The 69626-nt window shown below is 49.1% G+C and overlaps 1 protein-coding gene and 3 long non-coding RNA genes across 5 annotated transcripts in view; 3 read left to right on the top strand and 1 right to left on the bottom strand.

Annotated features, from left to right (window-relative positions):
* LOC138117181 (uncharacterized) overlaps window positions 1-4121 on the bottom strand; it is a 6139-nt gene extending 2018 nt beyond the window's left edge. Inside the window, exons 1-3 of the long non-coding RNA XR_011154561.1 lie at window positions 4020-4121; window positions 1363-1668; window positions 1-1235 (exon numbers count right to left, since the gene is read on the bottom strand). The exon at window positions 1-1235 is cut by the window's left edge and continues 2018 nt beyond it. This is a non-coding gene — a long non-coding RNA (uncharacterized lncRNA). The remainder of the gene's footprint in view (window positions 1236-1362; window positions 1669-4019) is intronic.
* A 439-nt stretch (window positions 4122-4560) lies between these two features.
* On the top strand, window positions 4561-5469 carry LOC138117222 (uncharacterized). The gene is made up of 3 exons (XR_011154575.1): window positions 4561-4646; window positions 4877-4946; window positions 5033-5469. It is a non-coding gene; the product is annotated as an uncharacterized lncRNA (long non-coding RNA).
* Window positions 5470-42875: 37406 nt separating this feature from the next.
* LOC138116912 (uncharacterized) lies at window positions 42876-46194 on the top strand. 2 transcript variants are annotated; one of them, XR_011154398.1, is made up of 8 exons: window positions 42876-42933; window positions 43028-43102; window positions 43277-43356; window positions 43438-43540; window positions 43957-43997; window positions 44102-44638; window positions 45283-45409; window positions 45900-46194. It is a non-coding gene; the product is annotated as an uncharacterized lncRNA (long non-coding RNA). The 2 variants fall into 2 exon arrangements; XR_011154397.1 differs by having other exon boundaries at window positions 42878-42933; window positions 45283-45429.
* A 1456-nt stretch (window positions 46195-47650) lies between these two features.
* On the top strand, window positions 47651-64385 carry LOC138117001 (tyrosine-protein phosphatase non-receptor type 1-like). The gene is made up of 6 exons (XM_069026918.1): window positions 47651-47737; window positions 48250-48439; window positions 61259-61332; window positions 61924-62133; window positions 62567-62728; window positions 63351-64385. The coding sequence occupies exons 1-6, from the start codon at window positions 47681-47683 to the stop codon at window positions 63459-63461; spliced, it is 804 nt and encodes a 267-aa protein (XP_068883019.1). The 5' UTR covers window positions 47651-47680; the 3' UTR covers window positions 63462-64385.
* The last annotated feature ends 5241 nt before the right edge of the window (window positions 64386-69626 follow it).

The following is a 69626-nucleotide window of genomic DNA, read 5'->3' as shown; positions in this document are numbered from 1 at the left end:
GTGTGTAACAGCTTCCCGTGCCTGTCTGTGCAGTGGGGTCAGTCACAGGCTGTCCCATAGAATCCCTGAGGCTGGAAAACCCTTTGAGACCATCAGGTCCAACTGCTGCCCCAGCACTGCCAGGGCCACCCCTTACCCCTGTCCCCAACTGCCACATCAAGAACCACCCACTGACAAAAATTGGGGTGAGGGCTGCAAGCACAGACAGTGCCATTGCTCACTGGCAGGGGGTCTGGGGGTTCCCAGAGGGCGTCCAAAACCCCTGGCCTTCCCAGGCAGGATGGCTGGTGTGGAGAACACAAGGTGCAGGTGGGAGCATCCCAAAGCCAGACTAGGGATCATTTCCCTGAAGTTCAAGGAACCCATGCTCAGAGCACCTTTAACTCCACTGTGCTTGGGACCTTCTTGTAGGTGTAGGTTTTTATGCACTTGGAAACAGATCTTGGGATCTGCCAGTGAATTCAGTGAATTGTCCCAGCCAGAGGCCTTTTGGCTGACCTAAAAAGTAGATTTTGAACCCTCAAGCCACAGGGTTTGTAGTGTTTTTCAACAGCAGAGCAAGACTCAATGGGTTATCCTGTTCAGCTGACCCCATGAGGGCCGGGTCAGCTGGGACAGCCCTTGCTGTCATGCGTTTTCCTCCCTCAGAGAAAGAAACCACTTGGCTTTACTCTGCAGGGTTCACTGAGGCTGTGAATTGTAATCCAGAGCATCTTCAGGCTCCCAGTGCTTGGGGCTGTGGTCTTTGGTGTGCAGAACACACCCCGATCTGTCTAATTCGGGTTTGGATGCACATTTCCAGTTACTCGGACTGGGAAGAGGCCAAGAGGGTGGTGGGAAGGGCTTTCTCCCGGGCCTGAACACCCTCAAGGCAGGGACGATTTTTAAATGTTTGTTGTCTTTTGTTTCCCAGCCCAGGGCTAAGTTGGTGTTCCCTGAATTGGATGCACAGTTAGGGCATCCAAAGGATCGTGGCAAGCGCAGCACTGAAAACATCAGGATGAAACAGTTCTCAAGAAACTCAACTTTCTAAAACATTTGTCAAGATAAAACAATACAGGAGTGACCTTGAAAGAAAAGCCCCTGTCAAGAAAAGCAGCAGGAGAACAGTTGTGAACAGAAACACTAAGGAATTGCTGCTGGCTCTCAGTCCCGGCGTCCTGTTTTTTTTCAGGCAGGTTTTGTACTGAATTGAAAGGCAGTTTTCTTGGCTCTGTGAGGCACCTGCATCCTACCTGCGGAAGGAGAAAGTGTGGAGCGGTAAGTGGGAGGAAGGACCATTTTTAGATCTACCCTTGGATTCCAGTTCCTCGTGGAGGGTCTGTGCTGCCTGAAGTACAAACGAAGTAAATCCTGGAGTACCTGTTCGTTCGCCTGCTGAGCTTGGAAGAGACACACTGGACATGAAATTCCAGGGAAGCTGCACTTGCAGTAGCGTCTGGAGCAAGAAGCAGTGGAAGCTGTTTGCTGTCTGCTTGTTCCCCACCTTCACCTCAGTTTCCTGGGGCCCCAGGTAATCATACATCACCTTTACTTTTTCCAAAGTCTTTGCTGAAGTGTTTCTAAATGCGGCAGTGAGATTTTCCATAGCTGGAATTTATTTCTGTTTTGGGAAGTCTGTCTCATTGTACAGTCTGTGATTTAACAGTTCCCATGAGAGGATAATCACTGTCAAAGAAGGCAAATGAAACCAAGAGCCTGGACTAGGCTGCCACAGGCCCCTGCCAAGCACAGGTTACAAAATAGCAACCCCCAGGTTACAAAAATACTAAACTAAAAGCACATGTTACAAAGTACAAAAAAACCCCAGCCCACAAAAATATAAAAAAAAAAAAAAATCAGATTGTGAAATACCAGAATAACCTAGTTCCAAAATAATAGAAAACCAAGTTAAAAAATATCAGAAAACTAGGTTTCAAAATCCCAGAAAACCAAGTTTTGAAATACCAAAGTAATTCGGTTCCAAAACAGTAGAATACCGAGTCCCAAATTACAAAAGTAATCCAGTTCTGCAATACCAGAAAACCAAGTTTCAGAATAGCAAAGTAACCTACTTCCAAAATACCAGAATACCAAGTTCCAAAACACCAGAATAATTTCCTTTCAAAATACCAGAATATTAAGTTCCAAAATATCAAAATGTCCCCATTTCAAAATATCAAATTCCAAAATACCAATTTTCAGATGCCCTATATGGGCAGGATTCCCAAACACAAAAGAATGCATTATTGTCAAAATGGGATCTGTGCTATCAAAATGGATACTTTCTGTTCTGAAAAGCTTTCGCCCAATGACCATCAATACTTGTATTTATTTTGATCATTTAGCCAGATGTAATAAGAATTTTACTTTAAAAGCCAACACTTATAGCAGTTTTCTGCTTAGTTCTTGTCTGTGAGAACCGGCATTTGGGCAGGAGAGCTGCGGTCAGGAGCAAAGGATGGAGTAATCTGCTCCCTGGATGGACAGGGAAAGACTGAGTAGCAGGCAAAGGGAGTATTTATAAACTATATCAATATTTCACAGAAATTCAGGGTAGACTAGCGATGGGGGGCTCGGGTTCTGTCGGAGCCTGTCAGGATTAGCCATAAAAAACCCAGCCAAACCCTCGTCCCCTCAAGGGATGTGTCAAACACTTCCACAGAAACACAATTTAGTAATGATTGCAGAGGAAAAATTACCTGTAATCGCTTATGATCTGGGGGAAATTTTCTCGTTAATTACAAAGCTAGGACATAGGGAATTTTGGAGGCAGAATCCCAATTTTGGCCACAGGCACCTGGCTGAGAAAGCCGGTTCTTTTCCACAGAAAGGAAAGGCCGGCACCCCAGTGTTTCAGGGACAGACAACGGCCCATGTATGGGAGGGAACAACTGGCAGGATCTTTCTCCACCTCACCCCCCGCTCCAAGGCACAGCAGGTCCAGGCATGACCAGCTGCTTTCAGAGGGGTGCCCGGGCACACCTGCACAGGGAGCTACTAGTTCACAGGGGCTGATGAAGGCATCCCGAGTGTCCCTCCAGGAATGACAGTTGGAGCATCCTAGCAGGAGCTAGGGAGCAGCCAGATGCACCTGGGCACCTGAGAATGCCGGGCAGCATGTGGGGTGCCATGGGGAAACTTTCAACTTTCCCCTTTTATCTTGTCAGTCCCTCCCCAGAGGCCCCAGAAAATAGAGGTATTATTAGGAGAAAAGGGGCTAAAATTGAGGGAAAAACTTCCTTTTCCATAATTGTCTCTATCAAAATTGAGGGGGAATCCCCTTCCCCTGCAATTTTAATAGTATCATTTGAAGGAAACCCCACCCCTTCTATGCTGTTAGGGTTATCAACTGACAGCAAATCCCCATTTCCCATTATTTTCTAGTTTAAATGGAAAGGGAAAACCTTGACTGTGCTATTTTATGGGTTTGAATTAAGGGTAACTCCTGCATTTTCATCATCCAAATGTGTAAATGGAGGGGGAAGCCCAGTTGTCCCCCCTTTTTAAGGGTTTGAGCTGAGGGAAAAATTACTCTTTCTGTATCATTTGAGAGATTTAAAGTGAGGAAACCCCCTCTTTTCCAAATATTTTAGAGGATTAAATTAAAGGGGAGAAGCCATTTATTTGCCATTGTATTAGCTTAAGTGGAGGTAAACACCCCATCTCCTCATTTTAGGGGTTCAGTTAAAGGAAGTGCTCCCTTTTCCAGCATTTTAAGGGTTTAAATCTGCATTTTAGGGCACTTCTACCCATGCCCCGGTACCAAATATCTTATATGGGAGTAAGCCCAGCACATACATAACCCTAACAGCACCCAGGAGTCTATTAGTTTTGTTATTTTTATTTATAATGTATCTAGCCCTAATTAGAGGTCCCAATGCGAGCTTCACCATTCATATAATTACTATTCTTCTCCACCCTACTTAGCCACATGTGAAGTACTACTTACTAATCACTAAGGAACAACTGTACAAATTAATAGCTAGTTATCCCACTTAGCTATCTACACTGCCAAAATACAAAGTTTTACTTCTTACCTGGTCTCTGCCCTTTTGCTTGATGTAGCTGTAGTAAAAAAGAAGGTATCATCAATTCCCTGAAGAGCTTTTTTTCTCTCTCCAGCCCTTTACTCATTTTGAATTTACACCAGAGGAGCCAAGCAGCTATAGCTCCTTTGACAGCTTTTATACATTGTAGTAATTACCTCCTCCCTTTTCTGGGGCATGATGGGAATGAGAGGCGGACCCGGCCAGGGGTATATTAACCCCAGCCTTTGCCAAAGGGATTCATTTCCTCCCTGGGATTGCCTGGGATGGGAGATCTCCTCTCATTTCAATGAAGGGGGCCTTTCAGCTTATATCAGGTTTTTTTTCCTCCCCAGTAAATGCTTTTGGCCTCTAAAGCACCAGTGGTTTTGAAGACATTGGGAAGAAGATAGTGTTGAACACAGTGAGTATTTAGGCTCATAATTTTGGCTTGAGTGTTCAGAGGTGGTAAAGTGCTTTTCTAATTTCAGTTTTTCTTCTTGGTTTTTTTCTTTAGGAGCATTGTAACTTCCAGGTTGTATGGAGTATGAAGCTTCAAATTTTTTTAGCACATTCATTGTGTCATAAAAGGACCTTGCCCATATCAAAGATGATATCCAAAATTGTGGCTTCTGATAGGTAAATTATGGATTGCAGCTGGGAGAGTGTGAGCAGGGTAGCTGGCTTAGGAAGTGCCAGAAGGGGTTTTGAAGGCCATAGGGTGGGAAAAGGTGTCTATTTGGGCCTACCTAAGGCTTTTTTCCTAAGCACAGTAGATGCATTTATACATCTTAAAGCACACAAATGCATCCACCGCACTCATAGGAATACCATATAACTTTGCCCCTTGCTGTCTCACGTGTCTATAGAAATAATGGCCACAGCTTTTGATTCTGGGTGAAGCTAGAGACCCGAGGACCTGGATGGGCTTAGGAGGTGGTGAGTAGCCAAACTGTGGGCATTTGGCCTATATGCCACTAGATTTGTGCATTGATCTTGACTTTTTTTTTTTTTTTTTATTGTAGCTGACTATGAGGCTAACCCAGCTATTATGGGGCCTTCCAAGATGACTGAGGAGGACTCATTTCACATCCAATGTGGATTCATATTGCCGGTCATCTAAAAGATAAGTCAGGGGCTATGACCTGGTGATGGGATGGCAGCAGGGTAGTGAGTTAGAAATTCCTGGGAAAAATTTAATAATTAGTGCGGGGGTAAGGGATGCTCTCTAAGGGGCCTCTTAGGATAGCTAAAGGGAGAGGCTCCACATTTGATTGCAACTGTAGGCTATGCAGTGCAGAGCAGTTCCAGTCTGTGTTGTGTTGTCTGGTGTGTTGTGTTGTTTAGCATGTCTTCAGGATCCCTTGGATCAGATATGTCTGCCTTTTATCCTCAAGGACCTTATGGCAAGTGTCAGCCATCATCTCTAGGTTCTCAAACATTTGTACTTCTCGGCATGTCACCGATATCATTTGTTCTCTTACTGACGGGCTCAGCCATGTCTCGGAATCGCATCTCAGAAGCGTTGAGTCAGATGTCTTTTGAGGCCTCATTCCCGGCTGTATTGCCATACATCCTTCCCAGCCGTGAGTTGTAATGTCCTGGGGCTTATAACATTGTAAGGATACAGGGAGCATTCTGAACATAGCATTGTTTTGCAGCCGTCTTCATCATTGTGACTGACAGTTCTTATAATAGGTCACTCTATTACAGTCTTTTCTTCTGCTCCTTAGAGCCACTTCTGTCTACTGTCACTATGCCATTGGTCATCTCTTTTGGCGTCATCTCGGTCCTCACCGTCCTTCTTCTCTCCGAGAGCTGTTTTTATCATCCTTGTGTCCCACTGTTTGTAGCATAATGTGTTGTCTGAGTTTGTTTTTAGCCTGGAACTGCTCTGCCCTGTGGAATAAACTGGGGGGTAGGTGGAATAGAAAGAAGACTTTACGGGTAACCTTTACCTTTGCATAACCACCTGAGCCACACCTCAGATGGAGCAACCACGGCCGGTCTGTGCGGGGTTCGGCGGGAGCGCTATGGCGGCATCTTGCAGTTTTCTAGTCCTAAGTTATCATGCAGCCCTTTAACTTTTGTCATCACTTTCTTTCAGATGCAGATGGGTTAAATCCATGGCAGAGCGCCCCCCCACTAGTTGAGAGAGTTCCCACAGGAAGGTCAGTCACTGTTTGTGTTTGCAGGGCAAGTGTGAATGGTGGCAATGTTCCAGCATTGTTCTTTGTTTTTAGGAGGTAAAGCTGGATAGCAGCAGTCAAGGTCAAGTGAGCATGGTAAGCAGTGACTGGTGGAAAGAAAAAGTTGTTAATCCTTGGGTGCCAAGTTCTGGTACGCCTCTAAGCATCCACAATCATTTGTGTGTTTTAGGTGGTCCACTTGTATTATGCTGAAGCACCTCCATGACCGGCCAACAGACACGGTCTGCCACCCTTGTGAGCTCTTCAGAAGCATTACGGGACTCTGCGACGGAGCCTTTACCTTTTCCATTCAAAGGTGCTGTCCAGGCACCCTTTGGCAACGGCCGGGTAGTTGTGGTGAGTCAGGGAGGGAGGAAGAGTGAGGGTCTGCTCAAGTTTCAGTAATGCCGCATCACCTTGTCTCCTCTTAACCCAGGAATATGTGGCGACGATGGCGTCGGCCTCGGAGCACGGCCAAAGCGTGCGGCCTGAGAACCCTGGCCTTCTTAGGGGATGGTGAGCGGTGGAATTGTTGGGTTCTGGCCGAGGTGCCACTAAGTTTGTGCACTGATGTTTGGTTTGGTTTTGTTTATTGTAGCTGACTAAGAGAGATCAGCCCAGTGATGGCAGGAGCTTCCTGGGTGGTGAGGTGGCCTTTTTTTGTGCCCGAGGAGGATTTGCATCCCTGCACGTCTGAGAGATAAGTCGAGGGGGTGAAAGCAGAGTGTCGGGTTGGGGCTTGCCGGGAGGGAATATTGAGTCTGCTTCAGAGATGGGGATGTCTAAGAAGGGGCCCCTTAGGCCCCATGAAAGGAAAGCCTCACTTTTGATCACAAGGCCGAGGTGAGCCAGGCAGAGCAGACCCAGTGCATGTCATGTCACTTGTCTATTGTGCGCCCTGTCTCTTTTGGGCATCTCATGTCTTCTGTCTTAGCTCTTCAATGTGCTTGTGGTTATTCTTCTCACTGAGAGTTTTCTCTCCTCATCCGTTCACCTCGTTTGTGATCTCCTGTGTCACAGGTGCCTGCATGGGTTTGGTCTGGAGCTGCTCTGCCCTGCTGCACAGTCTGGCCTATAGTGTGTTAGTTGTAATAGGACAGGGCCCCGGGACTTGATATTTATGTAGGGTGTAATTTGGCCTCTAGATGATATTCCTGGATTGACACAGGATGCCTGGAGCTGTTAAGTTATCATGCAGCACTTTAACTTTTGTCATCACTTTATTTCAGATGCAGATGGGTTAAATCTGTGGCAGAGCGCCCCCCACCGGTTGAGGGGGATTCCTGCAGGAAGGTCAGTCACTGTTTGTGTTTCCTCAGCAAGTGTAACTGGTGGCTTTGTTACAGCATTGTTCTTTGTTTTTGTTCTTAGGAGGTAAAGCCAGATCTCGGCAGTCAAGGTCAAGTGAATGAGGTAAGAAGAAAGTGGCAAGAACCACTTGGTATTCCTTGGGTGCCAAGTTCTGGTACAGCTCTAAGCATCCATTGTCATTTGTGTGTTTCAGGTGGTCTGCTTGTGTTCTCTGAAACTCCATGACCGGCAGACCCGGCTCGCCACCCTTGTGAGCCCTCTGAAAGTATTATGGGACTTTTTGACCATGCCTTCACCTTTTCCATTCGAAGGGTCTTTCTGAGCAGCCTTTAGCAATGGCTGGGGAGCTGCAGCATGTTGCGGAGGGAGGAGGAATGAGGGTCTGCTCAAGTCTCAGCAATGCCACATCACCTTATCTCCTCCTAATCCAGGTATACCCTGCAATGACAGTGGCAGCCTTGGAGCGTGGCCAGAGTGTGCAGCCCGAGGACCCTGGCCCTATTAGGAGATGGTGAGTAGCAGAATTGTCGGGTTTTGGCTGAGGTGCCACTAAGCTAATGTACTGATGTTGGGTTTGGGTTTTTTTTGTAGCTGATTGAGAGAGAACAGCCCAGTGACTGCAGGATCTTCCAGGATGGCAAGGTGGCCTTCTTTTGTGCCCGAGGCAGATTCACATCCCCAGGCGTCTGAGAGATAAGTCGAGGCTTGTGACCCACAGAGGGGGTGACATCAGGTTGTTGAGTTGGGACTCGCCGGGAGGGATTTTTGAGTCAGATTTGGAGGTGGGGATACCCAAGAAGGAGCCCCTTAGGCCAACATAAAGGGAAAATCTTGCTTTTGATCACAATGCCAAGGTATACAGGGCAGAGCAGTCCTGGTGCATGTCACTTGTCTAGTGTGTGTTCTGTCTTTTGGCCATCTTGTGTCACAGGTGTTTTGCCTTAGCCCTTTGAGATGCTTATTGCAAATGCTGGGCGTTACTCTTAGCATCTCTGTTCTTGGTGTTCCTCAGTGTGGTGCTGATACCATTGATCCTTTGACTCTTGAGCTTGGAGCTGCATCAGAATCGCATCTCTTTAGCAGTGTTGAGTCAGGTGTCTTTTCAGGTCTTGTTCTGAGCTGCATTGACAGCTATGCACCACAACAATCCACTAAAGGGGATGAGGACTTGCGAAAATACGAAGATAGCTAGAGGATTCCACCCGTACAACTCAGGCATCCATTTTTGCGGTTCCTGGATAAAGCCTTTGTGTTAGCATCCTCTTCTGCCAGGGTTCTTGGAGCCCTGTTGGCTCACTGTCGGTCTCACCTAAGTCATCTCATTCCTCATTCTCTTGGTCCTTGTGATCATCTAGCCCAGAGTTTTCCCTCCTTGTTGTGTCCCTCATTTGTCATCTCCTGTGTCACGGGTGCCTGAGTGGGTTTGGCCCAGAGCTGCTCTGCCCTGATGCACACTCTGCTGTATGGGTGTAATAGAACAAGGCCTGTGGGCTTGTAATTTGTGATGTAGGGTGTAGTTTGCCCTCTAGATGGTATTCTGAGATTGTCACAAGATGGCTGGAGCTGTTAAGTTCTCATGCAGCACTTTGAATATTGTCCTCAGTTTCTTTCCGATGCAGATGGATTAAGTCCGTGGCTGAGTGCCCCTGTACCAGTTAAGGGGGCTCCCGCAGGAAGGTCAGTCACTGTTTGTCTTTGCAGTGCAAGTGTAACTGGTGGCTGTGTTACAGCATTGTTCTTTGTGTTTGTTCTTAGGAGGTAAAGCTAGATTTCAGCAGTCAAGGTCAAGTGAACGAGGTAAGAAGTCACTGGTGGTAAGAACCACTTGTTATGCCTTGGGTGCCAAGTTCTGGTACAGCTCTAAGCATCCATTGTCATTTGTGTGTTTCAGGCAGTCACCTTGTATTACATCAAAACCTCTCGCTGACCGGCTGACAGACCCGGCTTGCCACCCTTGTGACCCCTCGAGAAGTATTACGGGACTCTGCGATGAAGACTTTACCTTCTCCATGTGAAGGTACTGTCTGGGTAGCCTTTGGCAACGGCCAAGTAGTTGCAGTGAGTTGTGGAGGGAGGGAGGAGTGAGGGCCCCCTCAAGTTTTGGCAGTGTCGCATCACCTTGTCTCCTCTTAACCCCAGTATACCCTGCGACAATGGCGATGGCGTTGGCCTCGGGGCTTGGCCAAAGCGTGCGGCCCGAGGACCCCGGCCTTTTTAGGAGACGGTGAGTGGCAGAATTGACAGGTTTTGGCTGAGGTGCCTCTAAGTTCATGCACTGATGTCTGTTTTGTTTTGTTTATTGTAGTTCATCAAGAGATAAGCAGCCCGATGAAGGCGTGAGCTTCCTGCATGGTGAGGTGGCCTTCTTTTGCACCCGAGGCAGATTGACATCCTCAGACATCCAAGAGATAAGTCGTGGCCTGTGACCCACAGAGGGAGTGAAAGCTGGGCGTTGAGTTGGGACTCACCAGGAGGTATTTTTGAGTCAGATTTGGAGGTGGGGATACCCAAGAAGGGGCCCCTTAGGCCCCATAAAGCTTAAGTCTTGCTTTTGATCACAGTGTCGAGGTGTGCAGGGCAGAGCAGGCCTGGTACATGTCACCTGTCTATTGTGCGTTCTCTGTCTTTTGTGCATCTTGTGTCACAGGTCTTTTGCCTTAGCCCTTTGAGATGCTTATCGCAAACGATGGGCATTATTCTTAGCATCTCTGTTCTTGGTGTTCCTCAGTGTGGTGCTGATACCATTGATCCTTTGACTCGTGAGCTTGGAGTCGCATCAGAATCGCGTCTCTCTTCAGCGACGTTGAGTCGGGTGTCTTTTCAGGTCTTGTTCGGAGCTGCATTGACAGCTGTGCACTGCAACAATCCATTATAGGGCATGAGGACTTTTAAGAATGTGAAGATAGCTGGAGGATTCCACCCGTCCAATTCTCCGGCATCTGTCTTTGTGGTTCTTGGAATAAGCCCTTCAGTTATCATCCTCTTCTGCCGGGGTTCTTGCAGCCTTGTTGGCTCACCGTCGGTCTTGCCGTGGTCATCTCATTCCTCATTTGCTCGGTCCTTGTGATCATCTAGCCTAGAGTTTTCTCTCCTTGTTGTGTCCCCTTGTTTGTCATCTTCTGTGTCACGGGTGCCTGAGTGGGTTTGGCCCAGAGCTGCTCTTCCCTGATGCATACTGTGGAGTATGGGTGTAATAGGACAAGGCCTGGGGATGTGGAATTTGTGGTGTAGGTTGTAGTTTGGCCTCAAGATGGTATTCCTAGACTCATACAGGATGGCTGGAGCTGTGAAGTTCTAATGCAGCTCTTTGACTTTTGTCATCACTTTCTTGCAGATGCATTCGGATTAAATCTGCGGCAGAGCGCCCCATACCGTGTGAGGGGGTTCCCACCTGAAGGTCGGTCACTGTTTGTCTTTGCAGGGCAAACATAAATGGTGGCTGTGTTACAGGATTGTTCTTTGTCTTTGTTCTTAGGAGGTAAAGCCAGATCTTAGCAGTCAAGGTCAAGTGAATGAGGTAAGAAGTCACTGGTGGAAAGAACCACTTGTTATGCCTTGGGTGCCAAGTTCTGGTACAGCTCTAAGCATCCATTGTCATTTGTGTGTTTCAGGTAGTCCCCTTGTATTACACCGAACTCCTCGCCGACTGGCTGACAGACTTGTCTTGCCGCCCTCCTGAGTCCTCCGCAAGTATCACGGGACTCTGCGATGAAGCCTTTACCTTTTCCGTGCGAAGGTACCGTCCTGGTACCCTTTGGCGATGGCCGAGGAGTTGCGGCAAGTCGGGGTGGGGGGGGGGGGGAGCGAGGGTCCGCTCAAGTTTCAGCAGTCCCGCATCACCTCCTCTCCTCTTAACTCAGGTGTACCCTGCGATGGCGGTATCGGCCTCGGGGCGTGGCCAAAGCGTGGGGCCCAAGGACCCCGGCCTTCTTAGGAGACGGTGAGTAGTGGAACTGTTGGGGGCTTGGCCAATGTGCCACGAAGTTCGTGTACTGATGTTTGGTTTTCTTTATTGTAGCCGTCTAAAAGACAAAAGCCCGGCGATGGTAGGAGCTTCCAGGATGGTGAGGCGGTCTTCTTTTGCGTCCCAGGTGGATTCACATCTCAGGACGTCTGAGAGATAAGTCAAGGGGATGAAAGCGGAGTATCGAGTCGGGCCTCGCCGGGAGGGATTTTTGCGTCAGCTTTGGAGATGGGGATACCCAAGAAGGGGCGCCTTAGCCCGCATAAAGTGAAAGTCTCACATTTGATGACAATGCTGAGGTGCGCAGGGCAGAGCAATCGGAGTGCATGTTGCGTCACTTGTCTATAGTGCATGCCATGTCTTTTGGGTGTCCTGTGTCACAGGTCTTTTGCCTTAGCCCTTTGATGTGCTTGCAGTCATGCTTTCCACCCTGAGTTCTCTCTCCTTGTTGTATCCTCTCGTTTGTCGTCTCCTCTGTCATGGGTGCCTGCATGGGTTTGGCCCAGAGCTGCTCTGCCCTGCTGCATACTCTGGCATATAGGTGTAATAGAACAAGGCTTGGGGACTTGAAATTTGTAATGTAGGGTGCAGTTTGTCCTCTAGATGATATTTCTAGATTGTCACAAGATGGCTGGAGCTGTGAAGTTCTCATGCAGCCCTTTGACTTTTGTCATCGCTTTCTTGCAGATGCAGACGGATTAAATCCGTGCCAGAGCGCCCTATACCGGGTGAGGGGGTTCCCACAGGAAGGTCGGTCACTGTTTGTGTTTCCTCAGCAAGTGTAACTGGTGGCTTTGTTATGGCATTGTTCTTTGTCTTTGTTCTTAGGAGGTAAAGCCAGATCTCGGCAGTCAAGGTCAAGTGAATGAGGTAAGAAGTCACTGGTGGAAAGAACCACTTGGTATTCCTTGGGTGCCAAGTTCTGGTACAGCTCTAAGCATCCACTGTCATATGTGTGTTTCAGGCGGTCCCCTTGTATTACACGGAAACCCCTCACCGACTGGCTGATGGACCTGGCTCGCTGCCCTCGTGAGTCCTCTGCAAGTATCATGGGACTCTGCGATGAAGCCTTTACCTTTTCCATGCGAAGGTACCGTCTGGGTAGCCTTCAGCAACGGCCGAGGAGTTGCAGCATGTTGGGCAGGGAGGAGGAACAAGGGTCCACTCAAGTTTCAGCAATGCTGCATAACCTCGTCTCCACTCAACCCAGGTATACCCTGCGATGATGGCGTCGGCCTTGGAGCGCGGCCAGAGCGTGCGGCCTGAGGACCCGGGCTCTCTTAGTGAACGGTGAGTAGTGGAATTGTTGGGTTTTGGCTGACATGCCACTAAGCTCATATACTGATGTTTGGTTGTCTTTATTGTAGCTGACTGAGAGACAACAGCCTGGCAATGGCAGGAGCTTCTGGGCCGGCGAGAGGCCGCCTTCTTTTGCGCCCCAGGAAGATTCACATCCCCAGATGTCCGAGAGATAAGTTGAGGGATATGACCCACGGAGGGAATGAAAGCGGGGTGTTGGGCCGGGGCTTGCTGGGAGGGAGTTTTGAGTCAGCTTTGGAGATGGGGATGTCCAAGAAGGGGCCCCTTAGCCCGCATAATGGGAAAGCCTCACATTTGATCGCAATGCTGAGGTGCGCAGGGCAGAGCAATCGCAGTGCATGTTGTATCACTTGTCTATTGTGCATGCCGTGTCTTTTGGGCATCTTGTGTCACAGGTCTTTTGCCTTAGCCCTTTGATGTGCTTGCAGTCATGCTTTTTGCCGAGAGTTCTCTCTCCTCGTTGCATCCCCTCTTTTGTCGTCTCCTGTGTCACGGGTGCCTGCATGGAATGGCCCAGAACTGCTCTGCCCTGCTGCATACTCTGGCATATAGGTGTAATAGAACAAGGCCCAAGGCCTTTAAATCCATAATGTATGGTGTAGTCTGGCCTCTAGATGATATTCCTAGGTTGTCACAAGATGGCTGGAGCTGTGAAGTTCTCATGCAGCTCTTTGACTTTTGTCATCACTTTCTTGCAGATGCAGACGGATTAAATCCGTGGCAGAGCGCCCCATACCAGGTGAGGGGGTTTCCTGCAGGAAGGTCAGTCACCGTTTGTTTGCGGGGCAAGTGTAATTGGTGGCTGTGTTACAGCATCGTTCTTTGTCTTTGTTTTTAGGAGGTAATGCCAGATCTCAGCAGTCAAAGTCGAGTTAGTGAGGTAAGTGGCGACCGGTGTACTGAACTGGTTGTTATTGTTTCATTGCCAAGTTCTGGCACTCTAAGCTTTAAGCATCCATTGTCATTTGTGTGCTTTAGGCAGTCCCCATGTATTATGGTGAAATTCCTTGCCAACTGGCTGATGGACCTGGCTCGCCGCTGTCGTTAGCCCTCCGGAAGTATTACAGGACTCTGTGAGGAAGCCTTTACCTTTTCCATTTGAACGTGCCGTCCAGGTTGCCTTCGGCAACGGCCGGGTAGTTGCAGTGAGTTGCGGAGGGAGGGAGGAGCGAGGGCCCACTCAAGTTTCGGCAATGCCGCATCACCTCGTCTCCTCTTAACCCAGGTATACTCTGTGACGATGACGATGGCGTTGGCCTCAGAGCGTGGCCAAAGCGTGCGGCCTGAGGAGGCCAGCCTTGTTAGGAGACGGTGAGTGGCAGAATTGACGGGTTTTGGCTGAGGTGCCACTAAGTTCATGCACTGATGTTTGTCTGGTTTTCTTTATTGTAGCTGACTAAGAGAGAACCAGCCCGGTGAAGGCAAGAGCTTCCCGCATGGTGATGCAGCCTTCTTTTGCACCCGAGGCAGATTGACATCCCCAGACATCCAAGAGATAAGTTGAGACCTGTGACCCACAGTAGGGGTGAAAGCGGGGTGTTGAGTTGGGACTCACCAGGAGGTATTTTTGAGTCAGATTTGGAGGTGGGGATACCCAAGAAGGGGCCCCTTAGGCCCCATAAAGCTTAAGTCTTGCTTTTGATCACAGTGCCGAGGTGCGCAGGGCAGAGCAGGCCTGGTACGTGTCACCTGTCTATTGTGCGTTCTCTGTCTTTTGTGCATCTCATGTCACAGGTCTTTTGCCTTAGCCCTTTGAGATGCTTATCGCAAACGCTGGGCATTATTCTTAGCGTCTCTGTTCTTGGTGTTCCTCAGTGTGGTGCCGATACCATTGATCCTTTGACTCGTGAGCTTGGAGGTGCATCAGGATCACGTCTCTCTTCAGCGACGTTGAGTCGGGTGTCTTTTCAGGTCTTGTTCTGAGCTGCATTGTCAGCTGTGCCCTGCAATGATCCATTATAGAGGATGAAGGCTTGTAAGAATGTGAAGATAGCTGGAGGATTCCACCCGTCCAATTCTCGGGCATCCATCTTTGCGGGTCTTGGAATAAGCCCTTCTGTTATCATCCTCCTCTGCCAGGGTTCTTGCAGCCTTGTTGGCTCACCGTCGGTCTTGCCGTGGTCATCTCATTCCTCATTTGCTCGATCCTTGTGATCATCTAGCCTAGAGTTTTCTCTCCTTGTTGTGTCCCCTTGTTTGTCATCTTCTGTGTCACGGGTGCCTGAGTGGGTTTGGCCCAGAGCTGCTCTTCCCTGATGCATACTGTGGAGTATGGGTGTAATAGGACAAGGCCTGGGGATGTGGAATTTGTGGTGTAGGTTGTAGTTTGGCCTCAAGATGGTATTCCTAGACTCATACAGGATGGCTGGAGCTGTGAAGTTCTAATGCAGCTCTTTGACTTTTGTCATCACTTTCTTGCAGATGCAGACGGATTAAATCTGCGGCAGAGCGCCCCATACCGTGTGAGGGGGTTCCCACCTGAAGGTCGGTCACTGTTTGTCTTTGCAGGGCAAACATAAATGGTGGCTGTGTTACAGGATTGTTCTTTGTCTTTGTTCTTAGGAGGTAAAGCCAGATCTTAGCAGTCAAGGTCAAGTGAATGAGGTAAGAAGTCACTGGTGGAAAGAACCACTTGTTATGCCTTGGGTGCCAAGTTCTGGTACAGCTCTAAGCATCCATTGTCATTTGTGTGTTTCAGGTAGTCCCCTTGTATTACACCGAACTCCTCGCCGACTGGCTGACAGACTTGTCTTGCCGCCCTCCTGAGTCCTCCGCAAGTATCACGGGACTCTGCGATGAAGCCTTTACCTTTTCCGTGCGAAGGTACCGTCCTGGTACCCTTTGGCGATGGCCGAGGAGTTGCGGCAAGTCGGGGTGGGGGGGGGGGGGGGAGCGAGGGTCCGCTCAAGTTTCAGCAGTCCCGCATCACCTCCTCTCCTCTTAACTCAGGTGTACCCTGCGATGGCGGTATCGGCCTCGGGGCGTGGCCAAAGCGTGGGGCCCAAGGACCCCGGCCTTCTTAGGAGACGGTGAGTAGTGGAACTGTTGGGGGCTTGGCCAATGTGCCACGAAGTTTGTGTACTGATGTTTGGTTTTCTTTATTGTAGCCGTCTAAAAGACAAAAGCCCGGCGATGGTAGGAGCTTCCAGGATGGTGAGGCGGTCTTCTTTTGCGTCCCAGGTGGATTCACATCTCAGGACGTCCGAGAGATAAGTCAAGGGGATGAAAGCGGAGTATCGAGTCGGGCCTCGCCGGGAGGGATTTTTGCGTCAGCTTTGGAGATGGGGATACCCAAGAAGGGGCGCCTTAGCCCGCATAAAGTGAAAGTCTCACATTTGATGACAATGCTGAGGTGCGCAGGGCAGAGCAATCGGAGTGCATGTTGCGTCACTTGTCTATAGTGCATGCCATGTCTTTTGGGTGTCCTGTGTCACAGGTCTTTTGCCTTAGCCCTTTGATGTGCTTGCAGTCATGCTTTCCACCCTGAGTTCTCTCTCCTTGTTGTATCCTCTCGTTTGTCGTCTCCTCTGTCATGGGTGCCTGCATGGGTTTGGCCCAGAGCTGCTCTGCCCTGCTGCATACTCTGGCATATAGGTGTAATAGAACAAGGCTTGGGGACTTGAAATTTGTAATGTAGGGTGCAGTTTGTCCTCTAGATGATATTTCTAGATTGTCACAAGATGGCTGGAGCTGTGAAGTTCTCATGCAGCCCTTTGACTTTTGTCATCGCTTTCTTGCAGATGCAGACGGATTAAATCCGTGCCAGAGCGCCCTATACCGGGTGAGGGGGTTCCCACAGGAAGGTCCGTCACTGATTGTGTTTCCTCAGCAAGTGTAACTGGTGGCTTTGTTATGGCATTGTTCTTTGTCTTTGTTCTTAGGAGGTAAAGCCAGATCTCGGCAGTCAAGGTCAAGTGAATGAGGTAAGAAGTCACTGGTGGAAAGAACCACTTGGTATTCCTTGGGTGCCAAGTTCTGGTACAGCTCTAAGCATCCACTGTCATATGTGTGTTTCAGGCGGTCCCCTTGTATTACACGGAAACCCCTCACCGACTGGCTGATGGACCTGGCTCGCTGCCCTCGTGAGTCCTCTGCAAGTATCATGGGACTCTGCGATGAAGCCTTTACCTTTTCCATGCGAAGGTACCGTCTGGGTAGCCTTCAGCAACGGCCGAGGAGTTGCAGCATGTTGGGCAGGGAGGAGGAACAAGGGTCCACTCAAGTTTCAGCAATGCTGCATAACCTCGTCTCCACTCAACCCAGGTATACCCTGCGATGATGGCGTCGGCCTTGGAGCGCGGCCAGAGCGTGCGGCCTGAGGACCCGGGCTCTCTTAGTGAACGGTGAGTAGTGGAATTGTTGGGTTTTGGCTGACATGCCACTAAGCTCATATACTGATGTTTGGTTGTCTTTATTGTAGCTGACTGAGAGACAACAGCCTGGCAATGGCAGGAGCTTCTGGGCCGGCGAGAGGCCGCCTTCTTTTGCGCCCCAGGAAGATTCACATCCCCAGATGTCCGAGAGATAAGTTGAGGGATATGACCCACGGAGGGAATGAAAGCGGGGTGTTGGGCCGGGGCTTGCTGGGAGGGAGTTTTGAGTCAGCTTTGGAGATGGGGATGTCCAAGAAGGGGCCCCTTAGCCCGCATAATGGGAAAGCCTCACATTTGATTGCAATGCTGAGGTGCGCAGGGCAGAGCAATCGCAGTGCATGTTGTATCACTTGTCTATTGTGCATGCCGTGTCTTTTGGGCATCTTGTGTCACAGGTCTTTTGCCTTAGCCCTTTGATGTGCTTGCAGTCATGCTTTTTGCCGAGAGTTCTCTCTCCTCGTTGCATCCCCTCTTTTGTCGTCTCCTGTGTCACGGGTGCCTGCATGGAATGGCCCAGAACTGCTCTGCCCTGCTGCATACTCTGGCATATAGGTGTAATAGAACAAGGCCCAAGGCCTTTAAATCCATAATGTATGGTGTAGTCTGGCCTCTAGATGATATTCCTAGGTTGTCACAAGATGGCTGGAGCTGTGAAGTTCTCATGCAGCTCTTTGACTTTTGTCATCACTTTCTTGCAGATGCAGACGGATTAAATCCGTGGCAGAGCGCCCCATACCAGGTGAGGGGGTTTCCTGCAGGAAGGTCAGTCACCGTTTGTTTGCGGGGCAAGTGTAATTGGTGGCTGTGTTACAGCATCGTTCTTTGTCTTTGTTTTTAGGAGGTAATGCCAGATCTCAGCAGTCAAAGTCGAGTTAGTGAGGTAAGTGGCGACCGGTGTACTGAACTGGTTGTTATTGTTTCATTGCCAAGTTCTGGCACTCTAAGCTTTAAGCATCCATTGTCATTTGTGTGCTTTAGGCAGTCCCCATGTATTATGGTGAAATTCCTTGCCAACTGGCTGATGGACCTGGCTCGCCGCTGTCGTTAGCCCTCCGGAAGTATTACAGGACTCTGTGAGGAAGCCTTTACCTTTTCCATTTGAACGTGCCGTCCAGGTTGCCTTCGGCAACGGCCGGGTAGTTGCAGTGAGTTGCGGAGGGAGGGAGGAGCGAGGGCCCACTCAAGTTTCGGCAATGCCGCATCACCTCGTCTCCTCTTAACCCAGGTATACTCTGTGACGATGACGATGGCGTTGGCCTCAGAGCGTGGCCAAAGCGTGCGGCCTGAGGAGGCCAGCCTTGTTAGGAGACGGTGAGTGGCAGAATTGACGGGTTTTGGCTGAGGTGCCACTAAGTTCATGCACTGATGTTTGTCTGGTTTTCTTTATTGTAGCTGACTAAGAGAGAACCAGCCCGGTGAAGGCACGAGCTTCCCGCATGGTGATGCAGCCTTCTTTTGCACCCGAGGCAGATTGACATCCCCAGACATCCAAGAGATAAGTTGAGACCTGTGACCCACAGAAGGGGTGAAAGCGGGGTGTTGAGTTGGGACTCACCAGGAGGTATTTTTGAGTCAGATTTGGAGGTGGGGATACCCAAGAAGGGGCCCCTTAGGCCCCATAAAGCTTAAGTCTTGCTTTTGATCACAGTGCCGAGGTGCGCAGGGCAGAGCAGGCCTGGTACGTGTCACCTGTCTATTGTGCGTTCTCTGTCTTTTGTGCATCTCATGTCACAGGTCTTTTGCCTTAGCCCTTTGAGATGCTTATCGCAAACGCTGGGCATTATTCTTAGCGTCTCTGTTCTTGGTGTTCCTCAGTGTGGTGCCGATACCATTGATCCTTTGACTCGTGAGCTTGGAGGTGCATCAGGATCACGTCTCTCTTCAGCGACGTTGAGTCGGGTGTCTTTTCAGGTCTTGTTCTGAGCTGCATTGTCAGCTGTGCCCTGCAATGATCCATTATAGAGGATGAAGGCTTGTAAGAATGTGAAGATAGCTGGAGGATTCCACCCGTCCAATTCTCGGGCATCCATCTTTGCGGGTCTTGGAATAAGCCCTTCTGTTATCATCCTCCTCTGCCAGGGTTCTTGCAGCCTTGTTGGCTCACCGTCGGTCTTGCCGTGGTCATCTCATTCCTCATTTGCTCGGTCCTTGTGATCATCTAGCCTAGAGTTTTCTCTCCTTGTTGTGTCCCCTTGTTTGTCATCTTCTGTGTCACGGGTGCCTGAGTGGGTTTGGCCCAGAGCTGCTCTTCCCTGATGCATACTGTGGAGTATGAGTGTAATAGGACAAGGCCTGGGGATGTGGAATTTGTGGTGTAGGTTGTAGTTTGGCCTCAAGATGGTATTCCTAGACTCATACAGGATGGCTGGAGCTGTGAAGTTCTAATGCAGCTCTTTGACTTTTGTCATCACTTTCTTGCAGATGCAGACGGATTAAATCTGCGGCAGAGCGCCCCATACCGTGTGAGGGGGTTCCCACCTGAAGGTCGGTCACTGTTTGTCTTTGCAGGGCAAACATAAATGGTGGCTGTGTTACAGGATTGTTCTTTGTCTTTGTTCTTAGGAGGTAAAGCCAGATCTTAGCAGTCAAGGTCAAGTGAATGAGGTAAGAAGTCACTGGTGGAAAGAACCACTTGTTATGCCTTGGGTGCCAAGTTCTGGTACAGCTCTAAGCATCCATTGTCATTTGTGTGTTTCAGGTAGTCCCCTTGTATTACACCGAAATCCTCGCCGACTGGCTGACAGACTTGTCTTGCCGCCCTCCTGAGTCCTCCGCAAGTATCACGGGACTCTGCGATGAAGCCTTTACCTTTTCCGTGCGAAGGTACCGTCCTGGTACCCTTTGGCGATGGCCGAGGAGTTGCGGCAAGTCGGGGTGGGGGGGGGGGGGGGGAGCGAGGGTCCGCTCAAGTTTCAGCAGTCCCGCATCACCTCCTCTCCTCTTAACTCAGGTGTACCCTGCGATGGCGGTATCGGCCTCGGGGCGTGGCCAAAGCGTGGGGCCCAAGGACCCCGGCCTTCTTAGGAGACGGTGAGTAGTGGAACTGTTGGGGGCTTGGCCAATGTGCCACGAAGTTTGTGTACTGATGTTTGGTTTTCTTTATTGTAGCCGTCTAAAAGACAAAAGCCCGGCGATGGTAGGAGCTTCCAGGATGGTGAGGCGGTCTTCTTTTGCGTCCCAGGTGGATTCACATCTCAGGACGTCCGAGAGATAAGTCAAGGGGATGAAAGCGGAGTATCGAGTCGGGCCTCGCCGGGAGGGATTTTTGCGTCAGCTTTGGAGATGGGGATACCCAAGAAGGGGCGCCTTAGCCCGCATAAAGTGAAAGTCTCACATTTGATGACAATGCTGAGGTGCGCAGGGCAGAGCAATCGGAGTGCATGTTGCGTCACTTGTCTATAGTGCATGCCATGTCTTTTGGGTGTCCTGTGTCACAGGTCTTTTGCCTTAGCCCTTTGATGTGCTTGCAGTCATGCTTTCCACCCTGAGTTCTCTCTCCTTGTTGTATCCTCTCGTTTGTCGTCTCCTCTGTCATGGGTGCCTGCATGGGTTTGGCCCAGAGCTGCTCTGCCCTGCTGCATACTCTGGCATATCGGTGTAATAGAACAAGGCTTGGGGACTTGAAATTTGTAATGTAGGGTGCAGTTTGTCCTCTAGATGATATTTCTAGATTGTCACAAGATGGCTGGAGCTGTGAAGTTCTCATGCAGCCCTTTGACTTTTGTCATCGCTTTCTTGCAGATGCAGACGGATTAAATCCGTGCCAGAGCGCCCTATACCGGGTGAGGGGGTTCCCACAGGAAGGTCGGTCACTGTTTGTGTTTCCTCAGCAAGTGTAACTGGTGGCTTTGTTACGGCATTGTTCTTTGTCTTTGTTCTTAGGAGGTAAAGCCAGATCTCGGCAGTCAAGGTCAAGTGAATGAGGTAAGAAGTCACTGGTGGAAAGAACCACTTGGTATTCCTTGGGTGTCAAGTTCTGGTACAGCTCTAAGCATCCACTGTCATTTGTGTGTTTCAGGCGGTCCCCTTGTATTACACGGAAACCCCTCACCGACTGGCTGATGGACCTGGCTCGCTGCCCTCGTGAGTCCTCTGCAAGTATCATGGGACTCTGCGATGAAGCCTTTACCTTTTCCATGCGAAGGTACCGTCTGGGTAGCCTTCAGCAACGGCCGAGGAGTTGCAGCATGTTGGGCAGGGAGGAGGAACAAGGGTCCACTCAAGTTTCAGCAATGCTGCATAACCTCGTCTCCACTCAACCCAGGTATACCCTGCGATGATGGCGTCGGCCTTGGAGCGCGGCCAGAGCGTGCGGCCTGAGGACCCGGGCTCTCTTAGTGAACGGTGAGTAGTGGAATTGTTGGGTTTTGGCTGACATGCCACTAAGCTCATATACTGATGTTTGGTTGTCTTTATTGTAGCTGACTGAGAGACAACAGCCTGGCAATGGCAGGAGCTTCTGGGCCGGCGAGAGGCCGCCTTCTTTTGCGCCCCAGGAAGATTCACATCCCCAGATGTCCGAGAGATAAGTTGAGGGATATGACCCACGGAGGGAATGAAAGCGGGGTGTTGGGCCGGGGCTTGCTGGGAGGGAGTTTTGAGTCAGCTTTGGAGATGGGGATGTCCAAGAAGGGGCCCCTTAGCCCGCATAATGGGAAAGCCTCACATTTGATCGCAATGCTGAGGTGCGCAGGGCAGAGCAATCGCAGTGCATGTTGTATCACTTGTCTATTGTGCATGCCGTGTCTTTTGGGCATCTTGTGTCACAGGTCTTTTGCCTTAGCCCTTTGATGTGCTTGCAGTCATGCTTTTTGCCGAGAGTTCTCTCTCCTCGTTGCATCCCCTCTTTTGTCGTCTCCTGTGTCACGGGTGCCTGCATGGAATGGCCCAGAACTGCTCTGCCCTGCTGCATACTCTGGCATATAGGTGTAATAGAACAAGGCCCAAGGCCTTTAAATCCATAATGTATGGTGTAGTCTGGCCTCTAGATGATATTCCTAGGTTGTCACAAGATGGCTGGAGCTGTGAAGTTCTCATGCAGCTCTTTGACTTTTGTCATCACTTTCTTGCAGATGCAGACGGATTAAATCCGTGGCAGAGCGCCCCATACCAGGTGAGGGGGTTTCCTGCAGGAAGGTCAGTCACCGTTTGTTTGCGGGGCAAGTGTAATTGGTGGCTGTGTTACAGCATCGTTCTTTGTCTTTGTTTTTAGGAGGTAATGCCAGATCTCAGCAGTCAAAGTCGAGTTAGTGAGGTAAGTGGCGACCGGTGTACTGAACTGGTTGTTATTGTTTCATTGCCAAGTTCTGGCACTCTAAGCTTTAAGCATCCATTGTCATTTGTGTGCTTTAGGCAGTCCCCATGTATTATGGTGAAATTCCTTGCCAACTGGCTGATGGACCTGGCTCGCCGCTGTCGTTAGCCCTCCGGAAGTATTACAGGACTCTGTGAGGAAGCCTTTACCTTTTCCATTTGAACGTGCCGTCCAGGTTGCCTTCGGCAACGGCCGGGTAGTTGCAGTGAGTTGCGGAGGGAGGGAGGAGCGAGGGCCCACTCAAGTTTCGGCAATGCCGCATCACCTCGTCTCCTCTTAACCCAGGTATACTCTGTGACGATGACGATGGCGTTGGCCTCAGAGCGTGGCCAAAGCGTGCGGCCTGAGGAGGCCAGCCTTGTTAGGAGACGGTGAGTGGCAGAATTGACGGGTTTTGGCTGAGGTGCCACTAAGTTCATGCACTGATGTTTGTCTGGTTTTCTTTATTGTAGCTGACTAAGAGAGAACCAGCCCGGTGAAGGCACGAGCTTCCCGCATGGTGATGCAGCCTTCTTTTGCACCCGAGGCAGATTGACATCCCCAGACATCCAAGAGATAAGTTGAGACCTGTGACCCACAGTAGGGGTGAAAGCGGGGTGTTGAGTTGGGACTCACCAGGAGGTATTTTTGAGTCAGATTTGGAGGTGGGGATACCCAAGAAGGGGCCCCTTAGGCCCCATAAAGCTTAAGTCTTGCTTTTGATCACAGTGCCGAGGTGCGCAGGGCAGAGCAGGCCTGGTACGTGTCACCTGTCTATTGTGCGTTCTCTGTCTTTTGTGCATCTCATGTCACAGGTCTTTTGCCTTAGCCCTTTGAGATGCTTATTGCAAACGCTGGGCATTATTCTTAGCGTCTCTGTTCTTGGTGTTCCTCAGTGTGGTGCCGATACCATTGATCCTTTGACTCGTGAGCTTGGAGGTGCATCAGGATCACGTCTCTCTTCAGCGACGTTGAGTCGGGTGTCTTTTCAGGTCTTGTTCTGAGCTGCATTGTCAGCTGTGCCCTGCAATGATCCATTATAGAGGATGAAGGCTTGTAAGAATGTGAAGATAGCTGGAGGATTCCACCCGTCCAATTCTCGGGCATCCATCTTTGCGGGTCTTGGAATAAGCCCTTCTGTTATCATCCTCCTCTGCCAGGGTTCTTGCAGCCTTGTTGGCTCACCGTCGGTCTTGCCGTGGTCATCTCATTCCTCATTTGCTCGGTCCTTGTGATCATCTAGCCTAGAGTTTTCTCTCCTTGTTGTGTCCCCTTGTTTGTCATCTTCTGTGTCACGGGTGCCTGAGTGGGTTTGGCCCAGAGCTGCTCTTCCCTGATGCATACTGTGGAGTATGGGTGTAATAGGACAAGGCCTGGGGATGTGGAATTTGTGGTGTAGGTTGTAGTTTGGCCTCAAGATGGTATTCCTAGACTCATACAGGATGGCTGGAGCTGTGAAGTTCTAATGCAGCTCTTTGACTTTTGTCATCACTTTCTTGCAGATGCAGACGGATTAAATCTGCGGCAGAGCGCCCCATACCGTGTGAGGGGGTTCCCACCTGAAGGTCGGTCACTGTTTGTCTTTGCAGGGCAAACATAAATGGTGGCTGTGTTACAGGATTGTTCTTTGTCTTTGTTCTTAGGAGGTAAAGCCAGATCTTAGCAGTCAAGGTCAAGTGAATGAGGTAAGAAGTCACTGGTGGAAAGAACCACTTGTTATGCCTTGGGTGCCAAGTTCTGGTACAGCTCTAAGCATCCATTGTCATTTGTGTGTTTCAGGTAGTCCCCTTGTATTACACCGAACTCCTCGCCGACTGGCTGACAGACTTGTCTTGCCGCCCTCCTGAGTCCTCCGCAAGTATCACGGGACTCTGCGATGAAGCCTTTACCTTTTCCGTGCGAAGGTACCGTCCTGGTACCCTTTGGCGATGGCCGAGGAGTTGCGGCAAGTCGGGGTGGGGGGGGGGGGGAGCGAGGGTCCGCTCAAGTTTCAGCAGTCCCGCATCACCTCCTCTCCTCTTAACTCAGGTGTACCCTGCGATGGCGGTATCGGCCTCGGGGCGTGGCCAAAGCGTGGGGCCCAAGGACCCCGGCCTTCTTAGGAGACGGTGAGTAGTGGAACTGTTGGGGGCTTGGCCAATGTGCCACGAAGTTCGTGTACTGATGTTTGGTTTTCTTTATTGTAGCCGTCTAAAAGACAAAAGCCCGGCGATGGTAGGAGCTTCCAGGATGGTGAGGCGGTCTTCTTTTGCGTCCCAGGTGGATTCACATCTCAGGACGTCTGAGAGATAAGTCAAGGGGATGAAAGCGGAGTATCGAGTCGGGCCTCGCCGGGAGGGATTTTTGCGTCAGCTTTGGAGATGGGGATACCCAAGAAGGGGCGCCTTAGCCCGCATAAAGTGAAAGTCTCACATTTGATGACAATGCTGAGGTGCGCAGGGCAGAGCAATCGGAGTGCATGTTGCGTCACTTGTCTATAGTGCATGCCATGTCTTTTGGGTGTCCTGTGTCACAGGTCTTTTGCCTTAGCCCTTTGATGTGCTTGCAGTCATGCTTTCCACCCTGAGTTCTCTCTCCTTGTTGTATCCTCTCGTTTGTCGTCTCCTCTGTCATGGGTGCCTGCATGGGTTTGGCCCAGAGCTGCTCTGCCCTGCTGCATACTCTGGCATATAGGTGTAATAGAACAAGGCTTGGGGACTTGAAATTTGTAATGTAGGGTGCAGTTTGTCCTCTAGATGATATTTCTAGATTGTCACAAGATGGCTGGAGCTGTGAAGTTCTCATGCAGCCCTTTGACTTTTGTCATCGCTTTCTTGCAGATGCAGACGGATTAAATCCGTGCCAGAGCGCCCCATACCGGGTGAGGGGGTTCCCGCAGGAAGGTCGGTCACTGTTTGTGTTTCCTCAGCAAGTGTAACTGGTGGCTTTGTTACGGCATTGTTCTTTGTTCTTAGGAGGTAAAGCCAGATCTCGGCAGTCAAGGTCAAGTGAATGAGGTAAGAAGTCACTGGTGGAAAGAACCACTTGGTATTCCTTGGGTGTCAAGTTCTGGTACAGCTCTAAGCATCCACTGTCATTTGTGTGTTTCAGGCGGTCCCCTTGTATTACACGGAAACCCCTCACCGACTGGCTGATGGACCTGGCTCGCTGCCCTCGTGAGTCCTCTGCAAGTATCATGGGACTCTGCGATGAAGCCTTTACCTTTTCCATGCGAAGGTACCGTCTGGGTAGCCTTCAGCAACGGCCGAGGAGTTGCAGCATGTTGGGCAGGGAGGAGGAACAAGGGTCCACTCAAGTTTCAGCAATGCTGCATAACCTCGTCTCCACTCAACCCAGGTATACCCTGCGATGATGGCGTCGGCCTTGGAGCGCGGCCAGAGCGTGCGGCCTGAGGACCCGGGCTCTCTTAGTGAACGGTGAGTAGTGGAATTGTTGGGTTTTGGCTGACATGCCACTAAGCTCATATACTGATGTTTGGTTGTCTTTATTGTAGCTGACTGAGAGACAATAGCCTGGCAATGGCAGGAGCTTCTGGGCCGGCGAGAGGCTGCCTTCTTTTGCGCCCCAGGAAGATTCACATCCCCAGATGTCTGAGAGATAAGTTGAGGGATATGACCCACGGAGGAAATGAAAGCGGGGTGTGGGGCCGGGTCTCTCGGGGAGGGAGTTTTGAGTCAGCTTTGGAGATGGGGATGTCCAAGAAGGGGCCCCTTAGCCCGCATAATGGGAAAGCCTCACATTTGATCGCCATGCTGAGGTGCGCAGGGCAGAGCAATCGCAGTGCATGTTGTGTCACTTGTCTATTGTGCATGCCGTGTCTTTTGGGCATCTTGTGTCACGGGTCTTTTGCCTTAGTCCTTTGATGTGCTTGCAGTCATGCTTTTTGCCGAGAGTTCTCTCTCCTCGTTGCATCCCCTCTTTTGTCGTCTCCTGTGTCACGGGTGCCTGCATGGGTTTGGCCCAGAGCTGCTCTGCCCTGCTGCATACCCTGGCATATAGGTGTAATAGAACAAGGCCCAAGGCCTTTAAATCCATAATGTATGGTGTAGCCTGGCCTCTAGATGATATTCCTAGATTGTCCCAAGATGGCTGGAGCTGTGAAGTTCTCATGCAGCCCTTTGACTTTTGTCATCACTTTCTTGCAGATGCAGACGGATTAAATCCGTGGCAGAGCGCCCCATACCAGGTGAGGGGGTTTCCTGCAGGAAGGTCAGTCACCGTTTGTTTGCGGGGCAAGTGTAATTGGTGGCTGTGTTACAGCATCGTTCTTTGTCTTTGTTTTTAGGAGGTAATGCCAGATCTCAGCAGTCAAAGTCGAGTTAGTGAGGTAAGTGGCGACCGGTGTACTGAACTGGTTGTTACTGTTTCAATGCCATGTTCTGGCACTCTAAGCTTTAAGCATCCATTGTCATTTGTGTGCTTTAGGCAGTCCCCATGTATTATGGTGAAACTCCTTGCCAACTGGCTGATGGACCTGGCTCGCCGCTGTCGTTAGCCCTCCGGAAGTATTACAGGACTCTGTGATGAAGCCTTTACCTTTTCCATTTGAACGTGCCGTCCAGGTTGCCTTCGGCAACGGCCCGGTAGTTGCAGTGAGTTGCGGAGGGAGGGAGGAGCGAGGGCCCACTCAAGTTTCGGCAATGCCGCATCACCTCGTCTCCTCTTAACCCAGGTATACTCTGTGACGATGACGATGGCGTTGGCCTCAGAGCGTGGCCAAAGCGTGCGGCCTGAGGAGGCCAGCCTTGTTAGGAGACGGTGAGTGGCAGAATTGACGGGTTTTGGCTGAGGTGCCACTAAGTTCATGCACTGATGTTTGTCTGGTTTTCTTTATTGTAGCTGACTAAGAGAGAACCAGCCCGGTGAAGGCAAGAGCTTCCCGCATGGTGATGCAGCCTTCTTTTGCACCCGAGGCAGATTGACATCCCCAGACATCCAAGAGATAAGTTGAGACCTGTGACCCACAGTAGGGGTGAAAGCAGGGTGTTGAGTTGGGACTCACCAGGAGGTATTTTTGAGTCAGATTTGGAGGTGGGGATACCCAAGAAGGGGTATCCCTTAGGCCCCATAAAGCTTAAGTCTTGCTTTTGATCACAGTGCCGAGGTGCGCAGGGAAGAGCAGGCCTGGTACGTGTTACCTGTCTATTGTGCGTTCTCTGTCTTTTGTGCATCTCATGTCACAGGTCTTTTGCCTTAGCCCTTTGAGATGCTTATTGCAAACGCTGGGCATTATTCTTAGCGTCTCTGTTCTTGGTGTTCCTCAGTGTGGTGCCGATACCATTGATCCTTTGACTCGTGAGCTTGGAGGTGCATCAGGATCACGTCTCTCTTCAGCGACGTTGAGTCGGGTGTCTTTTCAGGTCTTGTTCTGAGCTGCATTGTCAGCTGTGCACTGCAATGATCCATTATAGAGGATGAAGGCTTGTAAGAATGTGAAGCTAGCTAGAGGATTCCACCCGTCCAATTCTCGGGCATCCATCTTTGCGGGTCTTGGAATAAGCCCTTCTGTTATCATCCTCCTCTGCCAGGGTTCTTGCAGCCTTGTTGGCTCACCGTCGGTCTCGCCGTGGTCATCTCATTCCTCATTTGCTCGGTCCTTGTGATCATCTAGCCTAGAGTTTTCTCTCCTTGTTGTGTCCCCTTGTTTGTCATCTTCTGTGTCACGGGTGCCTGAGTGGGTTTGGCCCAGAGCTGCTCTTCCCTGATGCATACTGTGGAGTATGGGTGTAATAGGACAAGGCCTGGGGATGTGGAATTTGTGGTGTAGGTTGTAGTTTGGCCTCAAGATGGTATTCCTAGACTCATACAGGATGGCTGGAGCTGTGAAGTTCTAATGCAGCTCTTTGACTTTTGTCATCACTTTCTTGCAGATGCAGACGGATTAAATCTGCGGCAGAGCGCCCCATACCGTGTGAGGGGGTTCCCACCTGAAGGTCGGTCACTGTTTGTCTTTGCAGGGCAAACATAAATGGTGGCTGTGTTACAGGATTGTTCTTTGTCTTTGTTCTTAGGCGGTAAAGCCAGATCTTAGCAGTCAAGGTCAAGTGAATGAGGTAAGAAGTCACTGGTGGAAAGAACCACTTGTTATGCCTTGGGTGCCAAGTTCTGGTACAGCTCTAAGCATCCATTGTCATTTGTGTGTTTCAGGTAGTCCTTGTATTACACCGAACTCCTCGCCGACTGGCTGACAGACTTGTCTTGCCGCCCTCCTGAGTCCTCCGCAAGTATCACGGGACTCTGCGATGAAGCCTTTACCTTTTCCGTGCGAAGGTACCGTCCCGGTAGCCTTTGGCGACGGCCGAGGAGTTACGGCAAGTCGGGGTGGGAGGGGGGGAGCGAGGGTCCGCTCAAGTTTCAGCAGTCCCGCATCACCTCCTCTCCTCTTAACTCAGGTATACCCTGCGATGACGGTATCGGCCTCGGGGCGTGGCCAAAGCGTGGGGCCCAAGGACCCCGGCCTTCTTAGGAGACGGTGAGTAGTGGAACTGTTGGGGGCTTGGCCAATGTGCCACGAAGTTTGTGTACTGATGTTTGGTTTTCTTTATTGTAGCCGTCTAAAAGACAAAAGCCCGGCGATGGTAGGAGCTTCCAGGATGGTGAGGCGGTCTTCTTTTGCGTCCCAGGTGGATTCACATCTCAGGACGTCCGAGAGATAAGTCAAGGGGATGAAAGCGGAGTATCGAGTCGGGCCTCGCCGGGAGGGATTTTTGCGTCAGCTTTGGAGATGGGGATACCCAAGAAGGGGCGCCTTAGCCCGCATAAAGTGAAAGTCTCACATTTGATGACAATGCTGAGGTGCGCAGGGCAGAGCAATCGGAGTGCATGTTGCGTCACTTGTCTATAGTGCATGCCATGTCTTTTGGGTGTCCTGTGTCACAGGTCTTTTGCCTTAGCCCTTTGATGTGCTTGCAGTCATGCTTTCCACCCTGAGTTCTCTCTCCTTGTTGTATCCTCTCGTTTGTCGTCTCCTCTGTCATGGGTGCCTGCATGGGTTTGGCCCAGAGCTGCTCTGCCCTGCTGCATACTCTGGCATATCGGTGTAATAGAACAAGGCTTGGGGACTTGAAATTTGTAATGTAGGGTGCAGTTTGTCCTCTAGATGATATTTCTAGATTGTCACAAGATGGCTGGAGCTGTGAAGTTCTCATGCAGCCCTTTGACTTTTGTCATCGCTTTCTTGCAGATGCAGACGGATTAAATCCGTGCCAGAGCGCCCTATACCGGGTGAGGGGGTTCCCACAGGAAGGTCGGTCACTGTTTGTGTTTCCTCAGCAAGTGTAACTGGTGGCTTTGTTACGGCATTGTTCTTTGTCTTTGTTCTTAGGAGGTAAAGCCAGATCTCGGCAGTCAAGGTCAAGTGAATGAGGTAAGAAGTCACTGGTGGAAAGAACCACTTGGTATTCCTTGGGTGTCAAGTTCTGGTACAGCTCTAAGCATCCACTGTCATTTGTGTGTTTCAGGCGGTCCCCTTGTATTACACGGAAACCCCTCACCGACTGGCTGATGGACCTGGCTCGCTGCCCTCGTGAGTCCTCTGCAAGTATCATGGGACTCTGCGATGAAGCCTTTACCTTTTCCATGCGAAGGTACCGTCTGGGTAGCCTTCAGCAACGGCCGAGGAGTTGCAGCATGTTGGGCAGGGAGGAGGAACAAGGGTCCACTCAAGTTTCAGCAATGCTGCATAACCTCGTCTCCACTCAACCCAGGTATACCCTGCGATGATGGCGTCGGCCTTGGAGCGCGGCCAGAGCGTGCGGCCTGAGGACCCGGGCTCTCTTAGTGAACGGTGAGTAGTGGAATTGTTGGGTTTTGGCTGACATGCCACTAAGCTCATATACTGATGTTTGGTTGTCTTTATTGTAGCTGACTGAGAGACAATAGCCTGGCAATGGCAGGAGCTTCTGGGCCGGCGAGAGGCTGCCTTCTTTTGCGCCCCAGGAAGATTCACATCCCCAGATGTCTGAGAGATAAGTTGAGGGATATGACCCACGGAGGAAATGAAAGCGGGGTGTGGGGCCGGGTCTCTCGGGGAGGGAGTTTTGAGTCAGCTTTGGAGATGGGGATGTCCAAGAAGGGGCCCCTTAGCCCGCATAATGGGAAAGCCTCACATTTGATCGCCATGCTGAGGTGCGCAGGGCAGAGCAATCGCAGTGCATGTTGTGTCACTTGTCTATTGTGCATGCCGTGTCTTTTGGGCATCTTGTGTCACGGGTCTTTTGCCTTAGTCCTTTGATGTGCTTGCAGTCATGCTTTTTGCCGAGAGTTCTCTCTCCTCGTTGCATCCCCTCTTTTGTCGTCTCCTGTGTCACGGGTGCCTGCATGGGTTTGGCCCAGAGCTGCTCTGCCCTGCTGCATACCCTGGCATATAGGTGTAATAGAACAAGGCCCAAGGCCTTTAAATCCATAATGTATGGTGTAGCCTGGCCTCTAGATGATATTCCTAGATTGTCCCAAGATGGCTGGAGCTGTGAAGTTCTCATGCAGCCCTTTGACTTTTGTCATCACTTTCTTGCAGATGCAGACGGATTAAATCCGTGGCAGAGCGCCCCATACCAGGTGAGGGGGTTTCCTGCAGGAAGGTCAGTCACCGTTTGTTTGCGGGGCAAGTGTAATTGGTGGCTGTGTTACAGCATCGTTCTTTGTCTTTGTTTTTAGGAGGTAATGCCAGATCTCAGCAGTCAAAGTCGAGTTAGTGAGGTAAGTGGCGACCGGTGTACTGAACTGGTTGTTACTGTTTCAATGCCATGTTCTGGCACTCTAAGCTTTAAGCATCCATTGTCATTTGTGTGCTTTAGGCAGTCCCCATGTATTATGGTGAAACTCCTTGCCAACTGGCTGATGGACCTGGCTCGCCGCTGTCGTTAGCCCTCCGGAAGTATTACAGGACTCTGTGATGAAGCCTTTACCTTTTCCATTTGAACGTGCCGTCCAGGTTGCCTTCGGCAACGGCCCGGTAGTTGCAGTGAGTTGCGGAGGGAGGGAGGAGTGAGGGCCCACTCAAGTTTCGGCAATGCCGCATCACCTCGTCTCCTCTTAACCCAGGTATACTCTGTGACGATGACGATGGCGTTGGCCTCAGAGCGTGGCCAAAGCGTGCGGCCTGAGGAGGCCAGCCTTGTTAGGAGACGGTGAGTGGCAGAATTGACGGGTTTTGGCTGAGGTGCCACTAAGTTCATGCACTGATGTTTGTCTGGTTTTCTTTATTGTAGCTGACTAAGAGAGAACCAGCCCGGTGAAGGCAAGAGCTTCCCGCATGGTGATGCAGCCTTCTTTTGCACCCGAGGCAGATTGACATCCCCAGACATCCAAGAGATAAGTTGAGACCTGTGACCCACAGTAGGGGTGAAAGCGGGGTGTTGAGTTGGGACTCACCAGGAGGTATTTTTGAGTCAGATTTGGAGGTGGGGATACCCAAGAAGGGGTATCCCTTAGGCCCCATAAAGCTTAAGTCTTGCTTTTGATCACAGTGCCGAGGTGCGCAGGGAAGAGCAGGCCTGGTACGTGTTACCTGTCTATTGTGCGTTCTCTGTCTTTTGTGCATCTCATGTCACAGGTCTTTTGCCTTAGCCCTTTGAGATGCTTATTGCAAACGCTGGGCATTATTCTTAGCGTCTCTGTTCTTGGTGTTCCTCAGTGTGGTGCCGATACCATTGATCCTTTGACTCGTGAGCTTGGAGGTGCATCAGGATCACGTCTCTCTTCAGCGACGTTGAGTCGGGTGTCTTTTCAGGTCTTGTTCTGAGCTGCATTGTCAGCTGTGCACTGCAATGATCCATTATAGAGGATGAAGGCTTGTAAGAATGTGAAGCTAGCTAGAGGATTCCACCCGTCCAATTCTCGGGCATCCATCTTTGCGGGTCTTGGAATAAGCCCTTCTGTTATCATCCTCCTCTGCCAGGGTTCTTGCAGCCTTGTTGGCTCACCGTCGGTCTCGCCGTGGTCATCTCATTCCTCATTTGCTCGGTCCTTGTGATCATCTAGCCTAGAGTTTTCTCTCCTTGTTGTGTCCCCTTGTTTGTCATCTTCTGTGTCACGGGTGCCTGAGTGGGTTTGGCCCAGAGCTGCTCTTCCCTGATGCATACTGTGGAGTATGGGTGTAATAGGACAAGGCCTGGGGATGTGGAATTTGTGGTGTAGGTTGTAGTTTGGCCTCAAGATGGTATTCCTAGACTCATACAGGATGGCTGGAGCTGTGAAGTTCTAATGCAGCTCTTTGACTTTTGTCATCACTTTCTTGCAGATGCAGACGGATTAAATCTGCGGCAGAGCGCCCCATACCGTGTGAGGGGGTTCCCACCTGAAGGTCGGTCACTGTTTGTCTTTGCAGGGCAAACATAAATGGTGGCTGTGTTACAGGATTATTCTTTGTCTTTGTTCTTAGGCGGTAAAGCCAGATCTTAGCAGTCAAGGTCAAGTGAATGAGGTAAGAAGTCACTGGTGGAAAGAACCACTTGTTATGCCTTGGGTGCCAAGTTCTGGTACAGCTCTAAGCATCCATTGTCATTTGTGTGTTTCAGGTAGTCCTTGTATTACACCGAACTCCTCGCCGACTGGCTGACAGACTTGTCTTGCCGCCCTCCTGAGTCCTCCGCAAGTATCACGGGACTCTGCGATGAAGCCTTTACCTTTTCCGTGCGAAGGTACCGTCCCGGTAGCCTTTGGCGACGGCCGAGGAGTTACGGCAAGTCGGGGTGGGAGGGGGGGAGCGAGGGTCCGCTCAAGTTTCAGCAGTCCCGCATCACCTCCTCTCCTCTTAACTCAGGTATACCCTGCGATGACGGTATCGGCCTCGGGGCGTGGCCAAAGCGTGGGGCCCAAGGACCCCGGCCTTCTTAGGAGACGGTGAGTAGTGGAACTGTTGGGGGCTTGGCCAATGTGCCACGAAGTTTGTGTACTGATGTTTGGTTTTCTTTATTGTAGCCGTCTAAAAGACAAAAGCCCGGCGATGGTAGGAGCTTCCAGGATGGTGAGGCGGTCTTCTTTTGCGTCCCAGGTGGATTCACATCTCAGGACGTCCGAGAGATAAGTCAAGGGGATGAAAGCGGAGTATCGAGTCGGGCCTCGCCGGGAGGGATTTTTGCGTCAGCTTTGGAGATGGGGATACCCAAGAAGGGGCGCCTTAGCCCGCATAAAGTGAAAGTCTCACATTTGATGACAATGCTGAGGTGCGCAGGGCAGAGCAATCGGAGTGCATGTTGCGTCACTTGTCTATAGTGCATGCCATGTCTTTTGGGTGTCCTGTGTCACAGGTCTTTTGCCTTAGCCCTTTGATGTGCTTGCAGTCATGCTTTCCACCCTGAGTTCTCTCTCCTTGTTGTATCCTCTCGTTTGTCGTCTCCTCTGTCATGGGTGCCTGCATGGGTTTGGCCCAGAGCTGCTCTGCCCTGCTGCATACTCTGGCATATCGGTGTAATAGAACAAGGCTTGGGGACTTGAAATTTGTAATGTAGGGTGCAGTTTGTCCTCTAGATGATATTTCTAGATTGTCACAAGATGGCTGGAGCTGTGAAGTTCTCATGCAGCCCTTTGACTTTTGTCATCGCTTTCTTGCAGATGCAGACGGATTAAATCCGTGCCAGAGCGCCCTATACCGGGTGAGGGGGTTCCCACAGGAAGGTCGGTCACTGTTTGTGTTTCCTCAGCAAGTGTAACTGGTGGCTTTGTTACGGCATTGTTCTTTGTCTTTGTTCTTAGGAGGTAAAGCCAGATCTCGGCAGTCAAGGTCAAGTGAATGAGGTAAGAAGTCACTGGTGGAAAGAACCACTTGGTATTCCTTGGGTGTCAAGTTCTGGTACAGCTCTAAGCATCCACTGTCATTTGTGTGTTTCAGGCGGTCCCCTTGTATTACACGGAAACCCCTCACCGACTGGCTGATGGACCTGGCTCGCTGCCCTCGTGAGTCCTCTGCAAGTATCATGGGACTCTGCGATGAAGCCTTTACCTTTTCCATGCGAAGGTACCGTCTGGGTAGCCTTCAGCAACGGCCGAGGAGTTGCAGCATGTTGGGCAGGGAGGAGGAACAAGGGTCCACTCAAGTTTCAGCAATGCTGCATAACCTCGTCTCCACTCAACCCAGGTATACCCTGCGATGATGGCGTCGGCCTTGGAGCGCGGCCAGAGCGTGCGGCCTGAGGACCCGGGCTCTCTTAGTGAACGGTGAGTAGTGGAATTGTTGGGTTTTGGCTGACATGCCACTAAGCTCATATACTGATGTTTGGTTGTCTTTATTGTAGCTGACTGAGAGACAATAGCCTGGCAATGGCAGGAGCTTCTGGGCCGGCGAGAGGCTGCCTTCTTTTGCGCCCCAGGAAGATTCACATCCCCAGATGTCTGAGAGATAAGTTGAGGGATATGACCCACGGAGGAAATGAAAGCGGGGTGTGGGGCCGGGTCTCTCGGGGAGGGAGTTTTGAGTCAGCTTTGGAGATGGGGATGTCCAAGAAGGGGCCCCTTAGCCCGCATAATGGGAAAGCCTCACATTTGATCGCCATGCTGAGGTGCGCAGGGCAGAGCAATCGCAGTGCATGTTGTGTCACTTGTCTATTGTGCATGCCGTGTCTTTTGGGCATCTTGTGTCACGGGTCTTTTGCCTTAGTCCTTTGATGTGCTTGCAGTCATGCTTTTTGCCGAGAGTTCTCTCTCCTCGTTGCATCCCCTCTTTTGTCGTCTCCTGTGTCACGGGTGCCTGCATGGGTTTGGCCCAGAGCTGCTCTGCCCTGCTGCATACCCTGGCATATAGGTGTAATAGAACAAGGCCCAAGGCCTTTAAATCCATAATGTATGGTGTAGCCTGGCCTCTAGATGATATTCCTAGATTGTCCCAAGATGGCTGGAGCTGTGAAGTTCTCATGCAGCCCTTTGACTTTTGTCATCACTTTCTTGCAGATGCAGACGGATTAAATCCGTGGCAGAGCGCCCCATACCAGGTGAGGGGGTTTCCTGCAGGAAGGTCAGTCACCGTTTGTTTGCGGGGCAAGTGTAATTGGTGGCTGTGTTACAGCATCGTTCTTTGTCTTTGTTTTTAGGAGGTAATGCCAGATCTCAGCAGTCAAAGTCGAGTTAGTGAGGTAAGTGGCGACCGGTGTACTGAACTGGTTGTTACTGTTTCAATGCCATGTTCTGGCACTCTAAGCTTTAAGCATCCATTGTCATTTGTGTGCTTTAGGCAGTCCCCATGTATTATGGTGAAACTCCTTGCCAACTGGCTGATGGACCTGGCTCGCCGCTGTCGTTAGCCCTCCGGAAGTATTACAGGACTCTGTGATGAAGCCTTTACCTTTTCCATTTGAACGTGCCGTCCAGGTTGCCTTCGGCAACGGCCCGGTAGTTGCAGTGAGTTGCGGAGGGAGGGAGGAGTGAGGGCCCACTCAAGTTTCGGCAATGCCGCATCACCTCGTCTCCTCTTAACCCAGGTATACTCTGTGACGATGACGATGGCGTTGGCCTCAGAGCGTGGCCAAAGCGTGCGGCCTGAGGAGGCCAGCCTTGTTAGGAGACGGTGAGTGGCAGAATTGACGGGTTTTGGCTGAGGTGCCACTAAGTTCATGCACTGATGTTTGTCTGGTTTTCTTTATTGTAGCTGACTAAGAGAGAACCAGCCCGGTGAAGGCAAGAGCTTCCCGCATGGTGATGCAGCCTTCTTTTGCACCCGAGGCAGATTGACATCCCCAGACATCCAAGAGATAAGTTGAGACCTGTGACCCACAGTAGGGGTGAAAGCGGGGTGTTGAGTTGGGACTCACCAGGAGGTATTTTTGAGTCAGATTTGGAGGTGGGGATACCCAAGAAGGGGTATCCCTTAGGCCCCATAAAGCTTAAGTCTTGCTTTTGATCACAGTGCCGAGGTGCGCAGGGAAGAGCAGGCCTGGTACGTGTTACCTGTCTATTGTGCGTTCTCTGTCTTTTGTGCATCTCATGTCACAGGTCTTTTGCCTTAGCCCTTTGAGATGCTTATTGCAAACGCTGGGCATTATTCTTAGCGTCTCTGTTCTTGGTGTTCCTCAGTGTGGTGCCGATACCATTGATCCTTTGACTCGTGAGCTTGGAGGTGCATCAGGATCACGTCTCTCTTCAGCGACGTTGAGTCGGGTGTCTTTTCAGGTCTTGTTCTGAGCTGCATTGTCAGCTGTGCACTGCAATGATCCATTATAGAGGATGAAGGCTTGTAAGAATGTGAAGCTAGCTAGAGGATTCCACCCGTCCAATTCTCGGGCATCCATCTTTGCGGGTCTTGGAATAAGCCCTTCTGTTATCATCCTCCTCTGCCAGGGTTCTTGCAGCCTTGTTGGCTCACCGTCGGTCTCGCCGTGGTCATCTCATTCCTCATTTGCTCGGTCCTTGTGATCATCTAGCCTAGAGTTTTCTCTCCTTGTTGTGTCCCCTTGTTTGTCATCTTCTGTGTCACGGGTGCCTGAGTGGGTTTGGCCCAGAGCTGCTCTTCCCTGATGCATACTGTGGAGTATGGGTGTAATAGGACAAGGCCTGGGGATGTGGAATTTGTGGTGTAGGTTGTAGTTTGGCCTCAAGATGGTATTCCTAGACTCATACAGGATGGCTGGAGCTGTGAAGTTCTAATGCAGCTCTTTGACTTTTGTCATCACTTTCTTGCAGATGCAGACGGATTAAATCTGCGGCAGAGCGCCCCATACCGTGTGAGGGGGTTCCCACCTGAAGGTCGGTCACTGTTTGTCTTTGCAGGGCAAACATAAATGGTGGCTGTGTTACAGGATTATTCTTTGTCTTTGTTCTTAGGCGGTAAAGCCAGATCTTAGCAGTCAAGGTCAAGTGAATGAGGTAAGAAGTCACTGGTGGAAAGAACCACTTGTTATGCCTTGGGTGCCAAGTTCTGGTACAGCTCTAAGCATCCATTGTCATTTGTGTGTTTCAGGTAGTCCTTGTATTACACCGAACTCCTCGCCGACTGGCTGACAGACTTGTCTTGCCGCCCTCCTGAGTCCTCCGCAAGTATCACGGGACTCTGCGATGAAGCCTTTACCTTTTCCGTGCGAAGGTACCGTCCCGGTAGCCTTTGGCGACGGCCGAGGAGTTACGGCAAGTCGGGGTGGGAGGGGGGGAGCGAGGGTCCGCTCAAGTTTCAGCAGTCCCGCATCACCTCCTCTCCTCTTAACTCAGGTATACCCTGCGATGACGGTATCGGCCTCGGGGCGTGGCCAAAGCGTGGGGCCCAAGGACCCCGGCCTTCTTAGGAGACGGTGAGTAGTGGAACTGTTGGGGGCTTGGCCAATGTGCCACGAAGTTTGTGTACTGATGTTTGGTTTTCTTTATTGTAGCCGTCTAAAAGACAAAAGCCCGGCGATGGTAGGAGCTTCCAGGATGGTGAGGCGGTCTTCTTTTGCGTCCCAGGTGGATTCACATCTCAGGACGTCCGAGAGATAAGTCAAGGGGATGAAAGCGGAGTATCGAGTCGGGCCTCGCCGGGAGGGATTTTTGCGTCAGCTTTGGAGATGGGGATACCCAAGAAGGGGCGCCTTAGCCCGCATAAAGTGAAAGTCTCACATTTGATGACAATGCTGAGGTGCGCAGGGCAGAGCAATCGGAGTGCATGTTGCGTCACTTGTCTATAGTGCATGCCATGTCTTTTGGGTGTCCTGTGTCACAGGTCTTTTGCCTTAGCCCTTTGATGTGCTTGCAGTCATGCTTTCCACCCTGAGTTCTCTCTCCTTGTTGTATCCTCTCGTTTGTCGTCTCCTCTGTCATGGGTGCCTGCATGGGTTTGGCCCAGAGCTGCTCTGCCCTGCTGCATACTCTGGCATATCGGTGTAATAGAACAAGGCTTGGGGACTTGAAATTTGTAATGTAGGGTGCAGTTTGTCCTCTAGATGATATTTCTAGATTGTCACAAGATGGCTGGAGCTGTGAAGTTCTCATGCAGCCCTTTGACTTTTGTCATCGCTTTCTTGCAGATGCAGACGGATTAAATCCGTGCCAGAGCGCCCTATACCGGGTGAGGGGGTTCCCACAGGAAGGTCGGTCACTGTTTGTGTTTCCTCAGCAAGTGTAACTGGTGGCTTTGTTACGGCATTGTTCTTTGTCTTTGTTCTTAGGAGGTAAAGCCAGATCTCGGCAGTCAAGGTCAAGTGAATGAGGTAAGAAGTCACTGGTGGAAAGAACCACTTGGTATTCCTTGGGTGTCAAGTTCTGGTACAGCTCTAAGCATCCACTGTCATTTGTGTGTTTCAGGCGGTCCCCTTGTATTACACGGAAACCCCTCACCGACTGGCTGATGGACCTGGCTCGCTGCCCTCGTGAGTCCTCTGCAAGTATCATGGGACTCTGCGATGAAGCCTTTACCTTTTCCATGCGAAGGTACCGTCTGGGTAGCCTTCAGCAACGGCCGAGGAGTTGCAGCATGTTGGGCAGGGAGGAGGAACAAGGGTCCACTCAAGTTTCAGCAATGCTGCATAACCTCGTCTCCACTCAACCCAGGTATACCCTGCGATGATGGCGTCGGCCTTGGAGCGCGGCCAGAGCGTGCGGCCTGAGGACCCGGGCTCTCTTAGTGAACGGTGAGTAGTGGAATTGTTGGGTTTTGGCTGACATGCCACTAAGCTCATATACTGATGTTTGGTTGTCTTTATTGTAGCTGACTGAGAGACAATAGCCTGGCAATGGCAGGAGCTTCTGGGCCGGCGAGAGGCTGCCTTCTTTTGCGCCCCAGGAAGATTCACATCCCCAGATGTCTGAGAGATAAGTTGAGGGATATGACCCACGGAGGAAATGAAAGCGGGGTGTGGGGCCGGGTCTCTCGGGGAGGGAGTTTTGAGTCAGCTTTGGAGATGGGGATGTCCAAGAAGGGGCCCCTTAGCCCGCATAATGGGAAAGCCTCACATTTGATCGCCATGCTGAGGTGCGCAGGGCAGAGCAATCGCAGTGCATGTTGTGTCACTTGTCTATTGTGCATGCCGTGTCTTTTGGGCATCTTGTGTCACGGGTCTTTTGCCTTAGTCCTTTGATGTGCTTGCAGTCATGCTTTTTGCCGAGAGTTCTCTCTCCTCGTTGCATCCCCTCTTTTGTCGTCTCCTGTGTCACGGGTGCCTGCATGGGTTTGGCCCAGAGCTGCTCTGCCCTGCTGCATACCCTGGCATATAGGTGTAATAGAACAAGGCCCAAGGCCTTTAAATCCATAATGTATGGTGTAGCCTGGCCTCTAGATGATATTCCTAGATTGTCCCAAGATGGCTGGAGCTGTGAAGTTCTCATGCAGCCCTTTGACTTTTGTCATCACTTTCTTGCAGATGCAGACGGATTAAATCCGTGGCAGAGCGCCCCATACCAGGTGAGGGGGTTTCCTGCAGGAAGGTCAGTCACCGTTTGTTTGCGGGGCAAGTGTAATTGGTGGCTGTGTTACAGCATCGTTCTTTGTCTTTGTTTTTAGGAGGTAATGCCAGATCTCAGCAGTCAAAGTCGAGTTAGTGAGGTAAGTGGCGACCGGTGTACTGAACTGGTTGTTACTGTTTCAATGCCATGTTCTGGCACTCTAAGCTTTAAGCATCCATTGTCATTTGTGTGCTTTAGGCAGTCCCCATGTATTATGGTGAAACTCCTTGCCAACTGGCTGATGGACCTGGCTCGCCGCTGTCGTTAGCCCTCCGGAAGTATTACAGGACTCTGTGATGAAGCCTTTACCTTTTCCATTTGAACGTGCCGTCCAGGTTGCCTTCGGCAACGGCCCGGTAGTTGCAGTGAGTTGCGGAGGGAGGGAGGAGTGAGGGCCCACTCAAGTTTCGGCAATGCCGCATCACCTCGTCTCCTCTTAACCCAGGTATACTCTGTGACGATGACGATGGCGTTGGCCTCAGAGCGTGGCCAAAGCGTGCGGCCTGAGGAGGCCAGCCTTGTTAGGAGACGGTGAGTGGCAGAATTGACGGGTTTTGGCTGAGGTGCCACTAAGTTCATGCACTGATGTTTGTCTGGTTTTCTTTATTGTAGCTGACTAAGAGAGAACCAGCCCGGTGAAGGCAAGAGCTTCCCGCATGGTGATGCAGCCTTCTTTTGCACCCGAGGCAGATTGACATCCCCAGACATCCAAGAGATAAGTTGAGACCTGTGACCCACAGTAGGGGTGAAAGCGGGGTGTTGAGTTGGGACTCACCAGGAGGTATTTTTGAGTCAGATTTGGAGGTGGGGATACCCAAGAAGGGGTATCCCTTAGGCCCCATAAAGCTTAAGTCTTGCTTTTGATCACAGTGCCGAGGTGCGCAGGGAAGAGCAGGCCTGGTACGTGTTACCTGTCTATTGTGCGTTCTCTGTCTTTTGTGCATCTCATGTCACAGGTCTTTTGCCTTAGCCCTTTGAGATGCTTATTGCAAACGCTGGGCATTATTCTTAGCGTCTCTGTTCTTGGTGTTCCTCAGTGTGGTGCCGATACCATTGATCCTTTGACTCGTGAGCTTGGAGGTGCATCAGGATCACGTCTCTCTTCAGCGACGTTGAGTCGGGTGTCTTTTCAGGTCTTGTTCTGAGCTGCATTGTCAGCTGTGCACTGCAATGATCCATTATAGAGGATGAAGGCTTGTAAGAATGTGAAGCTAGCTAGAGGATTCCACCCGTCCAATTCTCGGGCATCCATCTTTGCGGGTCTTGGAATAAGCCCTTCTGTTATCATCCTCCTCTGCCAGGGTTCTTGCAGCCTTGTTGGCTCACCGTCGGTCTCGCCGTGGTCATCTCATTCCTCATTTGCTCGGTCCTTGTGATCATCTAGCCTAGAGTTTTCTCTCCTTGTTGTGTCCCCTTGTTTGTCATCTTCTGTGTCACGGGTGCCTGAGTGGGTTTGGCCCAGAGCTGCTCTTCCCTGATGCATACTGTGGAGTATGGGTGTAATAGGACAAGGCCTGGGGATGTGGAATTTGTGGTGTAGGTTGTAGTTTGGCCTCAAGATGGTATTCCTAGACTCATACAGGATGGCTGGAGCTGTGAAGTTCTAATGCAGCTCTTTGACTTTTGTCATCACTTTCTTGCAGATGCAGACGGATTAAATCTGCGGCAGAGCGCCCCATACCGTGTGAGGGGGTTCCCACCTGAAGGTCGGTCACTGTTTGTCTTTGCAGGGCAAACATAAATGGTGGCTGTGTTACAGGATTATTCTTTGTCTTTGTTCTTAGGCGGTAAAGCCAGATCTTAGCAGTCAAGGTCAAGTGAATGAGGTAAGAAGTCACTGGTGGAAAGAACCACTTGTTATGCCTTGGGTGCCAAGTTCTGGTACAGCTCTAAGCATCCATTGTCATTTGTGTGTTTCAGGTAGTCCTTGTATTACACCGAACTCCTCGCCGACTGGCTGACAGACTTGTCTTGCCGCCCTCCTGAGTCCTCCGCAAGTATCACGGGACTCTGCGATGAAGCCTTTACCTTTTCCGTGCGAAGGTACCGTCCCGGTAGCCTTTGGCGACGGCCGAGGAGTTACGGCAAGTCGGGGTGGGAGGGGGGGAGCGAGGGTCCGCTCAAGTTTCAGCAGTCCCGCATCACCTCCTCTCCTCTTAACTCAGGTATACCCTGCGATGACGGTATCGGCCTCGGGGCGTGGCCAAAGCGTGGGGCCCAAGGACCCCGGCCTTCTTAGGAGACGGTGAGTAGTGGAACTGTTGGGGGCTTGGCCAATGTGCCACGAAGTTTGTGTACTGATGTTTGGTTTTCTTTATTGTAGCCGTCTAAAAGACAAAAGCCCGGCGATGGTAGGAGCTTCCAGGATGGTGAGGCGGTCTTCTTTTGCGTCCCAGGTGGATTCACATCTCAGGACGTCCGAGAGATAAGTCAAGGGGATGAAAGCGGAGTATCGAGTCGGGCCTCGCCGGGAGGGATTTTTGCGTCAGCTTTGGAGATGGGGATACCCAAGAAGGGGCGCCTTAGCCCGCATAAAGTGAAAGTCTCACATTTGATGACAATGCTGAGGTGCGCAGGGCAGAGCAATCGGAGTGCATGTTGCGTCACTTGTCTATAGTGCATGCCATGTCTTTTGGGTGTCCTGTGTCACAGGTCTTTTGCCTTAGCCCTTTGATGTGCTTGCAGTCATGCTTTCCACCCTGAGTTCTCTCTCCTTGTTGTATCCTCTCGTTTGTCGTCTCCTCTGTCATGGGTGCCTGCATGGGTTTGGCCCAGAGCTGCTCTGCCCTGCTGCATACTCTGGCATATCGGTGTAATAGAACAAGGCTTGGGGACTTGAAATTTGTAATGTAGGGTGCAGTTTGTCCTCTAGATGATATTTCTAGATTGTCACAAGATGGCTGGAGCTGTGAAGTTCTCATGCAGCCCTTTGACTTTTGTCATCACTTTCTTGCAGATGCAGACAGAATAAATCTGTGGCAGAGCGCCCCATACCAGGTGAGGGGGTTCCCACCTGAAGGTCGGTCACTGTTTGTCTTTGCAGGGCAAACATAAATGGTGGCTGTGTTACAGGATTGTTCTTTGTCTTTGTTCTTAGGAGGTAAAGCCAGATCTCAGCAGTGAAGGTCAAGTGAATGAGGTAAGAAGTCATTGGTGGAAAGAACCACATGTTATTCCTTGGGTGCTAAGTTCTGGTACAGCTCTAAGCATCCATTGTCATTTGTGTGTTTCAGGCCGTCCCACTGTCTTATGCCGTACCCCTCACCGTCCGGCCGACGGACGTGTCTCGCTGCCCTCGTTAGTACTCTGTGAGTATCATGGGACTCTGCGATGAAGCCTTTACCTTTTCCATGTGAGGGTACCCTCCAGGTTGCCTTTGGCAATGGCTGAGGAGTTGCAATAAGTTGGGGAGGGAGGGAGGGGGAGCGCGGGTCTGCTCAAGTTTTAGCAATGCTACATCACCTTGTCTCCACTCAACTCAGGTATACCCTACAACGATGGTGTTGGCCTTGGAGCGCGGCCAGAGCGTGCGGCCTGAGGACTCCAGCCTTTTTAGGAGACGGTGAGTGGCAGAATTGATGGGTTTTGGCTGAGGTGCCACTAAGTTCATGCACTGATGTTTGTTTGGTTTTGTTTATTGTAGCTGACTAAGAGATAACCAGCCTGGTGAAGGCACCAGCTGCCTGCATGGTGAGGCGGCCGCCTTTTGCACCCGAGGCAGATTGACATCCCCAGACATCCAAGAGGTAAGTTGAGACCTGTGACCCACAGAGGGGATGAAAGCGGGGTGTCGAGTTGGCACTCACCGGAGATATTTTTGAGTCAGATTTGGAGGTGGGGATACCCAAGAAGGGGCCCCTTAGGCCCCATAAAGCTTAAGTCTTGCTTTTGATCACAGTGCCGAGGTGCGCAGGGCAGAGCAGTCCCGGTACACGTCATGTATCTATTGTGCGTTCTCTGTCTTTTGTGCATCTCATGTCACAGGTCTTTTGCCTTAGTCCTTTGAGGTGCCAAGCATGTACCTTTTCACTTTGCGGGTATTGTCCAGGCCCCCTCCAGAGTCGGGTGAAGATTTGAGGTGCGCCAGGGCAGCAGTGTAGAGGAGCCCTGGGGATTAATCTTCTGGAGGGTGATAGTCATGTTTTCTGTTTTGTTGTCTTAGGTACCATGAGCCAGTGTGGAGCCGAAGTTTGGAAACGGCCGGTAAGCGATTAACCTTTGCAGTTATGAGGGACGGGGGCGTTGCAGAAGGGGTCATTTTTGGGACGTCTCATCGCAGTCTGAAGTTTCTTTCTGAATTTTTTCAGCCTCCAAAGCAGACTACAGGGAATGTACTGATGTCCACAGCGCCCACGTGTTCTTTTCTGTCGAGGATGGATTTTTTCCTCTCATCTCTGAAAGCTAAGTGTTGGGACTGGTGGTTGGGAGAAGGGAAAAACCTTTGGAATCACAGGAGGCAATCTGAAGTTAGCTTAGAGGAGAGGGCTGTAGTGGGATGGGCCCCTTGGAAGTAAAGGGAGAGGGTTTCTCCTTAGCATCACCTGACCCTTTGCCGGGCCGAGCAGTTCCATACCCATGTTTTTGCAAGCTTTGTGCTTTGAGTCTTGATGTCATCGCAGATCTTTTTGCCTGAGGAGCCTGCCTTTGGGTCCAGAGCGATCGCCCAGCAGTCATCACCTCTTTCTCTAGGCCTACTGAACTTCTTGAGCATCCTCTTAACAGCTTTGGCACTAACTTCTCGTAAGGAGTTGTTTCACTGTCACGTGCTATTGCCATAGAGCCGTCTTTCCTTTGGCATCATCACTTTCTGGCTCATCTTGCAGCAGGAATCTTGGGTCCATCAGGTGAAACTGCTGGGCAGTTTTAACTTCTCTCTGTGTTACGTAGTTTGTGTCTATGTTGTGTAGTTTGTGTCCACCCGCTTCCGTGTCCTAGGGCTTTGTTATGTCTTGATGCTTTATCGTCATTGTTCTGGGCCGTATTGGCAGCGGGGGGGGGGGGGGTGTCTCTCCTTGTGTACTTTCCCAGATTGGGCTTATTCCAGCATCTTTACATTTTTACTTTTTGAGACCAGAGGAAGTGCAGGAGATGTTCTCATCCATCTTCCTTCTCACTTTTGGTAGTGCCTTCTGTTCACATCCTATTCCCTTAGACTTCTATATGGAGCATATTAGACCCTCCTCACGTGACCGCGGTAGTTCTGTAGGTTTTGTTGCCTTAAAGCATATCGGGCTCAAGAATTAATCTTCCAGAGAGTTATCTCAAGCCGTCTTGTCGTCTTTGCTTATATTCGGCGCACCACCTTGTCCATGTGCTCTTTGCAGTTGGAGCTGCCCTGCCCTGGCAGGGTAATGGTTAAGAAGAACAGTTATAAAACTTAAAGGTTCATATCATTTCTATGGGGTTTTGGGTAGAAAATTTATGGGCCTAGTGTGGAGATAACTCCTAGCCTTCGGCCCCTCACTGACCGCCTCATGTTGTCTCTCAGGTCCCTGAGGTGGCTTTGGATCTCTGTGGTCACTGATGCTACCAATTTTCCCAGAATCTACCGTTTGATGTCGAGGAGCAGCAGCTGGAAGATGTGCTGAAGCATCTTCATCCGTAGAGTTTTTTGAGTAAGGGCTGCAGTCAGTGGGTAAGCTGAAGAGTGTGTGACTGTGTGTGTCTGTGAGAGTTGTCTGTCTTTCTGCTTCTGTCTGCCTGTGAGAGCATGTGTGTTGATGGGTTCTAATGTTGTATGTGAGATTTTTGCCTTTCAGGTTTTTCAACACATTTTTAAATTTTGAATTAAAAAAACCCCTGTTGGGGTCCCTCCCCCGCCATGTAGCCCTGAGGGGAGGCACGGGGTTTCCCTGCCCCTGCTCAGCCTCGTTCCCCATTGGTTGGTTTGTGTTCCCCTGCGCGGGCAAAGCAGCTCGGGTCCCGACTGTAAGAGTCCCTCAGCAGAGCCCTGGCCATGCGGCTGGGGAAATAAACATCTCTGAAACATCTAGCAAGAATCCGTCCGTATATATTTCCTTTCCACGGGACTCCTGGTTTGATATAGGCGTGTTGCAGTATCCCCACTGCAACAACCCCCAGCCAGGTTTGTTCCCCCCCCCCCAGGTTTTTTTTCCTTCGGTCCTGGCCAGTCTGCGAGGCGACGTTCATCGCCAAGGTTTGGGTGCGGACCGTGCCGGCGATGGGGTTTTGTGAGGCAGGATGATTTGGAGGCTCCTGGGAACCACATTCCCATAGAACGCCGAGGGTTAGTGGAGCGGTCAAGATGAGAGCAAGGGTGGGTTTGTGTGTAAGCTAAAGGAGGTGTGGGTGGTGGATGACTGTTATGTTCTCTACATGTTGCTGTTTTGGGTTTCTTATAACAATAAAAGAAAATGTAATAAACTTTCCAGAAACAGTAGCATTGTTTTATTGTATTGATATGTATTTGGCTTCCATTGCCCTGTATTGTTCTGTATTGGTGTTTGCCACTGAATTTCCATGTATTGCTCCGTGTGTAAATTGGACTTTTGCCAGCAGGTATATGGATTGTATTCGTACTTGTGTTTGTATACGTTATTTCCACATTTTGCTGAAGTGTAAATAAAAAAATTCAATGAAGAAAGAAGTTCAAAAGAACTCGCTCAGAACAGGGAAAGAAGAGAAAGCGCACAGACTTTCAATGCAGTACTCTAAAACCGGCGAGAGATTTAGTCTCTGTCGGAGCAAAAGCTCCTCTGGACTCAGGCCCGGAGGGAAGCCAAAGCACGGGGATTGAATTTAAACCTTTGGACAGGCTGAGATACATGAAGCCACACCAAAGTGAAATAGAAACATAGATTTTTAACTTCAGTAGAAATATATGCTAAGTGCCTTAAACATTAAAAAGCTGTAGCAGAGACCTTAAACACAGTTCTTGCTGCAGCAGTGTTACCTTTTCACAGAATTCTTTACTTTAGACAAAATATAGATAGAATTACACTGTTCATATTTTTTAGATAGACTGTTCACATAAACAATAAGAGCCGATAGAAACTGCATACGCAAATCTGTGTAATACCTATGTAGTACTTGTGTAAGGCTTACGACTGTTAGAATCAGGCCAGGATAGGTTAAGAAAAACTGGAATCGTGTATTAATCTTATTGGTCAGTTAACAAATATAATCCACACTTCCGTAAGAAAAAATATAGAGTGTATAGTACATTGTATAGAGTGCATCAAGTATAGTGTGTATAGTATATAAAGCATATAGAGTATATGGAGCATATAGAACATATAGAAGAGGCTGTTTTTGCCTGCTGTTGCTGCTTGGCTTTATCATGTAACCCCCTCTGAACTCTGCCTTCAAGAAAACTATGAGACTATGAAATAAAGAACTTAGCAGAACAGCAGCCTCCTCTGCTCCGTTACCCCGGTCCGAGAAGGAAGGGTACCCCGTCAAAAGCTCAACAAGTCTCGTATATCAAATCTCAAAAGTCACATGCATACTTATGGAACACTTTCTAGTTTAAAAAAATATTTCAAAAACCAACCCTGACAGTTTACCTGCACCTGGCATCAACTATCTATTATCTATGGAAAGGAAAGCCCAGTGCCTCAGCGTCTCAGGTGCAGACAATGAGCCGTCCAGGGAAGGAGCAGCAAATCCTTTCTGCACCTGCCCTCACACTTGGACCGGCAACAACCCCAGGTGTGAGCCGTGAGAACGATGAGGGGGCAGAGCAGCCCCAGGTGTGAGCTGTGACGGTGAGGAGAGGGCGGCTCCTGCCGGGGCCTGTTTTAGGAGGGGTTACCTCAGCTCACAGCAGGGCTATGTTGGAGGAGAGGGGCTTACGGTGAGGTCCTGGGGGGGTCTCTTACGAAAGGATGGTGAGAGCATCTCACAGGGTCTGGGGGAGCACTCGGATGCAGTTAGATGCGGAGCATTGCCAAAGGAGGCGCCAGGCAGCTGCAGCTAAGCAGGTGAGCCGGTGAGTGGGTTTGCGGGGGGGGGTTCTTTCTATTTTTCCCTTCTGATTTCATCTTGCCAGTCCCTCCCCCCGTGCCCTCAGAAAAAATGGGGATTACGAGAACAAAAGGAGTTTAAATGGAGGGAAGAAACTCCTCCTTCATTATTGTCTGTGTTTGAACGAGGGGATCCCACTTCCATTTAAAATGGAAGGGGAAAGCACAGATGTTACCATTTTATGGGTTTGAATTGAGGGTAACCCCTCCATTTTCATCAACCTAAGTTCTAAATTGAGGGGGAAGCCCTGCTGCCCCTGCTTTTTGAGGGTTTTAATGAAGGTAACAATCGCCCTTTCCCCATCATTTGAGAGTTGAGGAAAACTCCTCTCTTTCTGGTATCTTAGACCATTAAATAGAAAGGGAGAACACATTTATTTATTTACCATTGTATTGGTTTGAATTGAGGTGAACACCCCCCGTTGCCTCAGTTTCAGGGGTTAAATTGAAAGAAACTCCGGCTTTTCCAGCATTTGAAAGGTTTGAATCGGAGCGTGCCACCGCATTTGAGGTCGCTTCCGGCCATGCCCCGGCACCGAATGTCTCGCGCGGGAGCACTCCCGGCCCCTGGGGAATTTCTGAGGAGGAGTGGGAATTTGGGGGCTGGGCCGCCGACAGGGACCGACGGAGCCGCGCCGGTCCGAGCCGCGCGGAGCCGAGGTGAGCGCCGCCGGGCCGGCAGGCGGGAGATGCGGCACGGAGCCGCGCCGCCCCCGGTCGTCCCGCCCGCTCCGTGCCGTCCGTGCGCGGGGCTCGGGCGCCGCCGGGTCCCCTTCGGTCAGGCGCCGGTGCCGGTGCCGTTCGGCAGGCGCCGGGGGCGGGCGGGGGTCTCCCGGCGCGGGACCGCCCCCGCCTGCCGGAGGAGGCGCTTTCGTGCCGCGAGCCGCGCGCCGCCGGGTCCCCCTTGGCCCGGCGCCAGTGCCGCTCGGCAGGCGCCGGGGGCGGGAGGGGTCTCCCGGCGCGGGGCCGCCCCCGCCTGCCGGAGGAGCCGCTTCCGTGCCGCGAGCCGCGCTCCTCCCGGTTCCGGGAGCGCGGGGCCGTCCTCGGGCGGCGAGTGCCGCCGGTTCCGTGGGTCGCGTGGCTTTTCCGGTCCCCTCGCACCGTGGAACAGCGCCAGCCCGGAGCGAGTCCCAGCAAGGGGCGCTGTAGCACGCTTGCGGCTTGTCCGCTTCATAGTTTGCTTGCAAAAAGCCACCGAAAGGAACAATGGAAAAAAACCCAACCCCGATCTCCCAGGCTTTTTATCCAGGAGCTTAATTGGTATTGCTCTTTAACTGAGCCACGGCTTTAAATAATGAATGATTTAGCAGCCTCTGAGATAATCCTTGTCCCCTCTGTGATTGACGGAGGCAGACAAGGAGGTTTAATCAAATTAGAGAATTTATTAATTACAGCAAGCAAGGCATAAGCAAAATCAGCGCTGGGCGACAGGGGAGTCCCCGCTCCACCGACTGCCGCAGGGGTTTGCAAATTTCAGTCCTTCTTTTATGCAGGATCATTTCCTATTAACTTATCTTTAAGGGAGTACTCTACGCATGTGTGAGCTTGTTGCTAGGGGGTCGTTTTCTGCCTTCTGGTGGTCGATGGCTGAAGGCAAGTAGTCTTCTTCAAGTGCCCTCTGGGTGACCCTTTCCATATTTGGTCAGTTAGTATCCCCTGCTTTTCTTCCTGGAGCTTAAACAATAGTACACTTACAGCACTTACAACCTTTACATATGGATTTGTTAAGACATTTCCTGTTATGTACATTGTGGCCTGTGTCAGCTGTTTTCAATGAACAAAATACCTTATTTATTACAATCCCCCCTTTTTCTCTTGTTCATTTTTGTTCATTGAATCTTTTTAGCTCTTGTTTAGCTAATTCTAACATTTCTTCTTCATGATTTTCTGGTATCTGCTGGTATTTAGCCCTAAGGAGCATTAAATGTGCTACTTCTAAGCGCCCTTTTACTATGGAGATCAGCTTATTGAATATACACGGCCCAAATGTGAGTCCTAGGACTAACAGAATTAGAGGCCCTGCAATGGTAGATAACAAAGTGGTTAACCAGGGTGAATGATTAAACCAGGATTCATACCAGCTCTGTTGTGCCTCTCTTTCTCTTTTCCGTTGTTCTAGCCGTTTTCTTAGTTCAGTCATGGTGTCTATCACTACCCCAGTGTGGTCTGCATAAACACAGCATTCTTCTTTGAGTGCTACACACAGTCCTCCCTGCTGAAGGAATAATAAGTCTAATCCCCTCCTATTTTGTAGGACTACTTCTGATAGAGATCTTACTGATTTTTCTAGGCCATCAATTGCTTGTTCTATTCGGCTTAGATCTTCATCTACTGAGACCCTTAGTGCTCTTAATTCTTTTTGCTGGGTGACTAAGGATGCTACTCCAGTTCCTGCCCCAACTCCTCCTATAGTGAGAAGGGTTGCTATGGTTAATGCAATAAAAGGTTCTCTTTTTACTAGGTGATGATCTGCTGTGGTGTGTTGTTGGTACATGTATTCACTAGGATGATACGTGATTCGGGGTATGATGGACACTTGAATACAATAATCATGGGTGTAATTAAATAGTTGAATTCGATGTAGTTTAAGTTCTAGCGGGGGCCTTTGAGTTATCATGCTCTTTTTCCATAATTCTTCTCTATATTTCATTAAGGTAATAATGTAATGATTCATGTTTTGGTCTCTTAAATTTGGGTGATCTTGAGGTTCCCCCATATTATAAGGCATTCCATTCAGCATCTCAAAAGGGGAGATTCCCATGTCAGATCTTGGTTGAGTCCGTATGTTTAACAAAGCTAATGGTAGACATTTCACCCACGACAACTTGGTTTCAAGCATAAGCTTTGTCAATTGCTTCTTTATTTCCCCATTCATTCTTTCTACTCGTCCTGAACTTTGGGGATGCCAGGGGGTATGATATTCCCACTTTATTCCCATAATTCCCATTACTTCTTTGATGATTTTAGATACAAAGTGGGGTCCTCGGTCGGAGTCAATAGTCTCAATTATTCCATATCTAGGGATAATATTTTCTAATAGAACTTTGACCACTGTCTGTGCTGTTGCCCTTGCTGTGGGAAATGCTTCGACAAAATGCGTTAGATGGTCTACTATAACTAATAAGTATTTACTTCTTCCTACTTTGGGCAATTCGGTGAAATCTAGTTGTATGTTAGCAAAGGGCCTGTGTGCTAGTGGTCTCCCTCCCAATGGGTGTTCTCTTAAATAAGCCTTATTCACTTTAAGGCAAGTTATGCAGCCTTTAACAATTTGTTTTGCCAAATTATATATTCCAATACACATATACTTGGTGGCAAACTGGTCTGCTAGTGCTTGTGTTCCCCAAATAGTTTGGCTATGTAACCTTGGTAAAATTTCTACTGCTATTGATTTAGGTAGTACTACTCTTCCATCTGGGAGTTTCCATTCTCCTTCTGAATTTTCTTTTAGCCCCATTTGTGATAGTTTCTCTTGTTCTGTAAAACTATACATTCTAGTTTTATTGAGGAATTTCTCCTTTGGTTGTTCCTTATCCTGAACTTGTTGTATAACCAAAAGTGCTGCCCTTTTTGCTTCTTGGTCTGGCCCATTATTACCTCTACTCCTAAAATCTAATCCTTTCTGGTGTCCTTTAAGATGTACTACAGCAATTCTTCTAGGCTCCCGTAAGGCCTGGAGTAGCTGTCTTATTAGCTCCTGATGGACTAAGTCTTTCCCTTGAGAGTTTATTAACCCTCGTTCTTCCCATATTTTTCCAAATGTATGTACCACTCCATATGCATATTTGGAGTCTGTATATATTGTCCCTGTTTTATTTTTCAGCAATCTCAGAGCTCGTAAGACTGCATACAATTCACAAGCTTGAGCTGACCAGGATCTACTTAGAGGTCCTGACTCTAAGACTTCTGACCCTTCCTCTTTAATGATTGCATAGCCAGATACTCTCTTTCCCTCGATTACCCGAGATGATCCGTCTACAAACAGCCTCTCCCCTTCTTCTAATTCTTCTTCTTCTAAGTCCGGTCGGATTTTGGTTTGTTCTTCTATGGTTAACATGCAATCATGGGCTAATTTTTTCTCATTTGGTTCTCCGTATAAGAACTGGGCCGGATTTTGTAGTGTAGTGACCTCTAGTGTTAGCTTTGGGGAATCTAATAAGATCCCTTCATACTTTAAAAGTCTCGAATCTGTTATCCATTTTTCAGCTTTTTGTTGCAATATTCCCCTAATATTATGTGGAGATAGTACCTTGAGTTCCCCATTAAAAGTTATTTTACGTGCTTCTTCTACCAAGAGAGCACAGGCTACCACTGCCTGTAGGCATGTAGGCCATCCCTTGCTTACTGGGTCTAATAGCTTTGACAAGTATCCTACCGGTTTCTTTCTCCCAGCCCAATATTGAGTTAATACTCCATATGCTGTCCCATTTTCAATGTTTACAAATAGATAAAATGGTCTTTTAAAATCAGGTAAACTTAGTACTGGAGCGTTAATTAAATCCTGTTGCAGTTGTTCTAAGCTCTGCTCATCCTCTCTGCTCCATTTCAATAACCCGTCATGACTGAGCTTGTTATACAGAAATGTAACCTTGGTACTATAATTATCAATCCATTGTCTACAGTAGCCTACTAATCCTAGCAATTGCCTTACTTGTCTCTTGCTCCTTGGTGGTGGGAGTGAGAGGATTCCTTTCACTCTTTCAGGGTCTATTTTTTTCTCTCCTTTACTCAAATAATGGCCTAAATATTTTACTTCTTCTTCTACAAACTGTAATTTTGCCTTTGATACTTTTAGTCCCTTCAAGCTTAAAAAGTTTAACAGTTTAATGCTCTCCTCCTGAACTTCTTCTTCTTTTTTTCTTGCAATCAGGAGGTCATCCACATACTGAATCAAAGTAATGTTTTCTCTTGTTTGATATTCTTGGAGGATTTGTTCTAATGCTTGTCCAAATAAATTTGGTGATTCTGTGAACCCTTGTGGCAGCACGGTCCATCGCAACTGTTGTCGCCTATGAGTATCTGGGTCCTCCCATTCAAAGGCAAAATAATCTCTACTATTTTCGTCTAAGGGGCAGGCCCAAAATGCATCTTTTAGATCAATTACACTACACCAGTGATTTTCTGGCCCTAGTCTACTTAATAGGGTGTATGGGTTAGCAACCACCGGGAACTGGGCCACTGTCCTCTTATTAATTTCTCTTAAATCATGCACCGATCGATAGGATCCATCTGGTTTCTTTACTGGTAAAATGGGTGTATTAAAAGGGGACATACAGGCTTCTAGGAGTCCCTTGCTTTTTAGTCTGTCTATTTCAGGCTTTAGTCCTCGTTTCCCTTCTGGGGATATGGGATACTGCTTGATCCTTATTGGAATTTCTGGATCTTTTATGGTTACGGAGAAGGGCGGAATGTTCAGTTGGCCCACACTGTCAGGCGTGTACCATACCTCAGGGTTAATTTCCTTTTCATCCTCTACTCTAAGGGGGCATAGTTTGATTCTCAATTCTTTATTAATTACTTCTAGGTTTATTCCCAATTCTACTATGAGATCTCTACCCATGAGGTTATACTCTGCTTCTGGTGCCAACAAAAGGCTTCCTATTCCTATTTTTGATTCGGTTTCTATCAGGACATCTTTAATAACAGGGACCTCAAAAGGTTCACCCTTGGCGCCCACTACAAGGGCGGTGTCTCGGGAGACTTTACATCCAGATGGTAAAACTTGGATAGTTGATCTTTCTGCTCCCGTATCTACCAGGAATTCAAATTCCTGGCACTGGGGACCGACTTTTATTTTTATCAAGGGCTCTGGATGTTTCTTGGTCCCCAGTAAGTAGAGCCCCTGACCCCTCTAATCTTCTTTAAACATCTTTTCATCTCTTATCCTCTTTCTACAATCCCTTCTGATGTGTCCCTTCTCCCCACAATAAAAACATACGACTGCTTCCCTCCTTTCCACTCTCTGATTTCCCTCTGTGTTCCTAGGGGCCTTTCTGGGTATTTGCCCCATTCGGCGGGGAGAGTCTTGTTTTCTGCTTTCCCTTACTGCTGCCACCATCATTCTGACTTGTCTCTTGTGATTCTCTTCATCCCTCCTGACATATACTTTCTGTGCTTCCCTCAACAATTCATCTAATCCTCTCTCCTGCCAATTTTCTAGTTTTTCTAGCTTCCTCCTGATGTCATCCCATGATTTGGCTACAAATTGAGTTTTCAGAAGTGCCTGACCCAACTGTGTGTCTGGGTCCAGGCCTGAATACAGCTGTAGATTCTTTCTTACCCTTTCTAGCCAATCTGTTGGAGTTTCCTCCTTTCTCTGCCTCTCATTAAAGGCCTTATTTATGTTTTGTCCTCTTGGTACTGCCTCTCGGACCCCTTGTATAACTATTGTCCTTAAGTCCTGCATATGAGTTCTGTGTGCTGGATCCTGATGATCCCAATTAGGGTTTTGTAAAGGCCATTTGATATCTGCCTGTGGGCCTTGGGCATGTTGGGCATCCCAAATTTGCATTCCCGCCCGCCTAATCATGTTCTTTTCTTCTGCAGTAAAAAGAATATTTAGAATTGACTGCAACTCATCCCAGGTCTATATATTAGGGCCTAAAAATTGATCTAGCTTCTCTGCAACTCCCAGGGGGTCTTCTAATAGGTTCCCCATTTCCTTCTTAAAGTCCCGTACATCTCCAGAGCTAAGGGGAACTGAAATAAAGCCAATTCCTGGTTGGGGTCCCCCCATAGGCATTTCTCTTAATGGATAGAGGTTATGACGTCTAGCTCTGCCCCTTGTCATTGGTCCCTCCCGTTCGGGTTCAGGATTCCCTTCCTCTTCCTCTAGGGGCTGCTCAGGGAGTGGGAGTGGGGGTGCTTGCGGGGCCTGCGGAGGTATATAGGGGGGTGGAATCAACGGGACTTCCTCTTTCTTTTTATCTTTTCTTCTTACCCCCGAGTTTTCAGATTTTTCCTTTAAAGTAAACAGGAGTACCCCGGGGGTCTCTATCCATATTTTTGCATATTCACTCTCTTCTCGACTAAAAGGAGTTTTGGAATTTACCCATAAATTCAAATCCTGTCTCACCCAGTCCTCGTAGGACCCAAATATAGGCCAAAATACATTTTGTGATATCTGCTTTCCTCCCCAGACCTCTATACAATAATAAATCATCTTGGCCTTATCTTTATTCTGTGTACTCGAATAATGCCTCCAATTATTCAATAAAAGCCCTAACGGACTATCCTCAGGTACTGGGGGAAACCTCATGGAACTAGAGGGCTTGCTTTTCCCCTGTCCCATCCTCTGGAGTGCCTTCAGGCGTTCTGTGTGTGGAATCACTCGCTTCCCCTGGTTCGTGGCCCACGCCCTCGCGGGCAATGGGAACCGCACTACTGAGGGTCCACACTCGCTTGGGGAGTCCGGCTGCCGGCCCCCCTCTCACACACCGCACTCGCCACACTCCAGGATACCCGACCCCGACCGAACGGATCCCTTTTCCGCAAATACTCACGCTTCCAGCGTCTTCGTCCGGACCTCTGTGCACAAAGTTTATGGGGCCGACCGGTTCCCTTTGTTTAATGCCTTGAGTTTAGGTTCGTCGGTGGGAGCGAGGTAAAGGCTGAGGATACCGAGGCCACCAGAGGTGGGGCGCCTCCCCTATCTCTTGTCTCACCGTACCATTCCCATCCAAGTCACGGCACCAAATTGTGATTGACTGAGGCAGACAAGGAGGTTTAATCAAATTAGAGAAGTTATTAATTACAGCAAGCAAGGCATAAGCAAAATCAGCGCTGGGCGACAGGGGAGTCCCCGCTCCACCGACTGCCGCAGGGGTTTGCAAATTTCAGTCCTTCTTTTATGCAGGATCATTTCCTGGTAACTTATCTTCAAGGGAGTACTCTACGCATGTGTGAGCTTGTTGCTAGGGGGTCGTTTTCTGCCTTCTGGTGGTCGATAGCTGAAGGCAAGTAGTCTTCTTCAAGTGCCCTCTGGGTGACCCTTTCCATATTTGGTCAGTTAGTATCCCCCGCTTTTCTTCCTGGAGCTTAAACAATAGTACACTTACAGCACTTACAACCTTTACATATGGATTTGTTAAGACATTTCCTGTTATGTACGTTGTGGCCTGTGTCAGCTGTTTTCAATGAACAAAATACCCTTATTTATTACACCTCTATCTTGACAAGATTAAGGTGAATTTGGCTTCTTAGGTTGTGTAATTAGCATCTGCTGTCTGAACTAACATTTGCTGTCTCCAGCTAGTTAACTTGTGCTTACGTGAGTTAGTTATTGACTGCCCCTTCTTCAATCCCCCCCTTTTCTTTGGGTATTTGTAATTCTTTACAAATCTTGCATGTCTTTAAAGTAAGAACCCTTCTCTATCTTAGTTCTAAGTTTATGCTTGTGCCATGGAGCATAAGCATCTCGATTCCAGGTACATAATATCATACAACAGTAACTACTAATACAAACACTAAGTAACAATGCAATAACACAAATAGCTATTACAAACAATTGTTTAAGCCAGGTAAGTTGGGTAACCATGCTGTAAGTTTGTCTCATACCTCCTCAAACCTTCAAGAACTGTAATCTAAGGTGATCTGATGCAATGTTCGCTTTGGATAAATAATTTTAAGAGTTTTCTGGGTATGATTATGAGACCCTTTATCCTAGCCCACCCATCTGTGCTCATTTGTCCCTTGTCTTCTTGTATCCAATTTAAATCATCAGTGTCATATGGTGGTTTTTTTTTTTTTTTCTACTTATAAGGATGCTAGAAGGAATTAGAGCTAGGGCTTGGATCTGAACCCCACTGGCCACTGCCTTTGCTGTTTTGTCTGCCATAGCATTTCCCAGTTCAGGGATAGTGTTACCCTGGGACTGTCCCTTACAATGCATTATAGCCACTTTTGAAGGTTTTACCACTGATTCCAGTAACTGTACAATTTCAGTAGCTTGCTTGATTTCTTCTGTGAGGTTAATAAACCCCTTTCTTTCCAGATAGCCCCGTGAGCGTGTACCACCCCAAAAGTATACCTCGAATAAGTCCAAATGTTGATAGGTTTTCCTTCGGCCAATGCCAAGGCTCGAGTTAGGGCTATTATTTCAGCCTTTTGAGCTGATGTCCCCACAGGTAATGGTTTTGCCTCAATGACAGCGTCTGTGGCTGTAACTGCATACCCAGCGAGCCGCTTACCATTCTTGACATAACCGCTCCTATCGGTGAACCAGTTTGCCGCATTTTCTAGCGGAGAGTCCTTTAGGTCCGGGCGGCCGGAGTAAACCGCCTCCACGGTTTCGATGCGGTCATGCCGTACAGGCTCCTCAGCAGCCTTGCCCCAGGTAAGCTGCTGGGTTTAAAATGTTAGTTACTTGGATACTCACATCCTCCGATTCTGCTAGGACAGCCTGGTATTTGAGAAAGCGAGATGGGGTTAACCAGTGATTTCCTTTCTGTGTGAGCACTGCTGACACCGTGTGAGAGACAAAAACAGTTATCTGCTGTCCCAGTGTGAACTCGCGAGCTTCTACGTTCAGGATCACGGCTGCCACTGCACGCAGTGCAGGCTCTCCGTGGCTGACCACGTCCAGCTGCTTGGAGAAATAAGCCACCGGCCTTTTGTAGGGTCCCAGCTTCTGTGCCAAAAGTCCCAGCGCCAGTCCTTGTCTCTCATAATCAAAACAACAGAAAAGGTTTAGTGACATCTGGTATGCCCAGTAGAGTTACAAATACATTATTAGTCTCTGGTGTCCAGCATAGGTGAGTTCCCCTAGTCTCTTTTAGGAGTTGGTATAAAGGTTTCACAATGAGTCTATAGTTGCAGATCCGTAATCTACACCATCCTGTCATTCCCAGAAAACTTCTCAGTTCTTTGGTTCTTCAGTTGGCCAGGGCAATTTGACAAATTGCCTCCTTCCTGTTGTCTCTCAAGGCTCTCTCCCCTCCTGCCAGTTCATACCCCAGATATGTAACATTGTGGAGGACTAGCTGAGCCTTTTCAGGAGAGACTCTATATCCACTTAGTCTCAGAAAATTTAAAAGACTTACAGTCCAGTTCTTGCAGTCTTCACAGGTCCTTGTTGCTATTAATAGATCATCAATGTACTGCAAGAGCGTACCTTCCCTTTCCCAAGCGGCGGCGTCCAGGCTTCCAGTTCCTCGGCTAATTGATCTCCAAATATCACGGGTCTATTTTTGAATCCTTGTGGCAATACAGTCCACGTAAGCTGGCTTTTTCTCCCTGTTCTGGGGTTTTCCCATTCAAAGGCAAAAATCTCCTGACTGCTTTCAGCTAATGGCAGACAAAAGAAAACATCCTTTAAATCTAAAACTGAAAACCACACTCAGTCACTTGGTAATTTTGTGAGTAAAGTGTCCTCAGGTCCTGAACTAATCAATAACTTCCATTTGGCTTTTGTACTGGTAGAATTGGGGTATTGCAGGAAGGTCTACACTCTCTCAACAACTTCTGATCAATAAATTTACTATTATTGGTTCCATTCCTACTCATGCTTCATGCCTTAGTGGATATTGTTTAACTGACACTGGTTGTACCCCTTCCAGTAGTTCAATAATCACTGGGGGAGCCCGTTTTGATCTCCCTGGAATTTCAACATCTCTTACTAATGGGATCATCTGATTTGTTATTTTACTATCTATGGGTATTTCTCTTCTTTCAGTCTTGTTTGTTTTGTCTTTTTTTTTTGGTTTTGTTTTGTTTTTTTTCCTAGGCCTGAGTTGGGCAAAGAATGGGTTTTCCCTTTATCTAATCTTAGTGGTTTAACTTACACTTCAAAGTCCTAGTCAGGTATCTTCAGGAGGCTTCTTTGGTTGTAACTTCTTTATACAGTTTTTGTTATAATAATATTCTTAGTCTGCTATATAATTCTATACATTATGAAGGATTAGTTTTTATGATACCAAACTAACACACAAAACATTTTCATACAAAATATTCTCATGCAAACATATCTTTACATCAGGGCTATGCTCTGTTTTCCAGGAGACAGATTATAGCACTCTCGTCATTTAATCTTGACACAAACTACAAACTGTGGCTTTATTTTTGGTGGGATTAAAAATGAAATGAATTCTCTTTCAAACTTAGGGTTTGTTTTTTTTTTCTTTTTACCTCATGTAGCCTTTTTTTTTTTCGGTGAATAAATTGCCTTCATCCCATTCTGCACCTACAACTGAGATTGCAGAATATGCTATAAATAGGAGGGGCGAGGAAAAGTTAAAACATCCTCTTAAGACATATGGCATGAGATTGAACAGCACTTTAGTTTGAGAGCTGGTAGAAGGCTTTTCTGTATCCCTCCTGGTTTAGGAAGGGGGATTCAATCATTTCTCATGTAGCATTTGCTTGTGTTTTGTCACGATTCTTTAATTCACTAATTAGAAAATCCAAAAAATTTAGCCAGATTATAATAATTTTGAAGCCTTCTGAGGCAGAACCGGGAGGGTTAGTCCATATTTGTAGGATTTCAAATATGTATAAATTCTTATACCAACTCTCAGGATCATATTGGTTGAAACAAATTATACATCCATAAGACCTGAGCCACACCATTTTTCAGTAAAAAGACAAAACAAGTTAGACAAAAATTAAACTCAAGAATATGTAGAATGCTTTAACTACTATTTGATCTGTCACTTGCAATGAAACCACAAACAAATTACAAACATTAACCAACTGACAATGCAAGCAATTATGGTGACACTTTCAATTTCATTGGTGTTCACACAGCTCCATCTCATGTGTTGGTAGATTCCTATAAAAGAAAAGTGAAAATTTGGCCCACTAGACCGATTATTAAAAAAGAAGTAAAACTTTATAGGGCTAACACAAAGTGACAGCGAAGCAACGGTTATCACATTTAGGTGTGATTTTGCTGCTTGCAGTTTCCTTGCTCTCAAACTGCTTGCTTTATCTTTGATGTCGGGACATTTGACATTCCTAGAAAAGAGAAAAGAAACAAACTTCCCCCAAAAAAATATGTCTGAGTGAAACAAGAGTTTAATTGCATTAACTTATTCAAGTGGAGTTTTAGTTTTTATTCTATGAAGTGCTTGTCGCACCACTTTTGTTGTCTCCCACAGGTTTTCGGTGGGGTTTCTTCCAATTGATTCTTCAGCGGAGGGAGCGAGACTGCTTTTAAAAGTTTTGCAAGAGTTGCAGTCTGTGAATCAGGCATTTGAGTCGCCTTTTTTTTTTTTTAAAATAACCAATCACATTTTTAGTAATCAATCATCTTTTAGTAACCAATTGTTCCTTATCTCAATATTTTTTTTTTTTACCAAGTCCACCCCAGGAGTAGAGAGGTGACTAACAAATTAACCAAGGAAGGACAGCAAAACATTCTCCCCATAGGTTTCTTTACAGCCCCCGCAGATGAGGCTGCATGACAAATACCTGGGCCTGCACAGGGACAACACCATCCCCACAAGGCAGCAGCTGCAGAATTGGCCGCAGGATTAGAATCTGCCAATTCTAGTTCTCCACAATAAACCACAGACCGGTGGCAGGGGAGGGTTCCCCACAAGATAGGAGCTCCGGATTCACCTCAGAACCGAAACCTGCCAATTTTGGCTTTTCACAACAAAACACAAAAGGCACAGGGGCACGGGTCCCCTCCAAACAGGAGCCTTTCAGCTCTGCACAAGCACCACATAACAGGAGCCTCGCAGCTCCGCACAAAACACCAAGCAGAAAAGGGAACTAAACACCCAAACCTATTAACCACAATGTCCACAATTCTTACAACCTCTGCCATCACCTTTGCCATTGCTTTTGCCTTTTCCTCATCTCTTCTTCCGTACGCTTGCTGTACTTTTCTAACCAGCTCCTCTCAAATTTCTCACTATTCTCTGCCACTCTCCCCTTTAACATTATCTGCACTTTCCTTTTCTGCCAAGTTCTTTATTCCTGCTCTTTCTAGTCTGATACCAAGCTCTCTCCTCTGGCAGCTTGGACACCACCCACTCCATCTAGTAGAAATACAATACCACTTTCTCTCACAATTAATACATGCTCACAAAGACAAGCTTTAGAACCGTTTTCTCACACTTAACACAGGATTTCAAAAGGGAAATCAGATGGAGCTATATCAGAAAGGCGTTGGGGGTCTGCATGTTTTCAATTCAATAGCTAAAATCTTTCTCCTCTAAAATCCACCCCCTTTGGACAGTAAGGTTGAATTCCAAACCGACAGTTTATGTGATTTATGCTCATTCGCTCTTTGCCAAACGCTTCGCTTTCCTCCGGTCGAGCCCGTCGCCGGGGTACGGAACCGCAGATAGAGCCTCTCACTCGCTTTGTACTTTGACAGCACGTCTCATCCACTCTCACTCACACAGCAGCAGAATAGCGACAGACAAAACAAAAATAGCAGTACAATAGCACACGCCAGTGGGGTCCAGCCCCTTAAAGGTACCTTTCCCAGTGGGGTCCAACCCCTTAAAAGTACTTTTTTTTCTTGCCCAGGACTAATTTTGGGAGACCCAGTCTTCTTCGGGACTTTCAACCCACCCTCAGGGACTCGAACCCTGGACCTGCAGGTATTTCTGTGTTTAAAAGGAATAGCAAATACCTTAATTTGGTGCAGATGGTCCTTGTCCGCCCCCGCCGCGAGCCAAAGGACAGCCGAGCTCCCCCTGAAAATTCAGGGTCGCGACCGGGAGGTCCGCTTACCCCTGGATCCGGCAGCCGGGCAGAGAGGGTCCCATCTCGGGGCACCAGATGAATCGCGCCGCAGCCGGGCCAGGAGATTGGCTTGAAATTGGGGGTCACGAATTGGTCTGGATTTGATGATTCTGCATGAGATGTCATGGAAATGAAACTCTTGGATATTTCTGAGACGTACCTGGGGACACTCCAGGCGGTTTCATGTCTCAGCCATACCCAGAGTGACACAGGCTTCTGAGCTGCACTGAAATAGCTGAATTGTAAATAAGTAAATTTACTTACCCAATTCCCTTTGGTCCCAGTGGAGACCTTCACAACAAGAGACAATTACTTGTAATTAGTTTCTTGGCTGTGCAGCTATAAAAACTCCCTGAGACTCCCTGAAACTTTGTCCTTGGAATTTAAGTCAGTCCTTCTGACTGGTGTATCCAAACTAAAACTGTTCCCAAACCCTGTTTTTGCAGACCCAGGAAACTCGGGAGATTCTGCACTTTCACTACACCACCTGGCCCGACTTTGGGGTCCCAGAGTCGCCGGCCTCGTTCCCGAATTTCCCGTTCAAGGTGCGGGAGTCGGGCTCGCCGAGCCCCGGGCACGGCCCGGTCGTGGTGCACTGCAGCGCTGGCATCGGGAGGTCGGGCACCTTCTGCCTGGTGGACACCTGTCTGCTGCTGGTAAGGGCCACCTGCAGGGCCACCTCTCCTGCACAGGCACCTTCAGGGGAGCTTTGGTGCAGCCTTAAAGGAGCTGGAGCAGGGGCTGGAGGGGTTCCCTGTGATTTCCTGTTGTTTTACTCTGCTGTTTTGGGAGTGTATTCCAAGGCAGGTCTCATTCCTAAGTGGCCATTTTGAGTTAGGGGAAGAAAAGTCTCCAGTTTTCAGAGTGATTCGCAAAGACAGGCTTTGCTTTCAGGGAAAGCAGCATTTTTGAGGCCCAGTGTTTTCCCCTGTGTGTTTTTGGAGACCCAGTAAAGAGCCGTTGATACCAATTGTATGTGAGTTCATTCGTTCTGTAATGTGGAGGGTGGTGTGAAGGCCTTACCACAAAGTGAGTCATTGTAGTGAACCTCATCAGAGCAGAAAACACGTTTCACGTTTTTATCTGCAGATGGACAAACGGAAAGACCCTTCTTCCGTGGACGTTAAGCAGGTTCTCCTGGAAATGAGGAAGTACAGGATGGGGCTCATCCAGACTGCAGATCAGCTCCGGTTCTCCTACTTAGCTGTTATTGAAGGGGCAAAATTCATCATGGGAGATGCTTCAGTGCAAGTAAGTGCTCCTGGCAGCTCCCAGGGAACTGCAGCAAGTGGGTGGAAGGAACAGGATGGAAAGAAGCTTCCAATGTGGTGCTTGCTTCAGCTTCAGTACATGTTTATGTTATGGGGCTTTTAGGTACAGTGCTTTACAATCTGTCACAACCTAAAGTGCTGTGTTTTATTTATTTCCAAAAGTACCTGTGATGTAGCAGGTGCCTCCTGTGCTTTCCAGCACAGTGACTGGGGTGGAGCTGCTGCATCAGCCTCCCCTGACATTTCAGACAGTACAAGTTTTCTAATATGCCTGAAGTTTAAGTGTCATGATTAAATTAATCAGGGTTTTTTATGGTAAGCAGAACTCTAGCAAAATAGATTTTATTTTGTGCTGCTTAGGTTTTTTAGAAGCAGATGGGAATTTCTTGCTTTTATGGCCAATACGTTTTGTGTAGTGGATGTAGCTTGGGCTTGGAGTCCTTGTGTTTTTCTTGCCTTTTTTTCAATTCTGCCAAGCCTCCAGATCTGTGTAATTCCCTTGCCAAACTATCCTCCTCCCCAACAGTGCAGCGCTTGTTCCCTTACACCTTTAGTTCATTGTGGAAAGCATTTATTTCAGTGAACAAATGTTGTTGTGGCAGGTGCAGCGAAAAGCAGAAGAATTCTCGGTAAGTTCATCTCGGAGACGTCAAGTGCCGGCCAAAACCTCGCCACATTCTGCCGTGACGCCACCGAGGGAGGAAAGAGCGTGAGGTGCAAAGCCCCGAGCAGAGCGGTAGGAAACGGAAGGACCGAAGAGTCGGGCTAGGTACGGATTTAAACCGGGCCAGGTATAGGAACTGCAGAGCAGGAAGAGTCATTTAGCTGGAATTAATTTGTTTCAGGAAGCGTCTCATCATATAGTCTGTAATTTAACAGTTCCCATGCCAGGAACTGTTAATCGTAGCGGAAGACAGCAAACGAAGCCTAGAGACTCGACCGGGATGCCCCAGGTCCCTGCCAGGCGCAGATTACAAAAAACCAAACCCCGAGGTTACAAAAACAGTAAAAGCTCATCATACAATACACAGGGAAAAAAAAAAAAGCCTACAAATACACCAAAAAAACAGCCTACAGAAAAATTTTGTTCTTTGTTTTGTTTGTTATTTGTCTGGTATTTTGGAACAAAATACCAGAATAACCTAGTTCAAAATCATAGAAACCCAAATTTCAAAATACCAGAAAAACAGTTTCAAACAACCACAATACCCAGTTCCAAAATATTAAAATAGCCTAGTTTCAAAATACCAGAACACCACGTTCAGAGGTAGCAAAGTAACCCAGTTTCAAATTGCCAGAACACGTTCAGAAATACCAAAGTAACCCAGTTACAAATTACCAAGTTCCAAAATACCAAAGTTACCCGGTTTCCAAATATCAGAATACCAGGTTCCAAAATACCAAACTAATTCCATTTCAAAACAACAGAATATCAAGTTCCAAAATATCAAAATGACCCCGTTTCCAAATATCAAATTGTAAAATACTGATTTTCAGATGTCTTGTACAGGCAGGATTCCCAAACCCACAAAAATGCAGTATTGTCAAAATGGGATCTGTGCTACCAAAATGGGTATTTTCTCCTCTGAAAAGCTTTCCCATAATGACCATCAATAGATGCATTTTTTTAAATTGTACAGCCAGATGTACAATAAGACTTTTACTTCAAAAAGCCAACACTCGTAGTAGTTTTCTGCTTAGATCGTGTCCGCAAGCATCGGCATTTGGGCCGGAGAGCTGCGGGTGGGATCGAGGGATAGAGTAAACCCTCTCCCTGCAGATACACGAGGAAAGACCGAGTAGCAGGGAAAGGGAGTATTTATAAACAATATCAATATTTCACCAAAATTCAGGGCGGACCGGCGACGGGGGCGCTCGGGTTCGGTCCGGGCCTGCCGGGACGGGCCATAAACGACCCGGCCAAACCCTCGACCCCCTCGAGGAACACGTCAAACACTTCAAAGGAAACGGAAGTCAGTAACAATTATGGAAGAACCATTACCGGTAATCGCTTGCGATCGGCAGGGAATTTCCTCGGTAAGTACAAGCCTAGGACATAGGGAATTTTGGAGGCGGGATCCCAATTTTGGCCACGTGCACCCGGACGAGAAGGCCGGTCCTTTTCCACGGAAAGGAAAGCCCCACACCCCGGCGTTTCGGGGGCGGACGACGGCCCACGTAGGGGAGGGAACGACCGGCAGGACCTTTCTCCGCCTCATCCCCCCGCTCCGAGGTGCGGCAGCACCGAGCGCGACCGGCGTGGATGAGGAGGGGGCGGCTCTGCCAGAGGTCGCTTTCAGAGGGTTCCCGAGGCACACCTACACGGGGAGCTGCCGGTCGAGAGGGGCCAACGGAGGCGTCCCGAGAGACGCTTCGGGAACAACGGTCGCAGCGCTCCGCAGGAGCCGGGGAGCGGCCGGATGCACCCGGGTAAGGAGCATCGCTTCAAGAAAACACCCAGGGAAAAGCTCTCGTGCCAAGGGGCAGCACCTGAGCGGGCAGGGCAGTATGTGAGGTCCCTTTCATCTCCCCCTTTTCCATCATTGTAAGGTTTAAATTGAGGGGGAAGCCCAGTTCTCCCTCCTTTCTAAGGGTTTGAATTGAGGAAAAATCCCCCTTTTTCCAGCACCAGAGAGTTTTAAAGTGAGGAAAACCCCTCTTTTCCCAATAGGTTAGGGGATTAAATTGAAGGGGAGAAGCCATTAATTTGCCATTGTATCGGTTCAAGTGGAGGCAACTCCTGCCCGTTCCCTCATTTTAAAGACTTCAGTCAAAGAAAGTTCTCCCTTTTTGAGCATTTTAAGGATTTAAATTGCATCTCAGGGTGCTCCTACCCAAGCCCCGGTACCGAACGTCATACGGGAGCGAGCCCCGCACGGACGTAACCCTAATAGCAGCTAGGAGGGTATTAAGAAGTCTTATTTTTATTTATAATGTATATAGCCTTAATTAGAGGTCCCAAGGAGAGTTACATCGTTAATAAAATTACTATTCTTCTCTACCCTACTAAGCCACAGGTGGAGTACTACTCAGTAATTACTAGGGAATAATTATGCAACTTAACAACAAATTACCTAGCTGAGTTCCCAAAACACAAAGTTTGATTTCTTACCGGCCGGCCACCCTTTTGCTCAATATAAAAGCAAAAAAAGAAAGCATCGTCGTTTCCCTGCAGAGTTTCCTACCAAGCCCTTTACTCACCTCAAATTTAAGTCAGAGGAGCCAAACAGTGGCAACTCCTAGGAGGGCTTTTATACCTTGCAGGATTTGGCTCCTCCCTTTTCCCTGGGCATCATGGGAACGAGGGGCGGACCCGGCCAGGGGTATATTAAGCCCAGGCTTTTGCAAGGGGAGTCATTCCCTCTCTGGGAGTGAGTGGGGTAAGAGCTCTCCTCTCATTTCAGTGATGGGGATCTTTCTGCTTATCTCAGCTTGCTTTCAGCAGGCTCTTTTAGCCTCTAAAGCAACAGAGGCTTTGAAGACATTGGGAAGAAGATACCATGGAATACAGGTAATATTTAAGTTCACTCATTTGGGTTACATGTTTAGGGTTGGTAAGGTGGTTTTATAATTTCTGGTTTTGTGCTAAGGTTTTTTTTTTTTTGGAGCAGTGCAACTTCCTGCTATTCCGGGTTGTGTTGAGTGGGATACTTCAAATTTTTTCAGTGAATTCATTGTGTCCAAAAAGGGATCTACCTCGTGCCGTAGATGGTGTCCAAGATTGAGGCTTCCGATAGGGAAGTTGAGGATTGCGACCGGGAGAGGGAGGACGAGCAGGGTAGCGGGTTAGGAGTTACAGCAGGGGGCTTTTGAAGGCGGCACGGTGTATTTGGGAGCCGCTTAAGGCCTTTCCATAAGCATAGCAGCCTCATTTACAAGTTTTATGGCATGCAAACACATCCCATGCATTTATGGAAACGCCTTGTAACTCTGTCCCTTGCTACCCTGGGTGCCTCTCACAATAGCAGCCGCAGCCTTAGACTAGGGATAAAGCTAGGGCCTTGAGAATCTAGGGGCACTTAGGAGCGAAGCGAGCTGCCGACTTGTTGCGATTTGCCACTAAACTCATAGTTTGATCTTGGTTTTCTTTATTGTATCTGACTAAGAGACAACAGCCCAGCGACAGCAGGACCTTCCCGGGTAGCGAGAGCCAGCCTTCTTTTTGCACCCGAGGCACGTTCGCATCCCCGGACATCCGAGAGATAAGTCGAGGGCTCTGACCTACGGAGGGGATGAAAGCGGGGTGTCGGGTTGGAACTTGCCGGGAGGGATTTTTGAATTAGCTTTGGAGATGGAGATATCCAAGAAGGGGCCCCTTAGCCCACATAAAGGGAAGTCTCGCTTTTGATCGCAATGCCGATGTGCGCAGGGCAGAGCAATCCCGGTGCGTGTCGTGTCACCTGTCTATTGTTACGTTCTGTGTCTTTTGGGCATCTTGTGTCTCGTGTCTTCTGCCTTAGCCCTTTGATGTGCTTGCAGTCGTTCTTTTCGCAGAGAGTTTTCTGTCCTTGTCGTGTCTCCTCATTTGTCATCTCCTGTGTCACGGGTGCTTGCACGGGTTTGGCCCGGAGCTGCTCCGCCCTGCCGCATAGTCTGGCACATAGGTGTAATAGAACAAGGCCTGGGGACTTGAAATTTGTAATGTAGGTTGTAGCTGGGCTCTAGATGATATTCCTAAATTCACACGAGATGGTCGGAGCCGTGAAATTCTCATGCAGCCCTTTGACTTTTGTCATCGCTTTCTTTCAGATGCAGATGGATTAAATCTGTGGCAGAGCGCCCCATACCGGGTGAGGGGATTCCCGCAGGAAGGTCAGTAACTGTTTGTCTGTGCTGGGCAAGTGTAAATGATGGCTATGTTATAGCACCGTTCTTTGTCTCTTTCTTTTAGGAGATAAAGCCAGATCTCAGCAGTCAAGGTCAAGTTAGTGAGGTAAGCGGTGACCGGTGGAAGGAAAAAGTTGTTATCGCTCGGGTGCCGAGTGCCGGTACTCTAAACTTTAAGCGGCCATCGTCATTTGCGTGTTTTGAGCAGTCTACTTGTATTATGCCAAATCCCCTCACCGACCGGCCGACAGAGCCGGCTCGCCGCCCTCGTGAGCCCTCCCAAAGTGTTATGGGGCTCTGCAATGAAGCCTTTACATTTTCTGATGTTTTGGTTTTCTTTGTTGTAGCTGACTAGGAGATGGCAGGAACTTCCTGGACAGCGAGGTAGCCTTATTTTGCACCCGAGGCGGATTCACATCCCGGACGTCCGAGAGATAAGTCGAGGGTTACGACCCACTGAGGGGATGAAAGCAGGGTGCCGGGTCGGGCCTCGCCGGGAGGGATTTTTGAGTCAGCTTTGAAGGTGGGAATGTCCAAGAAGGGGCCCCTTAGCCCACATAAAGGGCAAGTCTCACTTTTGATCACAATGCCGAGGCGGGCAGAGCAGTCCCGGTGCGTGTCGTGTCACTTGTCTGTTGTATGTTCTGTGTCTTTTGGGCATCTTGTGTCTTAGGTCTTTTTCCTTAGCCCTTCGAGGGGCCAGCTTATCGGAAATGCCAGGCATCATCCTTAGCATCCGTGTTCCTCGGCCGGGTGCCGATACCGTCGGAGCTTTGACCGACGAGCTTGGATGCACATTGGAATCGCATCTCCCTTCAGAGGCATTGAGTCAGAGGTCTTTTATGGTCTTGTTCTGAGCTATATTCACAGCTCTGCACCGCAGTGATCCATTACAGAGGATTAGGACTTGTCAGAATGCAAAGAGCGGTAGAGGATTCTGACCGGACGATTCTCGGGCATCCATCTTTGCGGTTCTCGGAATAAGCCCTTCCGTTAGCATCTTCTTCGAGCCTCGTCGGTCTCGCCGAGATCATCTCGCTCCGCATTCTCTCGGTCCTTGCGGTCATTCCTCTTGCCAGAGTTTTCTCTCTTCATCGCATCTCCTCGTTTGTCATTTCCTTTGTCACGGGTGCCTGCATGGGTTTGGCCCGGAGCTGCTCTGCCCCGCCGTGTAGTCTGGTGTATAGGTGCAGTAGGACAAGTCCCAAGGCCTTGAAATCTGTAATATAGGGTGTAGTTTGGCCTCTAGCTGGTATTCCTAGATTGACACAGGATGCCTGGAGCTGTTATCATGCAGGACTCTGACTTTTGTCATCGCTTTCTTTCAGATGCAGATGGATGAAATCTGTGTCAGGGCGCCCAAGACCGGGCGAGGGGGTTCCCGCAAGAAGGTCAGTCGCCGTCTGTGTTTGTGGGGTAACTGTAAATGGTGGCTATGTTACAGCATTGTTCTTTGTCTTTGCTTTCAGGAGGTAAAGCTGGATAGCAGTAGTCAAGGTCGATGGAGCGAGGTAAGCGGTGACCGGTGGACAGAATGAGTTGTTATTGCTCGGTTATCAATTTCCGGTGCAGTTCTAAGCATCCATTGTCATTTGTGTGTTTTAGGGGGTCCGCTTTTTTTATGCCGAACCTTCTCGCCGACCGCCCGACAGACCCGGTTTGCCACCGTCGTGAGCGCTCTGGAAGTGTTACGGGACTCTGCAACGAAGCCTTTACATTTTCTCTTCTGAGGTACCTTCCGGTACATCCACGGCCGTGGAGTTGCGGTGAGTCAGGGAGGGAGGAGGAGGGAGGGTCCACTTAAGTTTCAGCAATGCCACACCACCTTGTCTCCTCTTAACCCAGGCATACCCCGCGGTGACGGCGTCGGCCTCGGAGCGCGGCCGAAGCGTGCGGTCGGAGGACCCCGGCCTTCTTAGGGGACGGTGAGTAGCGGAATTGTCGGGGCTTTGGCCGACGTGCCACTAAGTTCCTGTAGTGATGTTTGGTTTTCTTTATTGTGGCTGACTAGGAGACGACAGCCCGGTGATGACAGGAGCTTCCCAGAGGGT

This window comes from Aphelocoma coerulescens, chromosome 11 (genome assembly GCF_041296385.1).
Source record: "Aphelocoma coerulescens isolate FSJ_1873_10779 chromosome 11, UR_Acoe_1.0, whole genome shotgun sequence".
Taxonomy (NCBI): Eukaryota; Metazoa; Chordata; class Aves; order Passeriformes; family Corvidae; genus Aphelocoma; species Aphelocoma coerulescens.
The sequence above is the reverse complement of the archived record's forward strand: the minus strand, read 5'-3'. Positions and strand labels throughout refer to the sequence as shown.

Coding starts and splice junctions, on each gene's coding strand:
- LOC138117001 (XM_069026918.1), top strand. CDS start 47,681: ATGCAGTTAGATGCGGAGCATTGCCAAAGGAGGCGCCAGGCAGCTGCA. Junction 62,134..62,566: donor TGGACACCTGTCTGCTGCTG/GTAAGGGCCACC, acceptor TTTTATCTGCAG/ATGGACAAACGGAAAGACCC. Junction 62,729..63,350: donor TGGGAGATGCTTCAGTGCAA/GTAAGTGCTCCT, acceptor TTGTTGTGGCAG/GTGCAGCGAAAAGCAGAAGA.